The sequence below is a fragment of the Gossypium arboreum genome, chromosome 4 (genome assembly GCF_025698485.1).
Source record: "Gossypium arboreum isolate Shixiya-1 chromosome 4, ASM2569848v2, whole genome shotgun sequence".
In the NCBI taxonomy this organism is placed as follows: Eukaryota; Viridiplantae; Streptophyta; class Magnoliopsida; order Malvales; family Malvaceae; genus Gossypium; species Gossypium arboreum.
Window position 1 is genome coordinate 314,916 of NC_069073.1, and position 68,359 is coordinate 383,274.

General features: G+C 33.2%; 4 protein-coding genes and 1 pseudogene across 7 annotated transcripts in view; 3 read left to right on the plus strand and 2 right to left on the minus strand.

The window, feature by feature from the left end:
• The window catches only part of LOC108459224 (WAT1-related protein At1g43650-like), a 3,865-nt gene extending 1,796 nt beyond the window's left edge, over positions 1-2,069 (minus strand). Inside the window, exons 1-2 of the mRNA XM_017758574.2 lie at positions 1,613-2,069; positions 1,458-1,520 (exon numbers count right to left, since the gene is read on the minus strand). Coding sequence (XP_017614063.1) covers positions 1,458-1,520; positions 1,613-1,821 — 272 coding nt within the window. The 5' untranslated portion in view covers positions 1,822-2,069. The remainder of the gene's footprint in view (positions 1-1,457; positions 1,521-1,612) is intronic.
• An 18,380-nt stretch (positions 2,070-20,449) lies between these two features.
• LOC108460923 (L-type lectin-domain containing receptor kinase VIII.2-like) lies at positions 20,450-22,954 on the plus strand. Its single transcript, XM_017760627.2, has one exon. It carries the CDS (start codon positions 20,678-20,680, stop codon positions 22,742-22,744), a length of 2,067 nt encoding a protein of 688 aa, XP_017616116.1. The 5' UTR covers positions 20,450-20,677; the 3' UTR covers positions 22,745-22,954.
• A 7,788-nt stretch (positions 22,955-30,742) lies between these two features.
• Positions 30,743-33,405, plus strand: LOC108459653 (formin-like protein 4; annotated as a pseudogene).
• An 865-nt stretch (positions 33,406-34,270) lies between these two features.
• LOC108458032 (uncharacterized) lies at positions 34,271-40,501 on the plus strand. Of its 4 annotated transcripts, none has more exons than XM_017757268.2 (8): positions 34,271-34,894; positions 34,977-35,169; positions 35,312-35,421; positions 35,660-35,738; positions 35,846-35,913; positions 36,340-36,406; positions 38,300-38,386; positions 40,023-40,501. In XM_017757268.2, exons 1-8 carry the CDS (start codon positions 34,652-34,654, stop codon positions 40,031-40,033), a joined length of 858 nt encoding a protein of 285 aa, XP_017612757.1. In that variant the 5' UTR covers positions 34,271-34,651; the 3' UTR covers positions 40,034-40,501. The 4 variants fall into 4 exon arrangements, with proteins under 4 accessions (XP_017612757.1, XP_017612758.1, XP_017612755.1 ...); XM_017757269.2 differs by having other exon boundaries at positions 40,118-40,501; XM_017757266.2 differs by lacking the exon at positions 40,023-40,501 and adding an exon at positions 38,511-38,785.
• Positions 40,502-49,129: 8,628 nt separating this feature from the next.
• Positions 49,130-50,827, minus strand: LOC108459226 (protein JINGUBANG). Its single transcript, XM_017758575.2, has one exon. The coding sequence runs from the start codon at positions 50,604-50,606 to the stop codon at positions 49,380-49,382; it is 1,227 nt and encodes a 408-aa protein (XP_017614064.2). The 5' UTR covers positions 50,607-50,827; the 3' UTR covers positions 49,130-49,379.
• Between the last annotated feature and the right edge of the window lie 17,532 nt (positions 50,828-68,359).

Genomic DNA, 68,359 nt, shown 5'->3' on the forward strand with positions numbered 1-68,359 from the left:
AAAACTCTTTTTTTTTTTCTTTTAATAATCTCTTTATACCTAAAATACATTTTAGTATATTTAAACCCACATATTTTTTTATTAACAATAATACTTATGTCAAACTAAGACTTAATCAACAACTAAAATAAAAACTTAAATCCATTATCTTAATAAAATTGTTCTTTTCATCGTATCTCGAAAATATATTGATCATATTGATTGATAAATTGCTAACTCGATTTATATTTTTAAAAATAACACTTTATTTTTTAACAAAATAAATTGATTTTTTCGAATATAGATATACAATTGATAAATTAACCAAGCTTAACTTAATTAAACATCAATTATTTAATAAATTTTGCTTGTATCACTATTTGGTTATTTCATTAGCTAATTTAGTTTTTAACAAAAACGACTAATTTTCTCATTGAACAAATGTAGAAGGACTGATTTGCTAGAGGAAACAAAATTCAATCTGACTCCTAGTACAAGACTTCCATGGTACTTTTATCATTAAACATTATTTGAAAGCTTTTCTTTTATTGTTATAACTAGTATGGTTCTTGGCTCAAGTTTCGTATTGGGTTTATTATCTGTTTATGTCAAATTATAGAGTAAAAAATTTTAATATTAAAATATGCTCTACATACCTATATACTTTGAATATTTAGAATTTAGTCCCTCTACTTTATTTTTCAGGAATATAATCTTATACTTTTCGAATTTGGTCCATTTACTTCTATTACTTGATAGTCATATAACAATAAAAAAAAAAGTTGAAAACATTGATTAAAATTTTCCTCTAAAAACACTCGTTCGAAATCGTCATGATAAAACAATTCTTTTTTGCTGTTGAAATAGTTTTCTTGTGAAAAATTGATGCCATCATTTTAATTGAAATAGCTAACAATATTAACCATTTAGACTAATTAATGTCACTATACAAGTAGAAGGATCAAATCATGTCGAAAATTAAAGTATATAAATTAAATGTCAATTTTCAACATAGCCTAGAGGCTAAAATTGAAATTTGACCATTGTTTTATAATGTCAAAGAAAAAAACGACCCAACCCTATAGAAATGCAAAGCCACGTGTTAATCTTTTAAGACTTGTGGGATATTTAAATTATATACAACCACGTAATATTTTAATCAAAAAATTAACATTATTAACTATTTAGACTAATTAATAATATTATAAAAATATAAGATGAAATTATGTTATAAATTAAATCTCAAATTTAAACGCTAAATATTTTTTGTAAAAGATGAAAAAAAATGATTGATTGCCATGTGTCAGTATAAGAAACTATGGTGTATGGCAGGGTGAGGCTTCTGATGATAAAATGATAAATCATTAATCAGCTAAACGTGCAAAACAATAAAGGTAAAAAAAAGTTAGTAGTTTCCACGCAATGCTTAGATCCAAACCAGACCCAAACTCCCAAACCGGGAAACTCAAGCGACTTACCCTGTTAAGGCATTGATGAATAGCCACAACCAAGTCGACCACCCCATCTTCTTTGAATTTTCTCTGCACAATTCGCCACACACACATCTCAATATTTTGAACAACTTATCACTCTTACTATCAAATTGTATTATATATGAAAAGAAGGACAAAACCTTTCGAGGAAGAAAGCTAAAGGAGCAACACAAAGAGCAGCAACCAAATGCCGGTAAGCCATGAGTGCGAATATAAAAGATCCTTGACTCAGTGCGACTTTGGAAAGCAATTGCTGACCGGTTGCAAACACCTGCACCGCCAACATGGCGGCTAACATCTGTGACTGTGACCACCCCGACCATTTCTTCATTCTTCCCATTACCGCCATCGTAAAGCTTTTTCCTTTTTCACAATCGATTGAAGCTGTAAAGGAAATGGCTAAAATTAATTGAAAAGAGGAAGGCCCGAAACGGCTGTCACCAACTTGTTTTTGTTTGAATTTTGTAATTTTTTTTTCTTGCTGATTCCCGATAAGAACAAAAGAGCTGAAAAAAGCGGTTGAAGAGAAGACAAATGAATATGCAAGGGATATTGAAAATCCAAAGAGCTAGTTTCTTACAGTTACAGATGACATGCCATATATATTATATATAATCTGAGTCAGTCATTGGCGTATTCATGAATAGACTTTTGTTTCACCAATGCATTTTACGTGGACTTTTCCAATATAACATAACCGAAAGTATTTGGTCATGTTGATACAGTAAGGGAAGAGGTAAGCAGAAAGTAAGGAGGAAGAAAGGAGTATGTGATGGAGTTAAAAAGTTAGATTCATCTAAAAAGGTTAAGAGTCGGAAATGAGGATAAGTTGATTGTTGAAAGAGTGATTGCTCGGAGTATATTTAGAGATTAAAAGTTTAATCCTTTTTTGGGAAGGTATTTATAGGAGAGATCATCTTATATTGTAGTGTGACATAGCAGGTCATTAGAACAAACGTAATGACATAGTGTATACGTAGGGTGCAGATGTAGTGATCTCAGATAATACGAGGTTGTTGTTATTCAGTAGTGGGGTTCACTTGTTATTAGAGATGTGGTCACACTTAAATAAAAGTTTACACCTAAAAAGCGACTGCTTGATGAGGTAGTTTGTTGAGCGAGTGGACAAGTTCACCTTCAAAAAGGAGCGAGTGGTCTGAGTTCTTAGCTGAAAACATGAGGAAGGTTAGATAAAAAGAGTGAGGTATATATCTGGTCTGAGAAAATCACTGAATAAAAGGAATTCAATAACGGGTGTTTGATAAAATATCTCATCGTGCTTCCATGTATTTAAATCTCGGAGCGATATAAATCATGTGAACTCCACACCTAAATATGAGTGTTGGCTAAGCAAAATTTTTAGGGTTTTGAACTCAGATGCTTGGATCCTATACATAAAATGGTATGAGGAATATCCTTTTATAGAGAAGCCTTCTTAGGACTTATTATCTTTTTTTGGGTACAACAAGGTTTAGGTACGAGGAATGTTAAATCTGAATAATAGAGAAATGATGAGTCCTTGGAGCTTAAAGCTTGGCTAGAAATTAATGACGGATGGCAGTGCATGTGTTTTAATCTGATTTTAATTTTTTAAAACTTGTTTAAAGCAGTTTTGGATAGTTATAATCAAATACAAACAAATATTCATATCCGCATGAAACGCAAACATTGTAGAGCGAATTAATTAATTAATTATTGTTGAGCAGGGATAAGTCAGAAAATTATTTTAGGTCTCAAATTAAATTATAATTTTATGATAATAAAATATAATTTTATTATTTTAATAATATATATTTTATAATTTTTTTATCATTTTTAGGTTGTGAAGTGTAATTTTACTTTTGTTAATTTAGCTTAAATGAAAATTTTTCATTTTAGAGGGGTCGGGAACTTGCCAATCCCCCTAACTACGCCTCTATATATATATTTTAAAATTAAGGTTTTTTTATTACAAAATTTAAATAAAAGTTTAACTTCGATTAAGATATCCTAACAAGTCACTTTTGAGGTACCAATAATAATGTCACATGATATTTCTTTAGATTTCATGAATGATATAATACATCAAGAAAAATCAAACTAACACTTCTTACTATTTTTAACTCTAAAAAATATATTTTTACAAAATTTTAAATTCTTAAATTTTAAACCCTAAAATCCTAGAACTTTTATACCCTAAATCTTGATCTAACTCTTTCTCTAAAATAGTAAATCTTAAAGTTTTAAATTCTAAACTATAGTTGAACAAAAAGACATAAACCTAGTGTTACTATTATTATTTTTTAATTTTATTTAATTAATCAATGTTACTTAGGGTTAACATATTATTAAAGAGAATTGATCTAATGTTAAAACATATATAATAGTAATATGAAATTCTTTTAAAAAATATGATATTGATGTAGCGGCATATCTTTTATTCTTTTTAAAAATAAAAGTGAATTATATTTTTAAAAGTAAGTTTTTGATACAAGATATAAAAAGGGAGGTAGATAAGAGGGAGCAAGAAGAAGACTAAGGCAATGCAATAGAGGTTGAGAGCCAAAATAAGGACAATGGGACAAGCTGATCATTAAGATGAGTGTTCATAATAACCTTAGGGTGTTAAAAGGTTTAATCCTTTGTTCATCGTTTCTCAGGGTATTTATAAAAGAGGTCTCCTTGTCCGCGTGTATGACGTGTCAGGATATACCTTTAGGTTCGTTGAATGCATTATAGATAATTATAGACGCGTATCATGAGACTTTATTAGTACGAGTTAGTTAAGTTTAAATAGACACCTAGTTGCCTTGGAAGTGTGGTCATATTAGAATAGTATTCACACTTAAATCTGGGTGGATGACTCCATTAAGCAAAAACGGATGGTCATACTTAGAGATATTGAGGTCGAGAGGCCTGTCAGGACATTATTTTAGAGGAAGTCAACGTGGTTCAATGACGCTTCTAGTGCTAACATGTGTCCACTTAGTGGAGGGATATAACAATAGCAACCCTAGTTGAGCGGAAGGTTATAAAGTGGCTTTCCACGAGACATATTCTGAAGTTTGCTCAAAGGTTTGTCTTGCCAGGAAAGGTGATTAAGATTTTTAAAACATCTGTTATAAATGCAACGATTTTTTAGGGAATAGTGGTCATGATGAGGAGTATATGACATTTTATAGCTAGCCAAATGCCATTGGTTATTTTCTTGAATCTTAAAACGGTGCATTTATGAAGAATTACTATAAATTGTTCTTTTATTTTGTTAGAGGCCATTTTGTCATTTCAAATTCTTGCTTAAGATTCTTGTTAAATTCTTTCTATTTCAAAATTTTCTTTTCTTTGTTGTTTTCACGATCTCAATTAGAAAATGGTCAAACTTGTGAGGAGATGAGGAAGAACTAATAGACCTTCGTCGCAAAGAGGAGGAGGTAGATCTTCTACCACCAAAAATAAGTCGATGGTGACAACTAATAGGCCGACTATAGTCAATCCTAGGAGACCTTCGACGATCGAGAACCAAAAGGGGCAAATCCCTGATCATTTGAGGGATTACGATAAGTTAGTGGGGATCAGTGAATGTAAGTGTACGTCAAAGGAGTAGGAACTGCAAAGGGTCCTAAGATGCAGGGGTCTCCTCACAAATAATCTTAAATACGAGTTTAGTGTTCCAATGAGGAAGCACAATTTGAGTTCCATGTTTGGGCCACGTTACGGTGGGGGAAGACCGAGATTTTACCTGTAGCTATATTTGATGGAGGAAGGGTTTCATTTGCCACCTCATAAATTTATTATGGACTTGTTGGATTCTTATTGTCTAGCACCCAAGCAGAGGGTAATTCTTGGTGGTTGATAATTGGGTTCATGATTAAATTTACAATTTAATTCATGTATTTTCAAATCCTTTCTAATTTAATTCAAAAATGATTTCCTCCCGACCAATACATATTGGAAGTCATCCCCATGCTAAAAATTGAATAATAATTCACATTTTCATTTTGTTTTAAGTTCTTTAATCCACTAACTTTACAAAAATTACTATTTTGTCTATTTCCCACATTTTCACATCACAATTTTCTAAATTGATTTTCATCTTCAATATTAATAATTGGTTCCTTATGAATCTAATTTATCTGACCCGTTTTCGAATTTCCTTTAAATTCACTAAACACAATTCTCAGAATAGTACCCGATGTATTAGCAAAAAATTCGTGACTTTACCCTTGTAATAATGATTGAATCCAAGCAATATCAGGCACGGTAGCATCGATTGCACTGTATTCTAGTTCAGTCGATGATCTTTCCAGTTACTACTGTTTTTTTGTTTCTTAGAGCATCGAGATAAATCAAGTAAGCTGTTAGAAGTTCTGTCATCTTGATTGCCCCCAAACTGAGTCAGAAAAAAGCCCTTAAAAAAGAAAGAAGCTGATATTCTTTCTTTTTATAAACAAACCACGAAACATTGTCCCTTTCAGAAGGCTGTCCATTCGTTTAAGAGCCTGTTAATGCATCGTGGTCTCTTACGCATAAACTGAGAGTTAAATACTGGACCATCATTCATTCGCAAGGAAACTGAAGAGAGCAGAGGAGTATTGGCTTCAGTAAAAGAATATCAGATATGTAGTTCTGCAGAGACAAGAAAAGGGCACATCTAAGGAGCCAAAGTCTTCAATAGAGAACTGCTTGTGAGGAGCCAAGCGTAGCAATTGACTCTTCTATCTCGGCTATAGTTTAGTGAAGCTTTGCATCTTAATTTAAAAGCTGCAATCAAGATGACTCTTGCCTCTCGGTGAAATGGTAAGTCTGCATGCCTTTCAAATGCTTAGCCTTCCGCTGTTCCTCCATGTACATATATACATGCAATATTTACCAATTCTCGGATTCAAATGAATAAAAATGCGTTTTGTATTAGTTGAACATGTGGCTTTCTATCTGCAAATCATTCAAGGCTGGTGGATCATGGATATGGCTGAAATAATGAATATGATAACATGCATTATACAATGACACTTTGTATCTCTGGTAAAATTGTGTGTCATTTTGTACTCTACTCACCGACCCTTCTCCAAGATTTGGTCCCATTTGCATTTAGTTTGTCTTATTGGCTCGGTGGTAGGCAGAAAAATAAATTGTTATGTTATGACTATTCAAGCACCGAACATGCGTTTCCCATTCTAATCTGCCATTTATGGATACGTACAATACTTTATAGCTAGTTTGTATTAGTGTAGGGAAAAATATTATTTATCAAGTGGAATAATAGTTTCATATAATTTTTTTTTCTGTGGGAACGAGTGAATTATATATATTAATTTTATAATATTTTATTTAAAATTATTAATAAATTTTCTCAAACAATAATGAATGAATTGAAAATATCATATAGTTACAAAATATTTCTAATAAAATTTAACTAATTTAAATTTATTTAATCTTAAAAATTTAGTATTAAATCATCATGATTTGAATATTTAAATAAAATAATATATCTGCTAAATTCCTTTTGATTATTTCTTCTTCTTCTTTTTTAATACACTTGGATTATAATGGCTTAGATTATTAATAATTATAATCTCTTTCCAATATTTAATCGAGAACTTAAAAATTCACAAAATAAATCTCTTTAAATTTCGAAGGTGTGTAGATTTAGGTGTGATCCACCATAGTGTTTATTAATAGATGAAAATACGTGAGAATTTAATATCCATTTGAAGTCTAAAAGCAATCAAAATAGAAGAGTCTCAACCCTATTAGTTATTCTATTTTTAAATCCCACATCAACATAGTTAACAAAATAATTAATTGGATCTAAATCTTTAAATAAAAAAAGTATAGAGATTAAATCCCTAAAAAAAATTTTAAAAGGTAAATTCATTAATTCATTCAATGAATGGAACCATACAATTAAAAAAAAAACACACTCGTCGTAGATGGTAAAGATAAACTCCATCAATACAATAAAGGTTTAAGCCTCAGCATCAATAGAACATTATGACACGTTGACAAATTGATTTTGTCACAACTCAAGCACGATATATTTGGAGTGATTGCAAGCACTTAATACGATACGAAAATCAGCACCGGATGGTCCAAATTGGCGAGCAAAAACTGAAAAAAGAATCGAGTATTTACCAAACTAGAGAGGATGACAACAAAATCATCCCTAAAATCACTTGTAAAACTAAGATTACATGCATAAGCAAGACTAAAAAATGTGCTACAAGAGTAGACAAAAACATCTAAAACTAAAGACTTATTGAACAATGGAAAGACAAACAAAAAAATATAAAACTTAAGACAACATGGATCCAAATCGACATGTGAAATCATTTATTATTTTAAAATACTCTCAAAATAGAAACAAATTAAGAAGTTGACAAAGAGTCACCTACTTTCCAAGAAAAACTACTGGTGGCTAGTGAAGTTTTAGCGAATGACTGCCACCATCATTTTGAAAGATTTCAAGAGAGCTTTGAATAAAATTGTACTTCTCTTATTAACTAAAGAATTGAACTTAAATAGAGAAAAAAAAGTCCTAATCCTAATTGGAAAAATAGTTCCCTTATTCTAATAAACTACTAAAACATAAAAAAAAAATAGTTCCCTTATTCTAGTAAACTACTAAAAGATAAAATAAAATATTTCTAGAATATGAATAAAACTTATCTATCCAAATAAGATTTATCTACCTAAATAAATTTAAAATATATACATATTTCAACACCCTCCCTCAAGTTGGTGCATATATATCAATCATGCCCAACTTGCTTACAAGAAAATCAAAGCTTGTCTTAGAGAGTCCTTTGGTGAGTATGTCAAAACTGTTGTTTTGAAGGAACAAACGGCATGCACACTTGGCCTTCTTCAATCTTTTCCTTGATAAAGTGTCTATCAATCTCAACATGTTTACTTCATCATGTTGGACTAGGTTGTGAGCAATGCTAATGGCGCTTTGCTATCACAAGACAACTTCATTGGTGAAGTTATTGGTTTCTCACTCTTCCATAATTCTTTTAACCACACCATTTCACAAATTCCTTGAGCCATTGATCTAAACTCACCTCTGACTACTTCTTGCTACAACAGTTTGTTTTTGCTTCACCGGTCATAAGGTTTCCCAAACAAATGTACAGTATCCGATGTAGATCTTCATGCATTATTGAGCACGCCTAATGCATCTCATATAAGCTTCAATTCCTCTTTGTTCGGATTTCTTGAAGAATAAGCCCTTTCCGATGAACTCTTCAAGTATCTTAGAATTCAAACACTACTTCTTCATGTTCCTTCATTGGGGAGTGCATAAATTGACTCACTAAGCTTACTGCAAAAGCTATGTCTGGCCTTGTATGTGATAAGTAAATTAACTTACCAACTAATCTTTGGTACTGCCCTTTATCAACTAATCGACCTTCTTTATTTTCAAATTTTACATTTGGATCAATTGGTGTGTCAGCTGGGCGGCAACCACTCATCCCAGCCTCTTTTAAAAGATCAATCACATGTTTTTTCTGAGAGACCACAAGACCCTTCTTTGATCGAGCAACTTCCATTCCAAGAAAGTATTTCAAAGGACCCAAGTCTTTGATCTCAAACTCCAATGCTAGATGCTCCTTGAGACGTCTTGTTTCATCTACATCATCTCCTGTAAGAATGATATCATCGACATAAACTATAATAACAGCTATTCTACCTTTTTGTGAATGTCGATAGAACATTGTATGATCAGCTTGCCCTTGTGAGTAACCTTGTTTTTTAACAACTTGAGTGAATCGTTCAAACCAAGCTCGAGGAGACTGCTTCAGACCGTATAAAAATTTCTTGAGTTTACATACTCGAGTTCCAAATTTTTCTTCAAAACCTGGAGGAGGATCCATGTAAACTTCTTCTTCAAGTTTTCCATTTAGAAAAGCATTCTTCACATCTAGCTGCTGTAAAGACCAATCAAGATTAACAACAATTGATAAAAGAACTCTGACGGAATTTAATTTGGCCACTAGAGCATATGTTTCAAGATAATCTATCCCGTATGTTTGAGTGTCCCCTTTTGCTACCAACCGGACTTTGTATCTATCTAAAGATCTATCTGGTTTGAATTTGGTTGTGAACACCCATTTACAGCCCACTATTTTTTTCCCTACAGGTAATTCCATTGTTTCCCATGTACTTGTTTTTTCAAGAGCACGCATCTCCTCTAAAATAGCCTCCTTCCACTCAGGAACCTGTAAAGCATCTTTCACATTTTTTGGTATTTGGACAGTATCGAGACACGAAACAAAGGTTGAGAATGTCAAAGATAAGGCTTTATAGGATACAAATTTAGACATGGGATATTTGACAATATTTCTAACACCTTTTCTTTTGGCAATTGGAATATCTAAATCAGAAAATCCATTGGCTGGATTATGAGCTTTACCTGGGCTTTTGACAGGATCTTGCGGGTTAGATTTTTGGTGATGAATCTGGTGGATTCCACTTTTTTGATTTCGATTTCTTCTTGAGTAAACAATTAACTCCTTTGTTTGTTCTTTATTTCCATGATCAGACTCTACACCTTCATCCTCCTTTTCATTAACATTAACATCATTAATTTTGTGTTAATTATAAATTCGCCTTCCCCATTATTAGAATCCCTATGTTATATATTCCTAGTCTCTTCTTAATCAATTATAGAATCTTCTTTAGTATAATTCCCTCCCTGAAGATTAGAATGAAAATAAGATTGTGTTTCAACAAATGTGACATCCATGGTAACTATAATCTTCCTATCAATTAGATCATAACATTTGTAACCCTTTTTATTAGAAACATAACCAACAAATACACATTTTTTTGCTCTAGGATCTAGTTTACCTTGGTTGTGAAGATGAACAAAAACACTACACCCAAAAACTCGGAGGGATAAATCTGTAATCAATTTAGAGTTAGGAAAGTTATATTTAAAGAGACTAAAAGGAGTTCTATAATTTAGAATTTTACTGGGCATTCTATTAATAAGATATGTAGTTGTTAACAAGGCTTCGCCCCAAAGATAACGTGGTACTTGACTAGTGAACATCAAGGCTCTAGTTACTTCCAAAAGGTGTCGGTTTTTTCTTTCTGTAATCCCATTTTGTTGTGGTGTATTTGTACAAGAACTTTGGTGGACTATTTTATATTTGGTTAAGAAAATACCTAATTGGTCGCTAAAAAATTCCCCACCATTGTCAGTTCGAAATACTTCTATTTTTACACCAAATTGTATTTTCACCATAGCATAAAAAGACTGAAACACATTTTTAACTTCGGACTTATCTTTTAATAAAAACACCCAACAAAGTTGAGCATTATCATCAATAAATGTGACAAACCAACGTTTTCCTGAAAAAGTCGAGACTCTTGAAGGTCTCCAAACATCACTATGAATTAACGAAAAAGGTTTGGAGACTTTATATTTTTGAGGTGGAAAGAATGACCGATGATGTTTAGCCAATTCACAAAATTCACAATGATATGAAGAAGGACTTTTATTTTTAAATAGATTAGGTAACAAATATCTTAAATAATAAAAATTAGGATGTCCAAGCCTATAATGCCAAATCATAACCTTATCAAAATCAGAAACAGAATTTAAACATAAAATAGTTGTTGGTTGACTTAGATGGTCGTCTTCAAGAAAGTAAATTCCACCAAATTCTTTAGCATTGCCAATCATCCTCCCCGAGACCATGTCCTGAAACTTACACATAGAGGAGTCAAATATAACATGACAATTTGAAGACTGGGATAATTTACTGACCGATATGAGATTACAAGCTAGATTTGGCACATGTAAAACATCATGTAAAACCAAGGAAGATGAAATTTTAACGATGCCTTTCCGGCTATTGCCGAGAAGGACCCATCTGCTACTTTGATCTTTTGTTTCTCGCAAGGTGTGTAAGTTGAAAAAGAAAATGACGCTAGTCATGTGATCACTAGCTCCGAATCAACAATCCATGTGTTTGTTTTACAAGGCTTGACTTTGAAAAATGAAAAATCAGACTGATTGGGCAAAAGAGGAAGAAGGATTATTGGATGAGTTAGGAATAGAAGAATTCATCCGAAATTGTGGTGATTGAAAAAACTTGTGTAGATGCTCTAATTGTTCCTTAGTGAATGGAGACCCTTCCAGAGAACTTTGGCCCTCATAATTTCCATTAGTTGTTTGGAAAGCTCTGCTATCCCCTGATTGTGAACCACGACCATTACCATTCTTTTTCCTTCCATTTGTCAGTTTTCCATGGAGCTTCCAACACGTTTCACGAGTGTGCCAATATTTTTTGTAGTGATCGCACCAAGGTTTTTTCTTTTTTTCACTATCATAATTATTTTTAATAGTTACAAGAGTAGAATTATCATCATTAGCTTCAAACCCTGGCTTTAACATTACTTTTCTCCTTGTCTCCTCTCTTCTAACCTCAGAAAAAATCTTACGAAGTTTTGGAAGCGGTTTTTTCCTTAGGATCCGAGGTCTTACTTCATCAAATTCTTTATTTAAACCGGCCAGAAACAAATAAGCTCTTTCATTCTCTTCTTTTTTCATAGCTTTTACACCATCTCCAGGACACTCCCATTCATCATTATAACACTGATCCAGTTCTTGCCAAAGAGACATCATCTCATTATACTAAAGAGTAACTTTTTTCCCTTGCCTAGCTTTCCACGCTTTTATTTTTAACTCAAAAATCGTGAAGCGTTTTCTAAATTTGAATAGGTGTCTTTCACAGCGTCCCAAACATCTTTAGCAGTTGGGAGAAAAAGAAAAGGTTTACCTATGGAAGCTTCCATGGAATTAATAAGCCACATAATTACCATAGAATTTTCGACCTCCACTTGCTCATCTTTGGATCACCCATTGTGGTTACTCAACTTCTCCATTTAAATGACCTAGCTTGCCGCGCCCATCAATTGCTAATTTTACTGATCGCGACCATTCCATATAATTCTTGCCATTCAACTTGTGAGATGTCGGTTGAAAAGAAAGGTGAGACGCCTCGTCCCTTGAGTCATTGTACTCTCGGTAGTTGTTTCAACTGTAGAACTTTCTTCCTCTGTTTGATTGTTGGATCTCTTATCTCCAAGTGAAGGTCGTTTTAACCATGATGTTATTAGAGATTTTAACCTAGCTCGATGCCATGAAAGATTTCAAGAGAGCTTTGAATAAAATTGTACTTCTCTTATTAACTAAAGAATTGAACTTAAATAGAGAAAAAAAGTCCTAATCCTAATTGGGAAAATAGTTCCTTATTCTAATAAACTACTAAAACATAAAAAGAAAATAGTTCCCTTATATTCTAGTAAACTACTAAAAGATAAAATAAAAATATTTCTAGAATATGAATAAAACTTATCTATCCAAATAAGATTTATCTACCTAAATAAATTTAAAATATATACATATTTCAACACATTTATCCATTACAACTTGTGAAGACAACAAAGATACTCACAAAATAGATCTGTAAACTGAAAAGAGAGAAGACATATGTAGTAATGAGAAGAAGAAAGAAAGAAAGGGTTGATGGGAGAGGAAAAAGGTAGGCGATAGCTAGCCTAAAGGCTGGCACCGCTATTGAACAAAACAAGAGATAAGAAACAAACGACTTAGAGAAAAAAAAAGGAAAAAAAATTAAATCCCTAAAATTAAAAGTATAAGACCAAATTCCCAATGTATGAAAAGTACAAGGATTAAGAGCATATTTTAACATTTTTAAATAATGTATGTATGAATATTTTTTATTGATATGGTAAAATTTTGATAATTTTTTCACCAAATGACTTAAGAAATATAAATAAAACTTATCTTATATGTTGTTATATCAAAGCTTGGACATCAAAGCTAACACATAAGTCATTCACTTTGTTATTTAAATTCTCTTTCTATATACCTTTATTTTAAATAATTTCATAATAATTATCAACATTTTCTTATATAGATTAATCACATAAGTATTATCATAATCAATTTAACAAGTTTTCACTTAGGTTTTATTAGGTAAAATAAAATTCTTGAAATACTTACAACCAAATGTTTGGAATGAAGAAAATGAGCATTAAGCCATTTTTTATTAATGCTTATGTTTTTTCTTGCATTAATATGCTTTCTTTCCTTAATTTCTTTGACTTATTCTTTATCGATGATAGCTTTCAAAGGCTGTGACAGAGAAGGACATTTTGGCTATTTATGTAAACTCATATGGAGAAAAGGTAAATTTTGACAAATCTTTACTTTGCTTTAGTCCAAACACTCGGTAGGAGCATAGGCTTGTTATCTCGGATGTCTATTTGGGATTGCCTTTTGTAATTGGGAAGAACAAGACTAATGCTTTTCAGAGTGTAGTTAACATGATGCATAAACAAATTCAAAGTTGATACAAAAGACAACTTTTTTTATTAGGGTAAAAAGACTTTCATAAAATCTATCTTAAGTCTTTACCGACATATACTATGAGTGTTTTTTTTCTACCATTGATAGAATTTTGAGTGATATGCATAGATTTCGATGGGCGGGGAGAAGCGAAGATCGCGGTTAGGCCATGATAGCTTAGGATATGTTGTGCAAGCCTAAAACTCTTGAATATTACCATATTTGGTAAACAAGTTTGGAGGTAGCTTATAATAGAGACTCTTTGTGCTTCCAAGTCATGAGTATGAAATATTTTCTTGAGGGTAATGTGATAAAGCTAAGACATGTGGACAAACTTTATTTTATCTAGTCTAATCTATTGGCTGTAGTTAGGCTTTTAGCTCAGAACTATTATTAGAAAATTGAGGACGATTCATCAGTTTGTGTATGGCATGATCGACAGGGAAATGTAGGCTTTAATGCTACAACTTTGGAGCTTAAATAGCTTGTTTTCATGAGACGCAAAGGTGTGCAAACTTACGACTGAGGGTAGGGGAGTTTGGAATTCGGAAACCTTGCACATGGCATTTAGTCCATAAGATATGGACTGTATTTTGACTATTTTTCTTTACTTGCGCAGGCCAGGTAACACTCTTTTGTGGGGTCACTCTTCTTATCTGAAGCTATACCACTAAGTCTGGATATTTGTGGCTCTTATTTAGATCTTTGAGCCCTAGACCATATGTTAAAATGATTAGTTAGTTAATTGGTTAGCATATAACTAATTAGTTGTTAGCTGATTAGAAGATTAGTTAATTATTTAGTAAAAGTACAGTTCATGATATGAATAAAAAGATATAACTTTTTCAGTATTTTAACATGGTATCAGATTGCCAGGTTATTTCCTTTCCTTCACTACTTTCTTTGGTTCTTTCTTTCTTCTGATCATTGGTTCTTTCTTTTAGTTTTGTGAGTTTTTTTTGGTTTTGGTTTTGCTTTTGTTTTCTCCTATGCAACATCATGAGTCCGAGCCCAATGCAGATTGATCCTTCTCATCCCTTGTATCTACATCCCTCAGATACTCCAGGGACTTTATTGGTTTCGCATCAACTCACTCGAGTTGAGAATTATAATATATGGAGTCGTTCACTGCGTATAGCTTTGCTTGCTAAGAACAAAGTTGATTTTATTGATGGTTCTTGTTTGTTTGAAGATACTATCGAAGTTTTACAGCCCCAATGGGAACGTTGTAATGCGTTGGTGCTATCTTAGATCTTGAATTCTGTCAACCAGGAGCTTTCTGCTGGGATAGTTTTTGCGTCCAGTGCAGCTCTTGTGTGGTCTGACTTGAAGGAACGTTTTGATAAGGTGGATGGATCTTGAATTTATTTCTTGCATCGGGAGATTGTTACGCAAGTTTAAGGTACGTCATCTATATTAGTTTATCACACCAGACTTCGATTGTTGTGGGACGAATATGATGTTATTACTCTTCTTGCTTCTTGCCCCTATGACTCTATGAAAGTGCATGTTGAAAATTTAAAGCAACAGCGATTATTCCAATTTCTTATGGGTTTAAATGAGTCTTATTCAATGGTTCGTAGCCAAATTTTACTTATGAAACCTTTGCCATCAGTGAGCCAAGCATATTCCCTGCTTATTCAAGAGGAAGGGCAACGTCATAATGCTGAAAAAGTCTCGTTGGTTTCTGAATCCACTAAATTATATTCTGGTGCATCTAATCAATCCGTGCACTCTAAAAATCAGTTTTCTGGGACTTGTGATTATTACCATATCAAGGGTCATAAAAAAGAAACCTGTTATAAGTTGATTGGTTATCCTACGAATTTTAAGTTTACAAAGAAGAAGAGAAATTTTGCCAATAGTGCAATTATCACAGAGACAGGTTCGAATTCTGCTTCTACTGGTAATGAGAATTTGAGCTCGGCTCAGGTACCTGTGTTTACACCTGAGTAGTATCAACAGATTCTGGAGCTGTTAGGAAAAGGATCTGGGGTATAAGCATCCGCTCATATGGCAGGTATTAGTTTTAGTCCCTTATCACAAGATTGGATTCTTGACACATGAGCTACCAATCACATGACATTTGATCTTGAGTGCTTGAGTTCACCTGCTGCATGTGATTTTCTATCTTTTGTTCAATTGCCAAATGGTAAAACAACTAAAATTGCTCATATTGGCACTTATTCACTAACTCCCTTGATTACCCTATCCAAAGTTTTACACGTACCAGATTTTCACTTTAATCTCTTGTCTGTTTCTCAACTGACCAAAGAATTAAACTGTTGTGTTCTTTTTTATCCATATTTTTGTCTTCTACAGGACCTTTGCAGTGGCAAGATGATGGGGATTGGTAGAGTCCAAGGAAGTCTGTACACATTTCATTCACCAACTTTCTCATCACTACACAACCAGTCCATTCAATCCTTGATTGTCAATTCTAATTTCAATTCTTGTTTGTCATCTAGTTCTTTACCACATATCTCTGATTCTGGTGTTCTATGACATGCTCGACTTGGCCATTCTTCCTTAAGTACTATGAATAAAATGTCTCAGTTTGATTTTATTCTCATTAATTGTGATCATGTTAAGCATTGTGGTGTATGTTCTCTTGCAAAGCAATCTCGTTTACCTTTTCCTATTAGCCACACACGGGAACAACAACATTTTTCTCTTATACACATTGATTTATGGGGTGCATATCATGTATCAACTCAAGTGGGCATCGATATTTTCTCACAATAGTAGATGATTTCACTAGGATGACATGGGTATATCTTCTTCTTATAAAGAGTGATGCCATAGTTATTTTACAACAGTTTGTTGCCTATGTTCAAAAGCATTATTCTATTTCCATTAAAACCATTAAGAGTGACAATGGTTCCGAATTTTTCAATCATGCCGGACACGAATTTTTTTCTTCAAAGGGAATTATCCACCAAAGTTCTTGTGTGCATACTCCACAACAAAATGGGGTAGCCGAACAAAAACACAAACATCTTCTCAATGTTGCCCGTGCTCTAAAATTTCAGTCCCATGTACCCATTAAGTTTTGGGGTGAATGTGTCTTAACAACATGTTACTTGGTTAACTTGTTGCCTACCCCCGTTTCAGATTGGAAGTCTCCTTTTGAAATGCTTCATAAGCAGGTTCCTAATTTGTCTCATCTTCGTGTTTTCGACTGTCTTTGCTTTGCAACAGTGCTTAACAATAATGATAAATTTACATCCAAAACTATTCCATCAGTTTTCATGGGGTATTCGTTTGTCCAAAAGGGTTATTTGCTTTTTAATATTCATTCCAAGACTTTCTTTGTTAACCGTGATGTTATATTTCATGAAACGTTATTTCTTTTTCAGACACCTGCTAAAAGTTCTCCCTTATTTCCTGTTTCTTCACCCTCGCTTGAGCTTGATTATGATTTTCTTCATCTTCCTCTCATTCCTGTGCATGAAGCCCTTCAGGAACCTTTTACACCACAGAGTGTTCCTGTTTTCACGATAGTGGTCCATCTTCCGGATTCTTGGTCGAGTCACCCATTGGTCGATTGCCTATTAAGGCCACCCATCGCTTCTAGTCCCCCATATTTGCGTTGGTCCTCGAGAGTTTCTAAACTTCTTTCTTGGCTATCAGACTTTGTTTGTTCTACCAATCCCTCTTCATCTACTACTTTGTTTACAGGTACATATCCTATCTCTCATTCTATTTCCTATGCTCATTTACCTTCTCATTCTCGTATGTTTGCCCTCTCTTTGTCCTCTATTGTTAAACCCAAAACTTATTAGATGGCAATTAGTGACATGAGATGGATTGAAGCCATGCAGCAGGAAATCCAAGCTCTTGAAGCAAATGGCACGTGGGAGGTGGTTGATTTGCCCCCTGGAAAAAAAACCAATTGGCTGCAAGTGGGTGTATAAGGTGAAGTATGATTCCGATGGCTCGGTTGAAAGGTTTAAGGCCCGCTTGGTTGCTGAGGGTTATAATCAGCGTGAAGGGGTTGATTTTCATGACACTTTTTCTCCTCTGGCAAAGCAGGTTACTGTGCGTATTGTTATTTCCTTGGCCGCCATATTTAACTGGCCATTGTTTCAGATGGATGTCTTCAATGCTTTTCTTCAAGGTGATTTGCATGAAGAGGTGTATATGTCTATGCCAGAAGGTTTTCGCAGCCCGGAGGAGTCTAAGTCTCGGGTTTGTAGGCTGCTTAAATCACTATATGGTTTAAAGCAAGCTTCTCAACAGTGAAACTTAAAGCTGACTGAAGCATTGGTTGATAATGGATATATTCAGAGTCTACACGATTATTCGTTGTTTACTAAAGTCAAGGGTGATAAAATAGTATTGTTGCTTATATATGTTAATGATCTTCTAATTACTGGGAATGATGGAGGAATGATGGCAGAACTCAAGGGCATTTTACACCTCAACTTCAAGATGAAGGACCTTGGACATCTTAAGTATTTTCTTGGCATTGAAGTGGTTCGTTCCAAGGAAGGCATTGTGTTACATCAAAGGAAATATGCACTCGAGTTGATTGCGGATTCAGGTCTAGGGGGAGCACGTTGTGCTTCAACACCACTTGAGCAGAATGTAAAGTACACTACAGCAGACTATGATAAATAGGTTCATGGGAATACACCAGACGGGATGTTAGAAGATGTTACGGTTTATCAGAGGTTGATAGGCAGATTGCTTTACTTGACTAATACGCGTCCGGACATTACTTTTGCAGTTCAACATCTAAGTCAATTCATGCAAGCTCCTAAAAAGGTTCATTATGAGGTAGTCTTACGGATTGTTAGGTATGTTCGACAGCATCCAAGATAAGGAATTCTCTTGTCAGCTAGTTCAAAGCCAGTGTTAAATGCATACTGTGACTCAGACTGGGCAAGTTGTCTCATGACACGTAGATCGGTTACTGGATATTGCATCAAGTTAGGTGATTCTCTGATTTGCTAGAAATCGAAGAAACAGAACACAATGTCACGTTCTTCAGCAGAAGCCGAGTATAGATGCATGGCTTCCACTCTTGCTGAACTGGTATGGCTTAAAGGGTTACTTGAAGAGCTGGGGATCAAACATGAGATTCCTGCAGCGTTGTTTTGTGACAGTCAGGCGGCGTTACAAATTGCCGTTAACCCAGTGTTTCATGAAAGAACGAAACACATTGAGATCAATAGTCACTTTGTGCGTGAAAAGATACAAAAAAGTGTTGTGCAAACGTTTCATGTTTCAACCAAAGATCAACAAGCAGACATTTTGACCAAGGGTTTAGGTCTGGCTCAACATGATCATCTTGTCAGCAAGTTGGGAATGAAAGATGTATATCATTCTCCAACTTGAGGGGGAGTGTTAAAAGGATTAGTTAGTTAGTTGGTTAGTATATAACTAATTAGTTGTTAACTGATTAGAAGATTAGTTAATTATTTAGTATAAGTACAGTTCATGATATGAATAAAAAGATATAACTTTTCTAGTATTTTAACACAATATCGATTTTTTTGCATCATATTTGGAAGCTCGAGACTCTATCGAAAATTAAACTTTTAGCATGACGCCTTGGCCATGATTTGCTTCCTTCAGTAGCACGGATTGCCTTTACACCTATGTCTACGGAGTTTAGGTGCAGGAGATGTGGAGGCCCATTGGAGACTGCTATTAATGCCATCGTGACTACTAGGTATCTCTTGACACCCTTATTTTAGAAAATATTAATGATTCTTTGTTGTTTGTCGTTGTCGTTAGTTTCATTGATTGGCTTGAGTTTGCTTGACAAGGAAGATTTTACGAGTCTATTAGTTCTAGTGTGGATTTGTGGAGTGTGCAGAATAATGAGGTCATAAAGGGGTAAAGGTTCTCTCAACACATTGTTATTGACTATGTACGTGTCCATAACTTTCTTCATCGCCCTATATTGTCGAGTGCACAGCGGATTGTTCAATGAAGCTTGGGGCAATTATTTGAGTCCGGAAGATCTTATGCGACGGGCTTTGCACAACCATTGCTAAACGCATATAATCCCACTTGGGCGGATGCCCATACCATCTTATTTGGTCTCTACTTTACTCATACTTGTGAATTCCACAATGTAATTTTAGAGAGTGATTCATATATACTTGTTTCTAAACTTAACTCTACTAATTTGGATTTGACATTATTGAGCCATGAAGCCCATTCTTTTATTTATTTTTTTTGATTTTATTTCTTTCCAATATGTGGGCAATCATGTGGCATATAGACTAAGTCGACTAGGCTTAGCTAGGTTTGATGAACTTTCCTTTGATTTGGACCGTCCGTCCAAGGTTCATGAGATTGTTATTCACGATATATAATTATTAAGATTGTTTTGGTGAGGATTCTAGATAAGTGTTATTAGAATTTGGTAAATCAGCAGTCAACTTGTGGTCTCTAACAAAAATAGAGCAATAATAGAGTAGGGGGACCAAGGAAGATGACACAAAAACCTGTAATCACTGCATCATTAGGCCCACCATGAAATAATGCAAATATAAAACTGGCGAGTCCCGTATGTATGTGGCCCTTATCGGATTTGTGGATTGGAAATTTGGCAGGACAACATAATCCTTATTTACGGTATTTGTAATTATCTTAAACTACGTATTTGGGTTTGAGTGTGTTTTGTCATGTTTTGTAATGAAATGCTTGACTGTTACGAGGGGAGATTGTATAGCCACATCCGTATAAGTTTTAACTATGTCTTTGCTTGGAGCATATCTTTTAGTCCCCCACCCAAACCAAACCAAACCAAAAACAAAACATAACTCTCTGGTTTGGGATTTCGCCATAGCAGAAACTTATCTTCATCGAATTACTAGAGAAAATGGCCAAAAGAGATTGTCGTTCATCTGGGTTCGCTGCTGGGTTTTCTCGGCACTATTTTGTTTGGTGGTCATCGTTAGTTTATCTTCTAGCTTTGATACAGTTCTTGGTTCTCGTGAATTCATCAGCTGCAACAAGTGGACCGGTGATAAACGTGACCAAGCATATCTCCTTCACACATTTCAGCCTTGATGATCCTAGAGTTCTATCAGATGTGAAGCTTCTTGGGAGTGCCAAGTTTTCAATGGAAAAAAGTGTTATCCAAATTCCAGATGAATCTGAGGCTTTTGATCTGAGACATCAAGCAGGGAGAGCCATTTACTCCTCTCCGGTCCGGCTGCTTGATCCATACACCCACACCCCGGCATCTTTTCAAACCACCTTTTCTTTTCAATTCAGCAATTCTTCTAACGTCGATGGGGATGGGCCTAGTCATGGTGGCAGCGGTCTCACATTTATCATAGTCCCGGATGAGTTCACCGTGGGAAGACCTGGACCATGGTTAGGTATGCTCAACGATGCTTGCCAGGAAGATTACAAAGCCGTAGGTGTTGAATTCGATACGCGTCAGAATCCGGAATTTGGAGATCCGAATGACAATCATGTTGGCATTAATCTTGCTAGCATTGTTTCCACCAAGGCTATTGATGCTTCACATTTTGGGGTGTTCCTTAATGATGGTTCAGTTCACCGAGCTTGGATTACATATGATGGTCCTCGTAGATGGATGGACATCTACCTCGGATCAGATGGCCACCCTTCAAAACCTGTCTTCTCTGGTTCTCTGGATCTCTCTCCTCATCTAAATGAGTACATGTTCATTGGATTCTCAGCATCTACAGGCAATAAGACGCAAATTCATAACGTACTCTCCTGGAACTTCAGCGCAACGAGCCAAGCTTTTCTTCGTTTCCCTTCGGAGGAAACCTGTGAGAGCAAAATCACCCTCCGTAAATCTGAGGCGGCTCAAAGTCAAACTACCCAAAAGAGATCTAATAAAGAACCGTCCAGCAGTTTTTTTATTTTCATTGGCGTGGCTGTACTAGCTTTGGCTACCATGATCGGTTTCATTTTCTGTAGTCGCAGGGGAAGAAATGACAATTCAAAACTTACAGCGATTCCGGAGAAAACGCAACGACCCAGGCCTCCAAACAAGCCCCGCCGCTTCACGTTAACTGAGATCTCATCAGCAACTCGGGCTTTTAGCGAGACAGAAATGCTAGGTAGCGATGCCAGAGGTGTTTATTACAGAGGGAAGCTTTCCAATGGCTGTCAAGTGGCTATCAAAAGACTGTCTGCTGAGTTTCTTAACTCACAGCAAGGCTTGGATAGACGACGGCTTCTCAAAGAAATCGGTGCCATGAGCCGAGTTCGTCACCCGAATTTGGTTCCCATAAGGGGGTGGTGTAATGATAACCGCGAAATGATGATTGTGTACGACTTTTACGCCAACGGAAGCCTCGACAAATGGCTGTTTGGGGCAGGGGTTCTTCCCTGGACACGACGTTTCAAAGTCATCAACGACGTTGCAGAAGCACTGAGCTTCCTTCATTCTAAGCAGCTCGCCCACAAGAACATGAAAACAAGCAGCGTTTTTCTTGATGTAAGCTTCCGGGCAGTTTTAGGTGATTTCGGGATGGTGCTTTCAGCAACGGATTCTAGAAGGTTTGAGTCGGCAATTAGCCAGACAGCTGATGTTTTCGAATTTGGAATCTTTGTGTTGGAAGTGGTTTCAGGACGGGGTAGGTTAGATCCTGAAGTTGAGCAAGAGGAAAGGGACTTGGTAGATTTTGCGTGGAGGATGCATGTGAAGGATGAGAAGGTGAAGGTGGTGGATGGGAGGATGGGGTCACTGGTTAACTTGGAGCAAGCCATTCGAGCTTTGGACATTGGGCTGCTTTGTACGTTAAATGAGTCTAAGGGTAGGCCTAAAATGGAAGAAGTGGTAGAGTTTCTCAGCATGGACAAACAAATTCCTGAGCTGCCTGCTTGTAGACCCGTCTCATTGTTCCCTTACAACAGTGCCACAGGTCTTTGCACTGGTTATTCTTGCGGCCCATTCAAGTGAATCCAGCTGTTTGCCTACTGTATAAAGTTTCAAGATCGGTTTAGTATATGTACAAAAATGTCGGTCAGTCAAGCTGTTGTATTTTCAGAGCCTTTCCAAACATTGCTTAATTTGCTGCCTTCATTGGGCAGTAAAGCCCATCTTGTGAAAAATAGTGGACAAAATGTCCCAACTAATGCAATCATATGCTTTGCACTTATCAATTTTTAATGCTCCTAGTATACATTTTTCTTTGTTTTTCTTTCGAATTGTACGGATGATTTCGCCCCTAAACAGCTATCCTTTAAGTTTTTCTCTAGTAACATTGTACGAATAACCTTCTAGTTGCAGTGGAACTCCAAAGACGCTCGATAGTTGTGAACACAGATTGCCCAATGTGTGAGAGTGAACAAGAAACACTATCATTTATTTCTAACATGTCCTTTCGCGAGAGTGGTGTGATTTGGATGTCCACTAGGTTTTCGCATACGTAGACTCCCATGTCTAGAGGAATGGCTCAGTTCCACACAATGGAAGTGTGAGCAAAGTCAATTTATATATACTACTCATGCGGTCGTCCTTTGGGCTATCTCGAAACCTAGGAACGCCCGTGTATTTCAAAAAAAGCTGTACACCCCCATTCAATGTATCTTTCAGGTTACTTCACTGGTTTCTGATTTTTCCAAAGCATTCCGATTCCAACCTGCTGCAATCGATACAACTCTGAGGCTGGAGCAGGTTGTAGTAACATACTTGGACATGTTGCTCGTGCACAAATATGCATATTCAACTTTGGGTTTGCCTCCAACAGAGGTACAGGACTCTATGGAGCTGCAGCCAGTCTTAGGATATAAAAGGAAATCATATTATCATCTGGCGAACATTAGATGGACAATCCAAGCTACATTCTAGACTTTTCTTTCTTCGATCGATCCTGCTTCGAATGAAGAATCTCCATATCCAATACGGGATCTGCGGGGACCTATCACGAAAATGGATCAACAAAACCGATTGGAAGCTTCAAACTATCCAATGTGGTATCATGCAGCTCTTGAAGGACATCCAGGTTGCAGGCACACGTTCATCCGACAGTTAGCAATGACAACAGAACCAGATGGCAAGGGATGCGACACACCCCCCAAAAAAATAATAAAAAACTACATCAAAAGTTAATTGCTTTCATTACTTAGCCTCAATGCAGCTATCGAATCTAAAATCATACATGAGAAGTTACAATCTTACCTTCTTAATCGCTTCCAAACTCTTAAATCCAAAAATATATATTTTTAAGTGTGCTCGAAATTTACGTCCTCTTAACCACTATAATAATAATAGTGACAATTGAGTTAAGGTTCAACATGTCAGATATTCTAGATATATTAGAGATGGCGAACTACATCAACTATCATTAATTTTGATTAAAATTACATTTCAGTCATCTAAATTTTTAAAGTTTCATAATAGTCACTAATATATATTATCAGGTTGTTATATTTTGGTCACTCGTTTATCAACTTCATTACACTTAACGAAATGATGATATATAAGTTAGCTCAATAGGTTAATAAATAATTCAACCGTTGAACTATAGTTAAAATATCATTTTGGTACATTTAGAATTTTTGTTAACAATAATTCATAAAAAATAAAATGAAAATGTAAAAGTCCAAAAATCCTTAAATTCTAAATTTATTTTCTACAATTATACAAAAATATTTTTAAATTTATAAATATATTAATTTTAAAAATCATAAAATTTAAAAACAATGTATTGACGGTGTTACACTATACGAAAGAGCCCACACTTTTTCTCAACACAAATAGTTTATTCTCTTTAGACGATCTTAATTTTATATAAGGTATCAAAGTGAGATTTTATAGAGGACAACACAATTGTTGTCGTCCATTTGTCTAGTAGATCTATCATAGCTTTGGAGGTTAAAGTACGATATTCCCAAAATTTCTTTAAGTTATCTGAACGTTTTCTAAATATATCAAATCAATAATGAATTTAGACAATGGACATCTAAATTCTTCTAAATTTGGATATTAATTTTCATTCTTCTAAATAAAAAGCAAATTTTATATCATTTTTAAAATTTTTAAAATATAAAATTACTAAAATTGCATGTCTAGAATAAACTTAAACAAATAGACATACAAATTCATCTAAATTAGAACATCTTTTTGTCTAGAATGAACTCGTTGTTGATCCTCTTTAGAGGGTCCTGATTTCATTTAAGATGACAAGATGAGATCTTGTCCAGAACAACACATTTGTTGTCATTCATTTATCTATTATCTAATGATAAATCTATCATATTTTGGAGGATAAAGCACAAATTCTAAAATATTTCTAAAATTATTCAGAAGTTTTTAGAATATTTGATTTTTATATTAGTATTTTAAAATTAAAAAAATAAAATTATTAAAATTGCACATCTAGAATGATTTTAGACTAACGGGCATTCAAATTCATCTGAATTTGAACATTTATTTATTAAGGTTCATCATGCATATGAAATAAAAAAATTTAATGTTATTATTTTTATTTTTTTAAAAATAAAGTTACTAAAAATTCATGTCAACTCATACAAACAAATATCCAATTCATTTAAACTCGGACATCTATTTGTCAAGATTTATTATGTGCGTGAAAAAAATTATATTTTTATATTACTATTATTTTTATAATTACAAAAATGCACTTCTAGAATTAATTTAAATAAATGGACATTTAAATTCATTTGAATTTAGACATTCATTTGCTCATATTTATTACACTCATTAAATAAGAAATCAAGTTTTGATATTATTATTATTATTTTGAAATTAAAAATTATATTAAATATTTTTTTGAAGACACATGGTGCTATTTTATTGGATGTTAGTAAAAGAGTTAATGACATCATGTAACCAAAACGCACCAACTAATTAATGGTTCCAAATTTTGTTACTAATTTTATTTAAAAAAAATTTAAATACCAACTTAGTATAAATTACCAAGTTTGAAGGTTAAAATATGATAGCCTTCATTACTTGCATTGTTTGCATTTTTCCTAGTTTTTAGCAATATTTTATGATTTTCTAGTTATTTAAAATTTAATATGTGTTGTATGGTTTTTTCATAAGTTAATTTGAGCTTAGGATGCAGGATTGAATACAATTGGGGATGAAAATAGGAGTTAATCACAAAAGGAAGAAAGATACTTGAGGTAAACTGTAATACCTGTTGTCTGTCTCCATAATCGATATGGATGAAGAATGTTACCGGAATGTACGCAAAACAAAAACCTTTAAACTACTAAAAAAAAACTCTTTAAATCGTATTAAAGTCAAATACATGGCCCTGTAAAACTTGTATAAATTAGTTCAACATTTAGAAAATGTTTGAGGGGTTAGAAAAATAAATTGATGTTTTAAAAGTTAGAAATAGCCATTTTCAGAATTCCAATAAAAAATATTATAAAATTTAATTTATCACTATGCGAGTTTTAAAAATAATTTCAACTCATTTAGAAATTGATTGACAGCTTTTGGGATAAAGTAATGGTCTTAGTGGGCTCAAAATGCCCAAAATAGTATAATGGCCCATTTTTGCTTCTAAGTATTAGTACATCATGGATGATGTACTGGAACATTGTGCCATGTATCGGTACATCATTAATGTTGTATCAAAATATACACTTGATATTGTAGCTTTTTAGATATTGACTTGTAATGTTTCAATACTTTTAGTATATGTACCGAAACTTTGACCATTAGAGTTAAAAATCAGTCAAAAGTTATTTAAAATCATGTCCAAACACTTTCACATCTAAACTCATTTAAGCTCAAAGTATGAATCATGAGCACATTTATATTAAATATATAAGGGAGAAAGCTCAAATAAAAATACTAAAAGGACTCAAAATACAAATGAAAGTTATAAATACAAACTTCATCCTAAGTATTTATGTACACGCCAAGATGTTTATACCAACCACAACAAAAATAAACATAAAAAAAAATTAGTAAAACTGGTAAAATTTTACTAGCATAATAGTAGGATAAAAGTATTGAAAATAACATTAGAATAAAAATCTCAAAAAAAAACCATAATCTTGATGTATAATTGTTATTTTCATCCTCAAAGTTTTAAGCATTTTTTTTTTCAATTTTACATTTAGAATTTTAGTAGCATATTGCTTCAAATGCAATAGTCATGAAAGATGCATAAACAATGTTAGGATGACTCCTAGAAGATAGAGACATAGATGTGATTGACTAGGCTGACAGTATATTGGACATGACCCAAGTAGAATAGATTCTGAATTTGTTTATGGATTTATTCACTTATGACGTTCATAGTGTGACATACCTTAATCCTGAGTGGATGATGGACTATGTATGTGTGACTCGTATACTATGATGGAAATGAAAGTATGAGTTCAAATAGATAAGGAACAGAAAGCTGGTGTACTGGGTATACGACTTCTATAGTATGTAAAATCATTCAAAATAGTGGAATTCATAGCCCAAGAAATAGGTAAATGATGTCCTTTCATTGGTATTACACGATAGATGAAAAGTAAATGTAGCCAAGGGTCATTTATCTTTGTGATAAATGACTTAATTACTAGTTGATAATAATTGACTTTTTATGAAGGAAAATGTAATGGTTATCATGAGATAAAATAAGATCATATTGGAAAACGAATTTATCCCAAAGAGATTAAGGATGACCTGTAAGGGTAACACATTTATGACAAGGTCATTGGACGAGCACTGATCGAGTAGCTTTCGTAATGATATGTAATTACGAAAAGCTCAATCATGATACTGAAATGGAATGACTTTGTGATTAAATTAGTTTATGATTAGTAGGTAAAAAGTTAGAACTTAATTATAAACCATTTGAGCCCTAATCACATATGTCAAATCGGTCCCTCTGTTAGCTTGTTGAAATCAGAAATGAATTACATTTAGAATCAAATGAATAGAACTGAATAGAAATGATAAAGTTAGAAAAATGGATTACATTTGAAAATGAATGTGGTTTCTTACTAAGTATGGAAATGACCTGAGAATTAATTTAAGTTTTTCAATTATTATTTAAGTAAATAATTGAGGTTCAAAATTGAATTAAATTAATTTGTCATTGTGAATTTATTGAATATAGAAATTAAATATATTTTCTCATAGATTTTTTATGGTAAAATCGTTATGACTTTAACGAATTAGAATTAAGTTGAGAATGTTATTTAATTGGATATTAATTTATTTATTTAAATTAATTTAGTAATATTTTTGAAAATAGAAAAGCATGCATCACGTTGGATTAAATTATAAAGTGTTGGGTTAAAATTTCAGGAAGAACGTATAATTAGACTCAATATAAGAGAGACCCTAAACTTCTCATAATATGTATAAGAGGCGGCTAACCCTAGTTAATTTCTCTCCTAATTTAACTAGGGATTGGTTTTTTTATTAAATAAATATTATTTGTATTCTACTAATGCAATAGCAAAATAACTAAAAATACGACAAATGCTAGTGCACTTATCAATTAATAATATATCTATGGTGAGCAAAGATATCGTTCCGATGAGGATCAAACGTACTAGTAATTATCGCCTTTCTATGATTTAACCGATAAATTTGGGTAATTGATTAAAAACTAAAATTAACTAAATTAATTAGCTAAAGAACACAACAAATAACGAATTAGGAAAACAAACGATTAACAACCAAGAAGCAAAACAATACCTAAGAAAGATTCCACTTAGATTTCATTTTTCATTATCAAACTGAATTAAACAATTTCTTCATTTAGTATCTTGATCCGTAGAAATCCCTAAATTATGCTAATATCCCTTTCGAGAGTAAGAGTAGTTGACTCTAGGTTAATTAATTGAAATCTCTTTCTAATTAAAACCCCTATTATCGTATTAACTCGATCTATGGATCCCCTTATTAGATTTAACTCTAATCTGGTATATTTAGGTCATCCTATTTCTAGGATTGCATACAATTCCACTCAATTATACTAGATCTACTTTTAAACAGAGCCTTTTCCTTTTCTGATTTAAGCACATCAAACATGGATTAATAGTCTGGAAATATTAAAGCAATAATTAAGCACATATAATTGAGAATAAGATTCAACTATTTATTGCATAAAATAGAAATCAAAAGACAAAATTCATCATAAGGTTCATCTCCCCTAGACATTTAGAAAATTAGTTCATAATCGTAAATAAAAACATCTCAAAGACAATATAACCATAAGAAATAAAGAAACTCATAGCAAACTTCAAAGAAATCCAAAGGAAATCTTCAATCTTGATGAAATTTGTTTTAGGTTCAGTTTCAATGGTATTTTTCAATTTTTTTTCTTGAGCATTCTATGATGCATTACTCATCTCTTCTTATTTTTGTCATATATAGGTCTTAAAATGCTTGAAGAACCTAAAAAATGCATTTTCCCGCATATTTAGGGCGTGATTTGTGAAATCGACACAGTCTTGCACATGGCCATGTGGCAGCCCATGTGGCTCACACAACCATGTGTCCAGTCTGTGTGAAATGACCAGGCCGTGTGACTCTTGAAACTTGCTCCGATTTTCTAATTTTCTCTCGTTTTTCACTCTTTTTGCTTCCCAAATGCTCTTTTAAGTATAGAAACATGAATTTAAAGGATTAGGAGTATAAAATTCACCATTTTATATTGAATAATCATCCAAAAATACATTAAGAACATGATTAAAACATGTTATCTTTACCACTTATCATTTGCTAATTCAATTAGGGTTCTTCCATCTCTCCTTATAAATAGATGACACTAGTAAGACTAATAAGAAAAGTAAAACACAACTTTGAGATATTGTTATTCTGCCACAAAAAAACTGTGAATTTATTTTTTAAGTATAAATTCTATTTTCTAATAATAACAATTCTACTAGTTTTTATAAGAGTGAGAGATTTACTTTCCTACTAAAATTAAAAAAATTAATTTTGATTTATAATTGTTCGAGCCCATACTCAAAGCAATTTGTGGTATGATAATAGTGGAGAAGATCGTTCAGTTGAAAGTATAGAATGTCAAGAATCTATATCGCACAAAACACGTGTATTTTTTTTAAAGAGCTTAATGCTATAAATATTTGATTTTTAATTTTTATTTTTTCACTGTAAAAAAAATCGTTTTTGAGCCGAATTTTTCACAACACATTCCACCATCACCACCATTCCTCATCATACTCTTCATATCATTACCATCTTTCCTCCACTATCAAAATCTCATAACAACCACCATAAACACCATTTTTCCTGTTCAACAACCATACCCAAAGCCTCTCCAGCCCAAATCCCTATTACTCAGTTAAGATAAAAAAGCATGAAAAAAAAAGAGAATAGAATAAGCCAGAAAAGAGAAGAAAGATGAGGAAAAATCAAAGGAGAAAAATTATAAAAAGTAAAGGGAACATTAAAAGGAGACTCATCTAATAGAATTGGAGCCTCCAATGGTTTTCTTCCAAATCCAGATGGTGGGTTCAATACCAAGACTAAGAAGGACAATATACTTTGGAACTGTGGCAATCGAACGGTAGGAGAAGGAGATCGAAAAATATTACCTCCTAATTTCAAGGTGAGATTAGAAGAGTTTATGGCCTATTCACACAAAACTAACATGAGATTTAAGATAAGAAGTGAGGAGAGTTTTGGAGTGCCTAGTTGCCGGAGCAGACAACGACGGCAGCAAGTTGGAAAGGACATTTTTGTTTGAGAAGAAGAAAAACCTTTCTATTTATTAAGAAATTTTTTTGGAGAGGTGAAATTTCCATGTAATAAAATCTAATATTATGTGAAAATTTTATAAATTATTTTTTAATTATAAAAAATGCCAGCTTGGAATAAATGGTAAAGAGTGATCAAAATAAAAACAAAGGGTAATAGGCATGCTTAAAATGAGAAAAAAAATTTGGTGTACAAATGAAAACTTATAAAAGTTGGGGAAGCATTTTTGTAGTTTACCCATACTTTAAAGGAGCAAACTGCAATTTTGAAAAGAGGGGGGAGGGGGATCGTAAGCATTTAGAAGGAAGAGACAGTGGAGAGTAAAAATAAATCGTCAAGCAAGCAACTACCTTCATTTAAATTGTAAGCAAAAGAATACCAGTTAGCAGGACTGGAATTACTCAAATCACATTGCCAGAAAAGAAAAGTTCACTTTTTTACTACTACTTTAGCAGCTCTATCTATAGTTTTCCCTCGAGATATCATGGTTCAGGCATGGCCATGTACTCTATTCTTCTTCTTGTTTTCCTCCTCTTATGCTATTGCTTTCTCTAAACCTTCACCTTCACCTTCTCCCATGGAAATGCCGCAGGCTCTATTATCATCAGCATCTTCAAAAGCGAAAGTTGTGAAGGCCATTGTTGCAACTGCTGCAACTACTCTAGTTATTGCTTTCATTGTATTCTTCTTCTTCTTCATTTTCAGAAGGATTAGAAGGGGGCGATGGTGGCCGAGGGGTAAGTATGAATCAAGCTTTCGTCGAGAAGCTGTGGTGATTCCGGATGAGTTCAAGAAGTATGGTGGAAAAGCGAAAGGATTGGCGGTTGAAGAAAACGGTAGAGATGTTCTTTGTATGACAAAACTTGATAATCGACGACAAAAGAATGAATTCCCAAAGGTCATGTTTAATCCTAGCTATGCCTACGAAGAAGACGAAGATGAAAAAACGATGGATACTACAGTTGAAAGATCAAAAGACTCAGAATCTAGAGAGGATTTTGAGTTCTTCGATGAGCCATCCTCTGTGATTCTGCCTCCGGTTTCAACACCACCACCATCAGAACTCTCGCCTGCAATGGTTTCAATGAAGCAGACAACTCCAAATCCTCCCCCTCCATCGATAACACCACCTTCACCGCCAGCAGCAGACCTTTCTGCTCCATTACTAAAACCCCCAGCAGCACCAAGAGGCACGGCGAACAGGAATAGGCCAAGCACATCGCCGGAGAGGTGGAGAGGGGCTGGCTTTGGCCAGTTGAAGCAGAGGCCTCTGCACTGGGATAAGGTTATAGCTGATTCTGACCATTCCATGGTTTGGAATCAGATCAAAGATGGATCTCTAAGGTGACTAACTATATAGTCTTAAAACATATGCATGCTTATTCATTCATTGTTTTCTTACTGACTGTCATTCTATGTTCAGATCTGATGATGAGATAATAGGAACTTTGTTCGGATACACTACTGCCAACTACAAATCACCAGACAGTAATAACATATCGTCTACTCCAGGTAGTTCTGGCAACACCCCAGAAGCTCAGGTTTTCATTCTTGCGCCCCGGAAGTCGCAAAACAGTGCAATAGTGTTGAAATCTCTTGGGATATCTCGTACGGAAATTATTGGTGCCCTCCGTGAAGGTCAGGGACTGAGTGCTGAGACCCTGGAGAAACTAACCAAGATTGCTCCAACCCGAGAAGAAGAAGCTAAAATCCTCCATTTCAATGGCAACCCTATGGGACTTCCAGATGCTGAATCATTCCTTTATCATGTCCTGAAAGCTGTTCCTTCAACGTTTATACGTATCAACGTGATGCTTTTCAGATCAAATTATGAATTGGAATTTCTGAAACTCAAGGAATCCCTACAAACACTTGAGTTGGCCTGCAAGGAGCTAAGAAACAGAGGACTATTCTTAAATCTCCTGGAGGCTATCTTGAAAGCCGGTAACAAGATGAATGCAGGAACAGCAAGAGGAAATGCACTGGGTTTCAACCTTAGCGCCCTTCAAAAACTCTGTGAAGTCAAAAGCACCAATGGAAAGACAACGCTTCTACACTTTGTTGTCGAACAAATTGCTCGGTCCGAGGGTAGGCGACGTGGGACCAACAGGATTTTCTGCACTAATGGTGAAGTGAATTCTGATAAGCTGATGCCAGAAGAGGAAGACCGAGAATATTTGATGCTAGGTTTACCAGCACTAGCAGCCTTAGGGTCCGAATTTTCCAATGTAAAGACAGCAACTACCATAGAATACGAGAGTTTCATCAATCTGTGCTCCAACCTGACAAGCCGTGTTGCAGAAAGCAAGCAACTTCTAGCATTCTGTGGTAACAGTGAAGAGACTGATTTTGTAATGGAAATGAAAGGGTTCTTAGAGAAATGTGAGGATGAGCTGAAGGTAGTCCAAGAGGAACAAGTAAGGGTCATGGAACTCGTGAAGAAGACAACAGAATATTACCAAGCGGGATCTTCCAAAGTGAGAGGAGCGAATCCGCTTCAACTCTTTGTTATTGTTAAAGATTTTCTCGAGATGGTTGATCGAGTACGTGCAGACATTACAAGAAAATGCGGCATACAAATGGGATACACAGTCCAGGATCATTGCCATCACTAACACCCCCTAGGAGGAACCCCCTTGATAAATTTTCGTTCACAATTCATATCATCGAAGATGTCTACAACAACCTTCTAGTGAATCTGATGATTATTTCTACAAAGAGTTTGCTTCAGCTCTCTGAATTTGATTAATGAAAAGGAAGTGAAATTAGAAGTCAAAGTCTGGAAATAGGCTTTCATTGTGAGGTAATCTTTGCAAGTTTTTCAACTTGTACAATCTGCCCTTCATTTCATTAGGCTGAATTAGGTGAAGACAAATAAAAAGTTCAATTGGAGGTTCAGTGAACTTATTTTCAAATCCAGTTCATATATTCCAAATGCATCCGTTTACATTAAGCTATGACTTGTTAGTAAAGATGAGGTAACATACAGCACCAACCACGGGCAAAAGCACAATAAGATTGAATTGTGACTACAACCTGAGGTTCCATTTCTCAAGGTACAAAACCATGAGATATACTTCACCTTCCAAACAGTGAATTCTCAAGGTACAAATGCAATCTTTGCAACTACACAGTGAATTATCACTGAGCCAATACCTTCAACCACTCAACCACATTATTTACTTCAACACCTTTTAAAGAAATTGAACTACATTGACGATTTAAATCAATGAATGAATGCAGGCATCAATTTTGCATCAATTTTATTAAGACACCCATTATAATGTCTCGACAAGCAGCTGGGGTTATTTATTGGTGGTTGAATATAGTTTTTTTTTTCAATCAATTGCTTTAATTCAATGCCAGAAACTATTTTAATGCCTTGTCAAAATCTACACGTCTTTTTTATTTATTTCCCCCTAATGGTTGTCTAGATTGCTGGTAAGAACAGCGCAAGCAATCAAGTTCGGATCTATGTCTCCTGCTTCTTGTTTCAGGGCTAATTTGGGCTCATGCCACTGCGACATCCTCGTAGTACTAGTAACCAAGAACTGTTCTACGCCATACTACTAAACTAATTGTTGAGTTGTTAACCAAGCTGTTGATGTAATGAGTAGGGCAAAGGAGGGAAGAGATGAAATTAGGTGAATGATGAAAGGTTCACAAAAGTTAGCGCTTAGAGTCTAATGGTGAAGTGAGAGTTCCCTTCTCCTAGTGAGGGGGAGCCATATATATATATACTCCCAAATAAATGTTTTCTTCATGGTGTTTAAGAGATAAGATATAAGATCTTTTTGACGTATTTGAGAAAAAAAAGTTTATATACCCATTTGAGAAAAAAACTATTATTTAAATATTAATTTGTGGACTAAACTTTTTTTAAATAGATTTAATAGTTTGATTATTATATTAATTAAAAGAAGTATCAGCTTAAAAAAATAATTTAATTACTATAAGTAAAAAAATAAGAAAAAAGAGTAATATCTGAGTTAAGCCAAAAAAAAAAAAATTGTCCAGAAAAATTATCAATTTATTAAAAATTCCAGTCATTTCCAGGTATGATAAATTCTTGCTCAGTGCTTACAAAACCAAAGGCGAGTCCTAGATAGAATGTAGACTGTTCTGAAGGGGACGAGCGAGCGCTAAAAGATGTTTTACCGTTGCAAAATCCTCAACGTTAACTTCCCATCATCTATTTCTGTGGGAACTTTTGTCAAACACCTTCCATTTTCCAAACCTAAAACCTCATTTCCTCCTCAAAGACTCAACTTTAAATCTCTAACCACCACCACTACCTGCGTAACACGCAGCTCTTCCTATTTTGAAACCTTAAACTCCCGCCAAAAGGACCAGATTCATCTCTACGTAGACGCTTTACTTCAATGGAACCAGGTAATAGTATGAAAAAACTGTCAAAACTTTGAAATTTTTGTGTTGCTTTTTCCTTTGATGGGTGTTTGTTATTTCTTTGCAGAAGATGAATCTCACCGCTGTCAATGAAGTTAATGAAGTAATGGAAAGGCACATTGAAGATTCCCTAGCAATTATCCCTCCTATACAAAACTCTTATATCTCAAGCTGTAACAATTCATTTGACAACCTTAGGATTGTTGATGTTGGAAGTGGTGCGGGGCTTCCTGGCTTGGTTTTAGCTGTTGCTTGTCCAGGTTGACTTCTTAATTCACTTTACATGTTCACTTATTTGCGTTATAATTTATTTATAGTCTTTGAATTCGTTTCTAATATTTAGTAAATTTGCATGTTGATTCCATTTTTTTTTGTATATAAATATTACGCTAAAATATGTAGGTTGGGAAGTAACGTTGGTTGAATCTATGAACAAGCGATGCCTTTTCTTGGAACATGCAGTGAGTCTTATCGGTTTGTCCAATGTTCAGGTTGTGAGAGAAAGAGCAGAGGTATTGTTTCAGTACTCCTTCTATGGGTTCAGTAATTATTTGAGATTGAAGATCATTGTAAAAGGGCTTGAATTTGAGTGCATTGCTCAGCTTTATGCATTTGCGGCACTAAGCATGGGTAATATGCATGCCGTAATTGTTTCAGCGCATTGCTCAACACTCCTTATATGGATTTTGTAATTATTTGAGTGCACTAAGCATGGCTAATATGCATAGTTCAACCATTGTTATAGGACAGAAATTGGGGCAGGATTCCAACTTTAGGGAGAGATTTGATGTTGCAGTGGCCAGGGCAGTTGCAGAGATGAAAGTTTTGGGTGATTTCCATATGCTAACTTCTTATATTGAAATTATTTTTGTTTATCCTAGACTGCAAGCTCTAGTACTGTTTATACGGGTTCTTTTGGCTTCTTTTGTTTTTCAGCTGAATACTGCCTTCCTCTTGTTCGTGTTGGTGGCTTGTTTGTAGCTGCAAAAGGTCATAATCCTCAAGTATGTATTTAGATTTCACCTTGGAAATGACTTAGACGATGGAGTAATTGTTCTTAGCATTAAACCATTACTTTAGATAATATTTTGGTTGTTAGGATAAGAAATAGGTACGCATTGCTTTTATAGAAATCCCAAACCATTTTCATCCATTTTCTGATTTGACCCAAATTTTAAAGTTCTAACATTTCATTATGAGCTGTTTTTAGGCACCAGTTTATCTTTTAACTTATATACTTAGCCCATGTTGGCTTTGTGATTCTTTCTCTAAAACCTTGTACATGATCATTTCTCCAGTCAACTAGAAGTAAAATTTTGTGAAGGAAATTCATTTTGAATGAACCTGTCGTTGTCTTGTATATTGAAATTTCTCTTAATTATATGTCTCTGATTATTAATTTGTCTTTTGTATTTTCTGAAATGTAACAGGACGAAGTTAAAAGTGCAGAAAGAGCAACCAAATTGATGGGTGCTTCAGTATTGCAACTGTGCTCAGGTATCTTTTATCATATAGCATACCCCAAAATAATATGTCACGTTTCAGTTTTAGCTTTGTCAGTGGTATACTATGTTATTTCAGCTTGTGAGCGTGTAGGATATGATATGTGTCCCCCACAGAGAATTAATGTTTTCAAGTTTTTTCATATACTTGGATGATCGTACTTGTAAACTGCCATATCCAAATATGTATTGAACACGGGTTCTTTAAGGAAAATGAAGAGTTTGAGTAACAGGTGGCATGTTATGCATAATAGATAAAAGTAAGCAGGTTGTTGTTTGTCTTATAACTATTGCATCATTGCCTTGCATGGTTCCATTGAGCTCCATTGGTTTCACCAGTAAGTAAAGTAAGTTAAATACTTCTGGGTTCATTACTCTTTTCCAATTTAAAATACATGCACATCATGCACTTTTACTAGATTAGTGCTCGACAAAGTCATTCATTGTGTTCTGATCAAGATCTTTATCTCTGATGGATAAAATAGAGTGATGGGCCCTGCTATTGTTATTCAAATAAAAAGTAATAAACCCCATTTCTTTCTGTTGTCTACTTTTCCTTATATAAAATATGGTGAAACCTTGCCAAGACTGAAGAAAATGATTCTGTTTTCGGTGGTAATCGGATGTGAACATGTGTGGTTAACTTCATACTTCAATGAAGTTTATTCATTTTTAGGAGATGTAAAATTTTGGGCATTTGTATCGAAAGATTTTGAAGGAGTAAGCAGAGGGGATCCGAGGGACCTATGAGGAGATTATTTGTGTTAAGGAAAATGAAGAGTCCGAGTAACATAGGTAGCATGTAGTGCATATTTGATGAAAATAAGCAGCTCAATTGCCTGTAACTATGGCATTATTGCTTTGCATAGTCCATTGAGCCTCATTGTTTTCATCAGTAAGCAAAGTAAGTTAATACTTCTGGTTTCATTACTCTCTTTCAATGCAAAATCCATGTACATTTTGCGCTTTTACTAGATCTATTGCAGGACCCAAGTCATTCCTTACGTTCAGGTCAAGATCTTTATCTCTGATTGATAAATAGAGTAATGGGCCTTGCTATTGTGATTCAAATAAAAAAGTAATAAAAGCCATTTCTTTTTGTTGTTTACTTTTCCTTTTGTAAAATATGGAGAAACCTTGGTGAGATTTTGAAGAAAATGATACTATTGTGGGTGATCATCTAATGTGAACGTAGGTGGCTAACTTCATATTTCTATGAAGTTAATTCAATTTTAGGAGATGCAAAATTTTAGGCAACCGTATCAAAGGGTTCCGGAGGAGTAAGCAGATTGGATCTGAGGGACCTGTGAGGATGGTTTTTTATGTTAAAACGAATATGATACAGATTACTGTGCTGGAAGAGTGAAGGGATTTGGGCTTTGTAAGGACTGTCTGGTGAGATCAAATTGTACATATGCATAGGCAGACTTACACGCATGTCTGCACATGCACATGCCTCGTGAATGTAATAGCAAGCACCAAATGGTCAGCTAAATTTCCAATTGAATTTTACAGATTGGCCTTGGAAACAAAGATCAGGCTTTTCCATTGTTCTAGAAAGTTAAGTATAAAAGCTATTCTTATAAAGAAAGGGTATAAAGGTTTGGTCATTGTTTGCAAAATTTGGATTTCCCCATGACAGAAATGTTATCTTTGTAATTCCTATTCCTTTTTCCTGGTTCCCAAAATGACATTTCTCATTTTGGATGTCCTTTTAATAAGATCTTTCATTTTTGTTTAGATAATAAGATCTATTTAACTTTATAATAATTTTCTCTTTCCATTCATTTAATTATTTAGTTCAACTTTCAAAACAAACCTTGCATTTATAGCATGCCTTTATGAACTGATATTAACCTTTTTATGTTTCTTGGCCAATTTCATGTAGTGGAATCACACAGCCCACATGGACAGAGAACTGCTATCATTTGCTTAAAAAATCGACCCACACCAAGAAAATATCCACGTGATCCAGGTACACCAACAAAAGAACCACTCTAATAATTAGGGTGTCAGTTCTGCTGTCTTCTTTAGTTTGTTAAGCTTCCTGCACCTTCAAATGTATATGACTTCTTTTCTTAAATTATTCTTTCTTTTAGTGACCAACTTGGTTATGGCTTCACAATAGGCTTAAGACTTTATCCTCTGCTGTCTGGAGGGACTAATGACTTGTGTAGTTTTTCTCTCAATATATTTAGCTTTCGTGTCAGTGTCGTGTTTCGTATTGCTTTTGTAGTTGTTCTTTCTATGTTATGTTTGTGTCGTGCGATCGTATTGTATCAAACATTACCAAGTATAGCATCTAATAGCTGCATAGGCAGTGTCTGTGTATGTTTATGATACAGAATTGTCTGTGTATGTTTATGATACAGAATTGGCCCTAAGTTGTTGATTATTGGTTAATTAATCATGTCAATATGAAGTTGATTTGGCAAAGTAAATCTTGATGGCTTGTTGCTATGCACAAGCTAATAATGTTTATCATCTTCATCCATCTAATGTATGTAAAAAGGATCAGTTTCCCGTTAAGCACTTGATATGGCTCATAGATATCATCCGATCATGAAACAAATTCTTAAAAGTATTGTTTATGTTGAATTTGGTGATGAATATTTGTAGATTTCTATTTGTATTTTCAATTTATATATATATGATGAATACGTAAGTCATTAATAAAATGAATAGTTTGGATAACATAGACTATAATAGTGGAATATAATACAAATATTTTTATTGAAGGAAGCATTAGACAAATAGTATACCTATTTTACCTGTATAGATGATCCAAAGTTGCTTTTATAGTAATATATTTATATATAATAAAGAGGGTGGGTTTTGAAAACAACAATTGGTGGGAAGAAATTAGGTTAGATGATGGAGAGATGAGATTAGTGACATTTACCTAATTTCTCAGCCACTTGTATAGTAGGGTTTTTGAACATAAGACATGGTGAGAATATTCAATCATCCTCAAAACATACTTTTATTGTATCCAAATAACCTTTGATTTGTACATGGTGTAAATAGATTTATCTATCTATGCAAAAGTTGGTTGTATATTTTAATTTATTTCTTTTTAATATTTTATTAATAATATGATTAAGAAATTAAAGCATAATAATTTATAAGTTAGGGTTTAGTAATTTTTAAACTTTGACATAATATTTATTATGAATTTTTAAATTAATTAATAACTTAACAATATTTCAAAAAAAAAAAGAAGATATCAGTATAATTGATTGTTTTATTTAGAAAGAATTTTACAAATCAGTAAAGAAGGATTTGATTGATATGAAAAATGTTTTATTTTTATATTTGATTGAAAATAATTTGTTGATTATTTTTTAAACGAAAGAGATAAATTGTAATAAAACTAAAATGATTTGATTAAAGTAAGCCTTAAAATGAATGACTTAATTATTAAATAAACCAAATTGCAACTGAGAGTGATTATAAAGTATGTTTATATATAAGGTATGATTATTTAATTTAATATATCTTAATTATAAAAATTGATCTTAATTCATTTTTCATTAACAAGAGTAACTAGATAATATTCCATGAGACTTACTAAGCTTTATACTTAACGAGCTATTGTTTCTTGTGCATAGGTTTATTTTGATCTTGAAGCCTAGCTCACCACGAGGATCACCAACTCGCACCATTGCGAGATTATGATAGTAATAGATTTTTTGTATTTGTGTAGGTGACTCCTAGTGGCATGTACTAGCCATGCAAAGGAGTTCGCGATCAAGGCACACTTTGATGATCTATCTTGTTTATTGGGGGTCATTTAGCCTGACAGGACTGTCTCGTTACTTGGAAGAGACTCAAGACCCATCTGTTTGGATCCTAGTTAAAATGTAAACACTCTAGTAACTTGTATTTTTATCAGGATAATTATTGTAAATCCTAAAGGATAAAAATGTATAAAGTTTAAATCCTTTGGGACTCCCTGTAGATAGACACTAATGTCAACCATTGATGTAACTCAATTTGTACAGTTGGATATGTTGGATTTGGTTCCTTGATTGTAGTATATTCGTTTGTAAACTTGTAACTTTTTTTAATTGATTGGTTTATAAAACAATTCATGGATTATATTAATATACTTTGTATAATTGTCCTCATGTGATTTTTGCATGCAAATCAAAATAGAAGTAAATATTAGCTCACTGATTGTCTAATGTTTAAACTAATACTAAGCGGTATTACGTGGTCAAATCGTAATACGAAAAAAATAGCTTATATTAGTAGACGGACCTAAACATGCCCTTAGTTTAGTAAAAAATTAACAAATCGATTGAAAGACTAATATGTTATCTATCAATTCCAATTGGGGAGATGTCTTGTCTTAAGCATCGGAATGAATGACTTCCAGAAGATAGAGACATAAATATGACTAACTAGACTGACAATACATTGGACTGGACCTAAGAACAATAGATCCTAAATCTGTTTATGGATTTATTCACTTGTGACATTCATAGTGTGACATACCTAAATCCTGAGTGGATGATGGACTATGTATGTGTGTGACAAATATACATTGATGTAAGTAAAAGCCTGTGTTCAAATAGATAAGGAATCAAAAGTTGGTGCGTTGGGTATACAACTTCTGCAGTATGTAACGTCATTCATAACAGTGGAATTCGTAGCCCGATATATGGGTAAATGATATTCTCTTATTGGCATTACATGATTGATGAAAAGTAAATGTGACCATAGATCGTTCGTCTTTAAGATGAATGACTTGATTACTATTTGATAATAATTGGCTTTTCATGAAGGAAGATGTAATGGTTATCATGAGAAAAAATAGGATTATATTGGGAGAATAAATTTATCCCAAAGAGATTAAGGATATCCTATAAGGGTAACACACTTATGACAAGGTCATTAGACGAGCACTGATTGAGTTGCTTTCGTAATGGTATGTGTTGGAATACTATAGCGTAATGACTTCGTGACTAAACGAGTTTATAATTAATAGGCGAAAAGTTGGAATTTAATTATAAATCATTTGAGCTCTAATCGCATATGCCTAAACAGTCCCTTCACTAGCTCGTTGAAACCATAAAACATGTTGAATCAAATGAACAAAAATAGATAAAAATGGTGAAAATGGAAAAATGAAAAATATTTGGAAATGCATGTGATTTAATGGAGAAATGAGAAATATTTGAAAATGAATGTGATTTTCTCGGTTTTCGAATTAAATGAAGTTAAAAAATGAGAACAAATCATTTGGTCATAGTAGACCCATTGAATGTAGAAATATTAAATATTTTTTCTTATAGATTCTTTTACGAAAAAGTCGCCATGATTTTAACGAAATTAGCATTGGGTTGAGAAAAATATTTAATTGAGAAATTAATTTGATATGTTTATTCTGGGAAATAGAAAAAATTATTGGGTTGGATCGAATTATAAAGTATTGGGTTAAAAGTCCAAGAATTACTTATAATTGGACTCAATACGGGAGAGGCTCAAAAGCCTTTCATATTTAAGAAAGGGATGACAAATCCTAGTATAATTAATTAGGGTTCCTACCCCCTATACTTCTAGCTTGACTAAGAATTCATTTTTATATTTGAAATAGACTTTTACAATTCAACAAAGGTTTTACCTCATTGCTTTATAAATAGATAGCACCGGTAGGGCTAGATATACAACTCTAAGATATTGTTACTCTGCCCGAAAAATAGTGAGAGTTCATTCTCTAAGTACTAAATCTATTTTCTGGAATACCAATTTTGTCGGACAACTTCTTGTAGGTAAAGGGGTGTTGGATGCGACACTAAGCCATAAGATTGATGTCCCCAAACTAGAAAAGTTTAAGGGGGTAGGACAACTTGTGGGAAATGAAGCAATTCTTTCATGTCGTAGGCATCAAAGACGATGATGCTAGGGTAAATAATGCTTCTATGTATTTTACTAATGTTGCTCTTTTATGGTGGCATTATAGGTACACAAATGAAAAAAGAGATGAGACTGGAATTGGGACTTGGGAGGAGTTTCAGAAAGAGTTCAAGGAGTAGTTTTACAAGGAGGCTCAGGCTAAGTTGCGTCATTTCTCACAACAAGGCACAATTAGGGAGTATGTGTAACACCCCTAACCCGTATCCGCTGCCGTAATGTGGTTTTGAGCATTACTACCATTTACGATCACAAAAAAAATTTAAATACTTACCGATTCAATGCATCATATAAATAAATATATTACCATTCAATCAACAGTTTGCAGTTGTATAAGCATCAAACAACAACATTGTTAGTATACTTGCACATATCTCATATAAATTCAACATCGATATACCTATTTTCTCGACATATCGCACTTGAGTTTAATAATAGTCTCAATTACATAATTTCCTTGTATCAACATATCAAAGATAATCATATATGTACATGTCATGAAACATATCATGCTCTTACCGTTTCTTCATAAGCATATATCATTCATTTCATTATATCAATATTTCATGCTCCATCATTTCCATATATTTTATGTATATTTATTCGGTAATAGTTTATATCAAACTTAACATAAATTATATTTCATGTACTTATACTTATTTCGTTTATCTATCTTCATAATTATTTCATATAACCATTCGTCATCGATACATATTACCGAATATCAATTGTTCAACAGATGCTAGGCGTCTCCCATCCACGGTCTTATTTATCTTTGACATGATGCCATAGTGTCTTTCAACTATGGTCTTACTCATTTTCTGTCATGTTGCCATGGTATCTTTCAACCACGGTCTTGTTCATTTCATATCACGTTGCCATGGTATCTTTCAACCATGGTCTTACACATTTCATATCAGGTTGCCATGGTATCTTTCAACCATGGTCTTACACATTTCATATCAGGTTGCCATGGTATCTTTCAACCATGGTCTTGTTCATTTTATATCAGGGAGCACACTCCCGCGAACCTCATCCTTGCAGCGGGATTACCAGTCTAGGCTAAATCCCCTGCAATATAAACTCATAGAGTATTGTCGGGATTACCGGTCAAAGCTAAATCCCTGATCGACAATTACTCTAATGAGCTTGGATCCGAATTACATCCGAGCTAAATTCAGACCCTAATTCGGATTACCCGTCCGGCTAAATCTATTTTACACATATTCTTCGGAGGGCTATATCGAATAGGATCACCCGTCCTGCTAGATCCTTTTACCGTCAATTCCTTTTCGAGATCCATCGAATTTTCCTTTCATTCAAACGGATTTCTTCCCATTTTATCAAATATATCAATGTTTCATAAATTTCCATATAATGAACATTCAAATCATATTCAGATCAAAAACATGCATTTCAAGCATTTAAGAATATAATTCAAGTTACACGAACTTACCTCATTGATTGCTCGTGTTTATTATTTCATTATTCTGATATATTTTCTTTTCCATGATCAAGTCTCGTATTTGTATCGTCCGGATCTTTATAAATAAATTTGATCATCATTTTCATTCATTTCATATTCTAATACATTTAATTAATGCTCTAGGCAAAATTACCGTTTTGCCCCTAAACTTTTAATTAATGACGATTTCATCCTTAGGGACGGAAAGTAAAATTCTTGCAATTTAATCCTTATTTCCAACTATTATTCTCATATATATTGATAACAGTCCATGAATTCTATAAAATATCAAAATTTTCCATAATTTCAACACTTTTCAATTTAATCCTAAAACATGTTTTCCCGATCTTGAACTAAATTGATAATTTCGTTAAATTTTGTAATTTAAATAATAAAATAATCTATTTCATGCAATTTAGTCATTTCGACATTTTACAAAATTGCCCATAAAATTTTACTTTTATTCAATTTAGTCCCCGAGCCTAAAACATGCAAATTAGCCATGCTAGATGAATATTCATACATATTTTCCTCCTCCTCCTCTCCATTCCACATCCTTAATTTATATAACATACAACAAGTAACATTATCAATAATTTCACTATTTACTTATATGTACATTCAAAACTGTCCATTTGCGTCATAGTCACTAAATTATTTATATATTAAGCTAAAGAACTCGAAATTAAGATCCGTTAATTTTTCCTGAAACTAGACTCACATTTATTCTTATCATAAAATTTTCAGAATTTTTGGTTTATCCAATTAGTACAGTTTATTCATTAAAGTTACCCCTGTTCTGCTGTCTGACAATTCTGACCCTTCTTCACTAAAAATTAGTTATCTCCTTTTACAGAATTCAAATGATGTTCTAGTTTGTTTCTAATAAAACTAGACTCATTCAGGATTCTATAAATATAAATTTAAGCCTCTAATTATTTTTCTTAATTTTTTTATTATTTTTGAAAGTCTGGAGAGGGGAACCTGAATTCATTCTGACCTTGTCTCACAAAATTCATTATATATCAAAATTTACAAATTCATTGCTTACACTGTTTCTTCTATGAGAAACTAGACTCATTAATATTTAATTCCATATTTTTTTCATCTTCTAATTCAATTTATAAAATTTATGGTGATTTTTCAAAGTTAGACTACTGCTGCTGTCCATAACTGTTTTAGTGCAAGATATTAATTACCATGTTATAACACCCTTATTTTCTTTTTCTACACCATTTCTCATCACTTTCTCTTATTTTCTCTTCACTAACATATCAAGAACATAGGACCTTATGTAATAAAACTCTACTATAACGTTATTTCCATGATTTATCAACAATAACAAACTTAAAACATATTGAAATCTTGATGTACTTACCTTATTCTCTTGATACCAATCTTTAACTTGATTTTCTCTCCTCCAGCTTCTATTTCTTGAATCCAACTTGATATTCTAACTCCCCATGTTCTCCTTAACATTTTCTCTCTTGGTAGCTATGGAAATTCATTTGATTTTTGGGTGAAAATGGTGAATTTTGGTAAAGGACCAAATTGTAAAGAAAGTAAAACTTTCTTTCTTCCTCTCTTTCTCTCACGTTAGTTTGCATGGAAAGGAAAGATGATGAAAATTCTTCATCTTTCTTTCCTTATATACTAAATAAATAATAATAAAATAATATTAAATATCTCATAAAATATTAATAAAATAATATTTATCTAATTAATTAATTTAAAATATCATTAACATAATCATTACATTCTAGAATTCTCTCTCTTACTAATTGACCATTTTGCCCTTCATGATCTTTTAGAATTCCATCCTTGAGTCATCATTTAATTTGGTAAAATTGCAATTTAGTCCCTCATAGTTCTTCACTTATTCAATTTGGTCCTAATTCATCCATTTTCCTTAGTTTCTAGATCATTCTACCCTTAAAATATTTACACTATTGGTCCTTCAACTTTTCATATTTACACTTTAACCCTTTAAGTCTTGAGTATTTACTCTTAGCAACAAAACTTTTCTAACTTTTACAATTTAGTCCTTTCCTAATCAAGATATCATAATTTACTTCCCAATGTTGCCATAACTCAAAACTTCCCTTTTTATCACTTTATTTCCTTATTTTATTATATCAAGGATAATATATTACTGTAAAGATTTTCAGGGTATTACAGTATGTGAAGGAGTTCACTAAATTAATGTTCTAAATCATTGATCTGAGTGAGAAAGGGACAATCTTCTTTTTCATGGATGGGTTGAAGCTATTGGTTAAGCAGGAATTGGAATGTTGTCGGGTCAAGTAACTTACCAAAGCCATGATTATCACTTCTTAAGCTAGGTGCTAAAAAGTCAGAAAAATCTGAGTCTTCCAAGCCCAAACTCAAACTAAAAGGAAATGGTGGGGGAGACAAAGACAAACCGACAAAGAATAATAATGGTAAGACCCAAACTATTCAAAAAGCTAAGCTCGACAAGCCGTGGGAGAAGAAGAAGGGCTAGTGAAATTCTTCTTTTGTGAATTTTAGCATATGGTTAGGGACTGTCCAAAACGATCCGTGTTTTCTTCCATCAAAGAGGATGATGAGCCAGATAAAACACCGATGAAGATTAGTTTGATTTTGAGTGGTGTCGAAGCCAAGAATAGTCATTAAGCAAATTTAATTATCTTGTTCAACAAAACTATGTTGACTAATTAATTTAATAATTTTTACTTCGAATTTTAATTATTTAATTACAATAAATTAAATAATAATTCGAAGAAATTAATTTAATCTCTAAGTCATCTCTTGCTTATTGCTAGAAAACACATTTATTATGGATAGTGATAAATGCGGTCTATTTCTCTAATTTGTTATTTTCTTATTTTTATCCCATTGTTTCAAATGCAAACCATCAAGGTTGTACAGAGTTAGCAAATGGATTAATTGGACATTTATAATTATGACTCAAATAATTTGGATAAAGTTCTAACTTTTGATCTATTAATTACAACGTTGTTTAGCCATGGAGTCATTCCACTAAAGTACCATGACTTAGCTTTCCCCATTATATGCTACAAAAGCTACTTATCAAGCCCTCGTCCAATGATATTGTCATATGTGTATTACCCTCATAGGATATTCTTAATTCTTCATGTTAAATCTATTCACCTAATATGATCCTATGTTATCTCATGATAATCATTACATCATTTATGAAAAAGTCAATCACTAACATGTAGTAATTAAATCATTCATCTCGAACAATTGACATGTAGCCTTGTTCCTTTTCCATCTATCATTTAATCCAATGAAAGAATGTCATTACCCTTTTATCAAACTATGAATTTCACTATTTTAATTGCAGCTATGTCATGCAGAAGTCGTATATCCAATATACTAGCTTTCAACTTTATTATCAATTGAAATCAAGTTTTCAATATACCAAAGTATACGAGTCACACACATATAGTCTGCCACTTACTCACGATGAGGTGAGTCATACTATGAACGTTACAAATGAATAAATTGATAAAAATTTCTAAGATTTATTCTACTTGGGTCTTACCCAATATATTGTTAGTCAAGACAATCACACATCTGTCTCTATCTTTTGGAAGTCATCTGCTCCAACACCTAAGACAAGGTATCTCTCATTCGAACTTGATAATGTCATAATAGTCCTTGAATTGAGTCTCTCAATTTCAATTCATTAGACTATGAACCATTTAGAATACGTACGAATATAAATTGTCTTCTCGCATTATAATCCAATCACGTAATGCAACTTTATATTAGTTAAACATTAAATAATTTATGAAACAAAATTTGCTTGCTCAATTTTCTTTGTGTGCAAAAATCGTTGAGGAGAAATAAAAACGATACCAATGTGAATGATGGAATGTTATTAAACCAATATGTTCGAAAAATTACAAGTACATTACGATGAGAAACTACACTAAGGACACTAGAGCCCAACATCTCCATGGTGATAGTTATAATAGTCAACATATGTTAAACATTAAATAATCTATGAAACAATATTTGCTTGCTCAATTTGCTTTGTGTGCAGAAATCGTTGAGGAGAAATAAAAACGATACCAATGTGAATGATGGAATGTTATTAAACCAATATGTTCGAAAAATTACAAGTACATTACGATGAAAAACTACACTAAGGACACTAGAGCCAACATCTCCATGGTGATAGTTATAATAGTCGACATCGTGACATCCAAGGCCCAATGTGACAATGTTGGCTTCAAATTTTGGCTACATGGCTGCTCCCTTACTATAATGTCTCAATGTTGAGACCGGTCATTTCAATGTTGCATTCAAAGTTTTAGCTCCATTCTTACCAAAAGCCAACCATGTCTCAACATTGTGAGGACAACGTCTCGATATAGCCACTAGCATGCTCCATCAAATTTTCTTTGTTCCACCAAAGCCAATCCAAGATTTCCCTACATCCAAAACACTCCCATATAACATAGTATCAAATGCTATAAATCTAAGTCAAATAGCTATTTCAACTATATTTCATCCTAAACACAAAAACACAAAAATAGCTTATAACTAAGGTGAAAAGGGTTCAAAATTTGTAACAATTAAGTACTTATCATATATGGGCAACACCTTGCCAACTTTGACTCTCACCAACACATGCATGGTAAATATGTGGAATGTCTCCAACCTACCTCACCAAACACAAGTGTTGAGCCTCTTCATCGCATGAAGAACATGCGGAACTTCATCAAGTCCACTCAGTCTAATCGTAGCTAGATTGCCAAATCCTTCAATCCCATCACCGCCTAGTTAGGAAGACTGTCATGTCCCCTAAAGGGTTGACCTCGACGAAACCAACATGAAACGTGTTTAGGCCTAAGTGCAAGGACAGCAATCAACCTCCGCTATAGGTATCCTTGGCCTCAAGGACAATTCTTCTTCTTCAAGCTCCTCTCCTTATGCTATTACTTTCACCTCACTCTCAAGCAACCATCAATGCATCACCACCGTGAACTGCTACCTCCCTCATTCTTCCTCATTTCACCCTCAACACTTCCAATATATTTGATTTGAATATTATTACTAATTACTTACAATAATTATTGCAAGAAATTTGTTCGGGGTGAGAAAATGAGGAAACAACTTGGATGCAACAGGCAGCTTCTTGACAACTAAACCGAAGAACAGTAGATTTTGTTTCGTTGTACCTTTTGGTTGTTTTGCCCTTTGTATATGAAATCAATGGTTGCGGGTAATTTTTTTGTTAGGAAGTATAAAATTCCCACGTTTTTTTTTCTTCTTTCTTCAGTATTAAAGAGGTGGCAGGGGATAGTGAAAGGGACTACGTATGTCAAGATTCAAATCTTATTACTGATACTATCTCTTAAGACGTTATATGAACCAATGAATTGGATTCAATGCTACGGCATGCAGCTTCAGCTTTTAATACCTCGTCTCATAGGTTGAAATCTCTTCACTGATCTTTAGCTCACTAATGGAATTCTACTGCAAGACTAGCCATAGAACTAAATTGCAAACACTAAGCTTGCTGGTACAAGAAAAAAGGCCAGGAGAAGAACATTATAACAAAGAAAAATCAAGATTCAAGATCTCCGCAGGGAAGGGGAACAACAATCTGCCACACCTTGATGTCACAGTCCAGGCTCCCGCTATAAATAACATAGGATGTATCGCAACGGCTGGAACGATCAACCGCTCCAGCTAAGCACTTAACGGGGCCTTTATGCCCTTCCAAGACTGCCAAACACGAGTAATTTCGGTCCACCCCTCTCCTCCAGATTCTGATTGTTTTATCTGCTGAACCACTGAAAACTAAGTCCGACACTACAGCCAAACACAATATAGACTTTGTATGCCCCCTAAGGGCACCAGCCACTGCCATGCCATCGCCACCATCGTCCTTCTCCCAGACAACTATGGACCTGTCACTGGCACCGGAGTACAAAGTAGACCCATCAAGACTTATAGCTAAAGCATTGATCCCCGAATTATGCTTTTCTAGTGTAGCAACAAGAGAATGGTTCTTGTCTCCTGGGATTTTCCTCCACACCTTGATTTTCTTGTCAGTTGATCCTGTGTAGACATCACCGTCATCGGATAATGCCACTGCGTTTATTGCATCGTCATGAGCATTTGTTACTGATTCCAAGCATTTGAAATCACCGGTTCGCCAGATTTTGAGTGTCCTGTCCCAGGAAACAGAATAAAGCAGGGTCTCATCTCTGGATAAAGCCAGTGCAGATACTGTATCTACATGATGGACCCAGGTGCATGTCTTGTGTCTTCGGATTTGAACATGATTCTTGGGCTGGAGAAGCTTTGAGGCGCGGTCACTTAATGTCGGCAACGTTGCCAGCCGAGTGTAGTTTTGGTTATCAGGGCCATCATTATTGATTTTCCACACCCGTATCTTGTGATCTTGGTGAGCACTGAAGAGTTTATCAGCTAATACTACCAAGGACTTCACAGCACCCTTTCCCACAACCACTATGTTATTGGTTAAATTTTCAAATTCAAAATCAGAGTTGAGATCGTTGCACTTCCATAATCGGATTTCCTTATCAGAAGAGCCTGTGTAAAGGAACTTTCCGTCGAAGGCGAGAGAGGAGACGTAGGAGGTGTGGCCTTTTAGAGTGGTGAGGCAGTGGTGTTGGATGTTGGAAAGATAGTAGTGTTGCAGGTGAAATTGGGAAGTGATGGAAGGAAGTGATGGGAGGCTTGGCTGAGATTCATAACTTGAACAACAAAATTGATGGTCTGACATATTTCTTATAAAAGATGTACAGAAAAGAAGAAAAAGCATATGGTGGAAGAAACTGAAGTAACTAATATATATATATATATATATATGGAAGGGAAATTTTTATAGTATTCGCTATTCAGAAAGTTCTGTTGGGTAGAACAAGCTGAAATTTGAACCTTTGATAACCAAGTTATCGAAACATTTATGAGGCAAGCAAGTTGTACCCACCACTATTGCTATGACGGATGCTTTCTGTTTTAGTGTAGAGATGAATCATCAAAAGCCGATTTCTTACACGTTAATCTGCAGTCATCAATACTGAAGTTTAGTTTAAGGTCTTAATCACTTGCATACACTGATACTGCAGATTAAATGTCTGCTAAATATACTGTCTGGTTGGTAGTACTATTGTTTTACTAGATATGAAATAATCATGTGATAAAAACTTATCAAAGTAAACAACAAATAGTTGAGTACAATAGTAAGATACATTGCACTCTTAAAGAGAAAACTTAAGTTTAAATTTTAGAAATGATATTGTTAGAAAAAATAATTACAAATTTCGAACATGAACTATTAAAATAAACACAAACAACTCTAAAAAAAAGAAATTATTAAATTCTTGTTTGTTTAATGGATAAGGTATAGATAGAATAGTTTGAGGTAGGAAGTGATATAGGTAGGTAGGTAAAAATGTTTGTTTCATCATCCTATTGACCTCATGGTTTTTTTGGCACTTAGTCTAGAAAAAAGCAATAATAAAATAATAAAAATCATGAACCATATTTTCTAGGTTGTTCCTGCTAATGGACGACAATTGATTGTTGGTTCGTTTTGAGTCTGTCTTGCACTATCACTTTCGACTCATGATCTTTCTATCATTTTCTTGCTTGAGATTAGATACTAAGTTTAGCTTAAAACAGCCTTTGTTTATTGGATTTTGTTAATTAGCTTTTCTAACCCAACGACTTTTTCATTGGGTGTTCGCCTCCATAACAATAACTAAATACCGAATCAAAAATGATTTATTATATTCTAAAATTATTAAAATAAAATTTATTCTTAAAAATAAATTTTATTACTTTCTAAAAAATAATAATATATGAAATTTTTGTATAATGATTTATATTAATAACTCTATCGTGTCATATATTTATAATAAGAAATAGGAGAATTTTGATTGTATAACACAAATAATATTTATTTAATTAAAAATAGTCTCGAGTCTAACGAAAGAGATAAGCGCACATGAGATTACTAGGGTTGCCGCCCCTTATATTCATGAGAGCTAGTATTAAGCTTCTTATGTATTAAGTCCAATTATATGTGTGTTCTGAACTTTTGACCTAACACTTCATAATTTAATCCAACTCAATTTTTTTATTTCCAAAATAAATATTATTTATTTTAAAAATTAATTTCTCACAACGTTACCATAAAAATGTATGAGAAAATATATTTAATTTCCATATTCAATGGATTTATAATGACTAATTAATTTAATTCCATTTTCGAACATCAATTAGTTAATTATAATTAATTAAATAATAATTCAAAATGTTAAATTCTTTCTCAAACTATTTCTACACTTAATGAGAAAACACATTCATTTGTGAATGCAAATCATTTCTCTAACTTCATCATTTACATTATTTTTTGTTCATTTGGTTCTATGTGCAATTCATTTATGGTTTCAGTAAGCTAGTTGATTTGTCACATTTCGTTGTGGCAAATTAAGGTCTTTTTAACAACAAGAAATTTAAATTTTTTTTATTTAGCTTATAAACTTAGTATTTTTACCTTTGAATTCAATAAAATGAGTTTTTTAGTGTGTTTTATTACCTACTAGGCCAATTTGAGTCTAAGGAGGAAACTAACATGTTGATTAAGTGTGCAGGATAACATTTTAGTCCTATGAGTCAGTGGATTGTCCGGATGTCACAACCTTCAGAAAGGATGTCGCAACACCCAACTTCAAACCTAAATGAGGAATATTCAACCTTTAATGTCACGAAAACAAACTTCAAACCTAGAAGGGGAGCATTCAACCTTTGATGTCGCGACATCCAACTTCAAACCAAGATGAGGCATATTCAATTCTCAATGTCATGACAATGGCTATAGGATGTCACGACACCGGTCTAACCAGGCCTATTTATCAACTAAGGGTTTCATCCGCACAACCATAGTTAATATGTTTAACAGTTTGTAATTGACGCAATTTGGTCATTTAACAACAACATTATAAATATTAACTCTTAGAACCTGTTAAGGAAACTTTTTTGATGATTACAATTTTCTTTCTTCTTAGAATTAAAGTCTTTAATTTAGTTTTTTTGTTCAAACTCTTTGTGATTTCAATTAAAGTTTAGTTCAGTTTTCTTTCAGCAATTTATTTTGTCATTTATGTTTCTGCTTCAACCGAATCCAATTCAACATCCATTCAAGGGTTCATGGATAAAGCTTCAACAATTATTTGCAGATTTAGATTTCTCTTCTCCTTTCTCTTGTTTTTACATTTACTTTGAATGTGTAAAATTCAATTAGGGAAAATTGCATCTAGTATGGCCATGAACTAAGAACCCTAAGGAGATTGACGAGCGGAAGTGGGAGTGGTTGAGTAAGGGTTTAGGGTTTACCACAAATTAGTTGGAATAGGTTAAGTCAAATTAAACCCTAGGATTGGCGACCCTAGGAAGTAACTTAGGTAGATGAGGCCAAAAGGATAGTCTACTTAGCACCAACTTAATCTATCCTTATTTAAGCTATCAGGACGAAAGATAAGTAGGCTAAATTGATCAATTAATTTAGTTATAAGACGAAAGGTATTAACTAGGTTCATTATTAGCTAATTTGTCAAAAACTTGAATTCGAAGTTAATCATAAACACGGATGCAAGTTAATATTCTATTTACTTAATTTGATTGAAATTTGGTTATTTTAGTTAATGATTATTTTTCTGTTGTTTTATAAATCATCTTTTTATTGTTTCTTTGTCGTAATATAATTAGTACGTAACCAGTATTTAGACATAGTATTTGTTGATTTGCAATTTAGTTTAGATAAGCCTCAATTAGGTACGATCTTCGGAATACTCCCTAGTGTTTCGTTGTAACACTTTACTATATTACAATTCGACCTATATACTTGTAGATACCACACATAATCAAATATATTTAATTGTAAATTTACAAGACCTGACACATGCACGTCGGGGCGTATTCAAGTTATTGGCACCATTTCTGAAGAGGTTTCAATATTAAATTAATTTTTTTGCATAGTAATAGGATAAGTAGGAAAACCAAAAGTTATAGGTACGACATTCTATTCCTTTTTATTTATTTATTTTCTAATATTGCTACTACATACTAATTGACTAAAGTTGTAACACCCCTAACCCGTATCCATCACAAAAAGAAAGTTACAGAGCATTACTAGACTTATCTCTTAAAAATCATACATTTCTCATATCCAAACAAAAGCCATTCAAATTCAATCTTATAGTCCCTAATAAGAGCCCTCGAGGCTCAAAACAGGCATTAGAAGTGGTTCGAGATTAAACCGAGAACTCAAAGAAATTTTGGGAAAAACATTGAAAATTTTCAAAGTGCCGGGGACACATGCCCCTCACAGGCCAAGAGACACGCCTGTGTCACAGGCCGTGTGGACATTCGAAATAGGATCATATGGCCATGTCCCAGCCCGTGTCCGACCCCGTGTAACTCACTGACTCGAGTCACATAGCCGACCACACGTCCGTGTGACTAGCCCATGTACCATTCGAAATGGCCTCACACACCAGTGTACCAGTTCGTGTGCTAGGCCGTGTGAAAACTAGAGAGTATACTGACTTGTGCCACACAGCCAAGCCATACACTCGTGTGCTAGGCCGTGTGAAGCTACTGACTTGGTTCTAAATAAGTATCAGGGGACACACGACTGTATCACCTAGTCGTGTGTCACACACGGTTGAGACACACGCCCGTGTCTCTACCCGTGTGGACAAAAATAGGCTATGTTCCAAGCTACATTTCTCACCCAAATTTGCATCAGCATAAACACATCAAATAACATATGTCCATATCATCAATAAGCATTCAAACTAACCAAAATTAAAGTTTGAAACATGCAACATCATTACCAACAACCAACAATACTTATAAACATCACAAATGGCCATTCAAAATCATACCAATATCACTTCCAAAAGTTAACTAAATGGTCAAATGCATAAATACACTTTTGTGCCTAACACACATTCAATATGCCATTTCTCAATCTCAACCACATGATGCTTAAAATTTTCAAATCACAACCAAGGCATTTCCATGGCAATCCAAATACATACAAAATGAGAATAACCACATATATACATACATATACCAACATATGCCAAAGCAAGCCATAAAGCATATAGGCTTCCATTAGCCAAATGACCTATACATGCCATATAACCAAAATACATTAAGTTCAAAAGTACCAAAACAACTGTTGGATAGTGTGATGAGGTCCCCGACAACTTCCAATCCGAGCAAGCTTCAAAATCACTACAAAACACGAAAAAGTAAACAGAGTAAGCTATTAAGCTTAGTAAGCTCGTATGACTAATAAATACAACTTACCATTTGATCACAAATTAAGTAATTAAACATAGTATAATGCAACTCAATTTAATCACAAGCCTAACACATATCCATCCATATAGTTAAATATGAAATTAAAAAATTTCATAGATTTAATGCTTAGATGTTTTACATACATACCTGCACTAATACGTATCAACCTCCTACTCTTTCATATCATCAATATACCCGTTGAACCATTTGGAATAATATTGGATACTCGAGAATCTCGCACACTAAGTGCCAATACATGGTCGAAATCGTCTCAATCTCATATCTCATATAAATGCTCACTCTCGAGCTATCACTGGGTTTGCTCACACAAGCTGACTATCAAGACGTAGCTACACAGTGCTACTCACACAAGCTAATGAGTAACCGCAACACATGCTGAAAAACTCAGCCACCGGTTGAATGTACGGACCAGCACCCAAAACACGGTAACCCCTAATGACATGTCATTTCTATCCTATCTATTCTTAAGGTTCAACCGGGATTTCATACGCCACCAAATCTTCGTCGAATATTTCTATGAATTCGTATTCATCAATAATACAATAATAAAGCACTTAAAACACAATTACTTTAATGCTTATTAACATACGAACTTACCTCAAACTAATACAGAGAAAATCGAGCAATCAATCTACTACTTTATTTTTCCCTCGATCTAATTCCGAACATTGCTTTCTTGACCTATATAATCAAATTTAACTTATTTAAATATCATTATATTTAATTTAACCCAAAATTCATATTATGGAAAATTATTATTTTGCCCCTAAATATTTAACTTCTTTACAATTTAATCCCTAGGCTCGTAAAATGAAATTTATTCAATTTTATCCCTACCCAAGCCTAGCCGAATATTAAATATACCTTATCATTAAACTTCAAAACACATACATATTCATCAATGGTAAAACCCTAGACTTTTAACAATTTTGCAAATTAGTCCCTAGGCTAGCTAGATTAAGCTACGACGACTCTAAAAATATAGAAATCACTAAAAACCGAGCAAGAATACACTTACATGCATAAATGGAGTATGGCCAAACCTTGAAAGGTCTTTAATGGCTTCCCTAGGTTCTAATTTTGGTTCATGAAGAAGAAAGAAAAATGATATCTTTCTTTTACCTTAATTGAATTTATGTTATTTTATTCATTTACCAAATTAACCTTATTCATTAACTTACAATTCTAATTACCATTTAAGGCCACTCACATTCCAATTTCATATCAATTTGACACCTTTTACTTATAGAACACAATTTTTTACACTTTATGCAATTTAGTTCTTTTTATCAAATTAAGCATAAAAACGATAAAATTTCTTAACGAAATTTTTATACAACAATACTAACATACTGTAGACATCAAAATAATAATAAAATAATTATCTTGACTTCGGGTTTATGGTCCCAAAACCACTGTTCTGATTTCACTAAAAACGGGTTGTTACAAAAGTTTTACTTGAATGCAGTATGACAACACTCTCTAGGTAGACGCCTTTCGACATGATCTGGCTCAAACCTAACATTGTGATACTTGTCATTAGCAACCCCTAGTTTGATATTGACCCGGCTCTACTAACATGGTTCTCAATGAACCTTCAATTTGATAGCAGTGAAATATTTGATCCAATGACATTTTTTAGACGATTCGAACATCTATGCAACACAGTTTCATATGTTGAGATTTCAAATGAAGTGAACAAACTATTTCTAATCCCCTTTGCACTCAAAGGTAAAGCCAAGGCCTAGTTAAAAGCTATACTGCCAAAGACTGTTACATCTTGAGAAGAATTTGTACAACTGTTCTTGCGCAGAACCATATCGGTGACCGCAATCTCCATACCTACAATGAACTATTTGATTTTAAGCAAGATCCAACAAAAAATTTGGGTCAAGCATGGGATAGATTTAAAACAATTCTTCGGATAGTACTTGGGGGGAGATATTGATATGGCAATACAATTTCAACACGTTTATAGAGATCTAGACCACTATAGTAAAGAGTAACTTGACGTTATGGTCGTTCTCCTTGAAAAAATAAGCAGGAATGATCGTATTTGGGAGAGAACCAGAAAATCAAAATCAACAACTGAAATGGTGGTAATCAAGGAAGAAAACCAAATAGAGTTATGACATCAAATTATATTCCTTCAACTTGTGCATATCCTAGATCCACCAATCATTCCTTGTTGCGAGCTATGACACCATTCTCATTTGTCTTATTCTTTAAAGTTCATTCCATACCAATGACACTACAACCTATGGGCCTTGGTACCAATTGCCAACTTTATGCATCATGCAGTAATTAATAGGTGAAGAGATACAACATTATTTATAAAACACATAGTATTTATAAAGTTTTGCATTTATAATTTGGATTTATATAGATAATTAGGATTTAATATTAAATTTATCTCTTAAATTGAAATAATAATATTGTTTTTACAATTGTAATCATAAGAAATTTTAAATCCAAAATTTATTTATTAAATTAGATATATATTAATTTTCAGATAATATAATAATATGAAATTCTTAAAATTTTAAAATTACTCTTAAATTGAAAAATGGTATGTAAATTAATTTTTAATTAATCTAATAAGTTAAATAAACTGTAACACTCCTTAGCTAGTCTAACGACATATATGTGATGTCATATTAACAAAATATTTGCTTTAATAATAAATTTCCTTTTGTCAAAAGCAACAAATAAATTTTGACAATTTAAATTAAACACATCTTAAAATCTATATAAAGATAAAATTAGCCTTTAACGTTTGCATCTTTTGTCAATTTAAACCTTATTCTTTTTTTATCTAAATTTGACTCTTAAAATTTTAAAAGAGTCAAATTTGATCATTAACCTTTCAAAAATAGTCAAGTTCTTTTTTTAAATGAAATATTAATTAAAATGTTAAAATTTTAAACATGGCACCTATATCTTAATTCATGTGTACTTAATGCTAATTTTTAAATTTTTAAAAACTTTTTAATAATTTTTGTAAATTTTATTATTTAATGTTTCAATAATTTTAAATTATTTGACGTAACATATAAAAAAAAGTGACATGTAAACATGAAGTAGACATGGTCTTCCATGCGAGTTACTACGCTAACATCATTAAATAATTAATATTTTAGTAGCATATCAATTTAAAAAGTAATTTGACACTTTTTGAAAGGTTAATGGCCAAATTTAGCTCAAAAAAGAATAATAGTCAAAATTAACAAAAATATAAATGTTAAGGACTAAATTTATCATTATGCCTTTTAAAATCATATGACATCATTTTTTGGGTGCTAGGACAAAGCAAAAACATAAAATGACCTTTTTGGTTGCTCAAACGGCCTAAAAATACAAACTTTTTAAGTTGTCTCGAGACAATGCTTGCCTGTCTCGATACATCGGGTCTGTGTCTAAAAAAATGGTCTTTATCATTTTAGAAATTTGGTTACTTTTATAATGTGACACTCCACACTTGGCTTGGTCGTTGAGTCCAAATGTGAAGCACCACATTCGTTGCTAGAGCAACTCAAACTATCTTGTGCATAATGAACACCAATCATTAATCAAATCAAGACAATACATTCACAATGTTTAAAATCAATTTAGAAACATTTTAAGACAAGTTCTAAACGTTCAAGGGTGATTGGGACCAGTTTGGGTCTTTGGGGGTCAAAACAAAGTAGGGACCTTGTTCTGCCACATTTGTATTAATAGAATTCCGTAATTCTACTGGTAGAAGCCCCTACTACTATTCATTTTTGGCTGCCGACTTACTTGTACTAATACATCTGATCACTTGTACCGATAGAAATTTGTCAGGACCCAAAAATGATCCCAAAACACACCTAGTTTGATCTAAAACAACACCGAATCATTTCTAAACACTATGGGACACTAAAAACAAGTTTTAAACACTATCTAAACATAGTTTAACACATTCAACAACATGCTTACAATCATAATCTTAACATTTCCTATTTCAACCATCAATTTTACTTACTTGGCATGCAAGTAACACATCAAACATGGCATCATCATTGCATTATAATCAAGCATACTATTATATTCATATAATTACTCATTTGCATTACTTCATACTTATATAATCAGACCCAAATTACATATTCCTAGCATTCACAAAACCAAAACATATAAGAGTAATTCCAAAGTCTAACTTGACATTAGGGACATGCCAACCTTAAATAAACATATTAAAAATTTTTGCAAACTTTGCTAAGCCGAGACTCTCGAGTCCTCGAGACCTAATCAACACATACACATGAAAATAAACAAAATCGTACGCTGAGAAAATAAACTCAGTAGTGTTATCATGAATTGAATTTAAAGCATATGAACATAGAACACTAGATCATAACAATAGTATCAAAGTTTAATTCTCGAATTAATTCTACTTGATATATTATAATTCCTAATTCAAATATTAATGTACCAACGTGCCTTCCGACATTGCGTCTCGAATTCATATTTCAATTAATTTGATATGTTTCATGATGTTATTCTTATTTAACATCCATTCTTTTATGATATCAATTACTCTCCAAGTCATCTAGCTTAATTAGCATCATAGTAGTTCTTATCATAACTTTACATCATTTATTTAACCATTATAGTAACCATTTCAATTCTAACATAGCATACAACATAGTTACTTACCTTGTTTACTTATCACACCTTGAATTGTCATTAGCTTTCATACTACTATAAGATCACCAAAAAACATACGAGACATATCATACTTTCACTTATGATAACTTTGAGTCAATAACTAAACAAAAAGCTAAGCATAGGATAAGAACATATTAATTTAGCACAAACTAAATTGGGGTTACTTAACTACAGCTTTCGTCTTCCCTTTAACCCTCAACGTCTCAGCATCGTCTTTAGCCATGTATGATAAGATCAATTACGAATATAGTGTTAATTTCACACAAAATCCATGGAAACATATCAATTATTCATGAAATACAATTTATTCATTTTAGTCCCTCAAAGCCCCAATATTCGAAAACTTTGTATCTTTTGATTTTCCTGATCAAATCTAAATTCGACTTTGAATTCATCCACTAAGGACCTCGTACTTTCAATCTATAGCATAATTTTTTAAATATCATTTTATACGATTTGGTCATTAATATCATAATTTTAACTATAGGTCTAAACTCAATTTTTACCTTAGTCCAACACTTTCCACTAGCTTCAAATATGGTCCAAACATATACTAATCATATCCTTCAATTTCATCAAATCTCAACAATGACAACATGAAATAAATTTAGCAACTAGGAAATCTATCACATAGGCATGACATGCTAAGCTTGGATAGTTAAGAATTCATAAAAATCAAATGAAAAGAACATGTTTACCTTAGCTAATTTGGACGGCAAGGAAAAAGAAAACAAAATAATTTTTCTTTCTTTTCTCAAGCAATGGACCACATGAATTGACAAAGAAGATGATGTTTTCTTCTTTTTCACTTTTCACTTTATATTTAACTTTAATTAGTGAAATTAATTAACCTTAATCATGATTAATATAAATGTCATAATTCTAATATTAACCAATTCAGTGGGATTGGATGGATGAGATCAATCCAGCCCACTAACTATGAACTAATGGGGGTGAAATAGTTATTTGGTCCTTGATTGAATTGTTATATAGTTTATCTTGCATTTTCTAAATTAAAATTTAATAGAAATTATGCTTTTGCAATTTAGTCCCTATACTATAATTAACGACTTTCTTGATTTAATTACTCGACCATTCAGTAATATATTTTCATACTAAATACGTAAATTATCTATTCAAAAATTTACTAACTCTGTTTATGGTATTCAACTTCGAAATTGTATTTTTCAAAACTGGCTAAAATTGTGCCATTACAATTAAATGTCTTAACATCCATTGAAGTTAAAATTAAGCTATTGGCTTGTATTGTCTTAAGTCACGATATTCTCTTTGTATGTGTCACGACTATCATGTGGATTCTTTAGTCCTTAGAATTAGCCAAAGGTTAAGGCTACAACATCCTTTTACTCGTGTCATGACTTCAATGATGGTTCTACTTACCTTACTTTAATTAGAGTCTTTCATTTAGAAAACGAACACTAAATATAGAATTTAAAACTAGATAATGAAAATGCTTAAAATACATAAAAACAACATGAATGCAAGCTAATTAAGGTTTTAGAAGCACAATTTGCCCATTGTTTGTTTTCTCTTCTGAGTTGCATGTCATTTACGGTAAATTGTTGAGAGGTAAAATGAATGATATGTTGAATGTCTTCAAATCTACCAAATAAAAAAAAATGCAATGCTAAAATGTGAAAATACTAAAACACTAAGAAATTCTCATAAAAACAAGCTAAATGTAAGATGTGAAATGGGCACAATAGCATATAAACTATCCACTTATCATTACACCAGTTAATATGATTTTTCATAACTTGGGGGAAATTTATTCCATTCCTTAATATGATAAGTTTTTTTAAGGAAAGAAATCATTCATTAAGGTAAAATTAAATGTAAAACAGATAAAGCAAGAAGGGTAAACATATCACTAAATCCGAGCCAATAGGCTCACCTCATGCACCCAGTCCTATCGTCTGATATCCCTTCATGCCTTATCATGCAAAACATTGTGTGAACTATCTGAAAGTGATGAGAAAGAAAACACATCCCACTCCATGTGGTTTGCATGTAACAAAGTTACTCGAGCTAATGAATAAGCAGCCTTGTTGGCAGATTGACAAGTCCAACAAAAGGACAAGCTGTGAAATTGCATCTTCAATAACAAACAATCATAGATCACTATTCCTAGCTTAAAATCATCATTTGATCCGCACAAAAGTATGTTAGCTACCATCAAACAATCCAACTCTAAACTAATATTATCAAGTTGTAGCAATTTTAACTAAGAGAGTACCTTGCAAATCATAAAAGCTTCCACTAGTGTTACAGGACTAGAACTTTAGTCTTGCAATCCATGCGACCTTAAGCGATTTCTTTGTTCAAATATATCTAAGTCAACCTAGCTTTCAAAAAGTAAGAATTCACAATAGAAATTTTCTAAAACACTGAAAATAAAGTAAAAGCAACTCAAAGACAAAGAAGCAACGAAAGAACAGAAAAGCCAAAGGAAAGCAATAGCACGCCAAGTGTTTGAATGAATACTCTTTGAATGTGATATAATAAGATGAATGCAAATAAGGAGGAAGCTCTCTATTTATACTTAAGCTCTCCCAGATCCAACGGTACAGTTTACTTTACATCGACGGTCAAAATTAAAGTCAATCTACAATTGAGATACTTAAAGAATTTACACAATTCTCTAAGATAACAAAATCAAATCTTTTAAGATTACACATATTATAATATAAGTTTTCATAATTGTAGCGACGTAAAAATTTTGGTTTCGGGTCGCTAATTGTGGCGATTAAAAACTTGGAATTTGAAATTTGATTTTAAATTAAACCGGGAGTCGCCACCGATCTTTTTACTAGGTGTGATCGGACACCTATTAAATTTTTTTTAAAAAAAACGAGAAAAAGGCCGAGTTAAGGTCTACGTTAAAAAGCCAGAGAAAAATTAGGGTTCGGGAGTCGGTTACGCGCAAGGAAGGTATTAGCACCCTCGCGACGCCCAAAAATTGGTATCTCATAAACACGTGTTGTCTTGATGTTCAAAAATATGAGTTCAAAGTAATATTCAATTGTGATCCGATTCAAAACACGAAAACTTTCAATTTTTGATTTCCCTTTTTTTGAGAAGGGTATACCGATTAAAACACGAACCGACAAATTCCACTCAACATAGCAATGGAACCGTCGACTTGGTATTAAACCGATATGTTGCCTTTGATTATCGAAATTAATTTAGAAACAAAAACGTGATTTTTTAAAACGTGTAAGACAAAACGAATACAGAAATAAATAGACAAATGAAAGGACTAGGTATACATATTTAAGCAAATGACAAACATAACAAAAATATTAAAACAATAACCGTGCATGCAAGATTAAATATGACAATAATATCGAAAACGAAAAAAACATTGAATATACATATGTAAAAGTGACATTACGAATATATACATAAAAATAGGGATGAAAAGATTTACATAATAATATTAATATGTGTACATGATATATATATACATATAATAAAGTACATGTATTGATAATATATATGATAAGAATAAAATAAATGTAATAATATACATATAAAAATATAGAATCTAGTTAAGACTATGGAAAATATATAAAACGACGTATGATTTAAAAAGATAACATTGAAAATATGTATATACACAATGTAGAATCGAATATATATATATATATATATATACATGTAATACATATTAAAAGAATACATATAATATACACGTGCTTCAAAATAATGTTAAAAGAGTAACTATTAATTTTATTGCATGAAATATACATATACATTAGAAATGATAACGACATAGAATGAACTTACTAGTACATTACATGGATATGTTAAATACGTGGGTATAAATAAATGGGACATTAGAAATACTCAATATGTATGGTGTTCAAAATATATACATAATGTGAAGTTAAAAAAATAATGTGCGTAAAGTAGTTAAAAATATATATACATATTTATATGATAATATGTGAAATGTAATATAGCTTGAAAAATATATATGACGTATAAAAATACAATAAAAATATACACATTGGAAATATATATATATATACATAATATAACACTCAAATATTTATATGATACATACATGTTAAAAGATAATAAAAAAACTATTTACAATGCTTCCCCAAATATATACAGTATATATTTAAATGCACATGGTTATATTGAGAACACGTGTTCTTTAATATTATGTGAAATAATGTATAGAATACAATATTAAAATATTTACATAATACACATATTAAAAATAACTAATAATAATATTCCATAAATATATATAGAACACATACGCATATCTGTACATAATACAATATACACCATTACATATATTAAATATAGTAAATATAATAAGAATATAAAGATTATAATTAATAATAATAATTAACTGAAAATAAGAAACAAATAATTTGAAAATAAAACCGTAATCTAGCAAAAAAGACTAAATCGAGCTCAAAACAGAATTTTAGGGCGAAATTCAAAATAAAATAAGCCACGAGACCGAATTGCAACGCGCATGAAACATGGGGGGACTGAAACAACAATATATCCGCTCTATCAAAACGCGTAGCATTAATAGGATTAGATCACAAATCGGTTTAAATTTTAGGGCCGATTTGTAAATAAATATAAACCTGATTCAAACAACAAAAAATGCGGAAGGACCGATTGCACAAATATCCCATTGAGTTAAAAACACGCGGATCCTGAGGCGGGTTCGGGTCGAATCGGGTCGGGCCAAATAAAACGGCGTCGTTTTGTTCATTAAAACCGGGGGTCCAAAACGGTGCGTTTTGACCCCCTATAAAAGTCAAAAAATTTTAAAAAAATCATTTGAGTTAGGGGAGAAAGAAAAAAAAAGGAGAGAAAAGGGAGAGAAGGGAGAGGGGAGCCCGGAGCGATTTCCGGCCAGGGGGGAGGGCTCCGATCCGGTCGTCGAACGTCATGGCATGTTATTGGCCACCGCCATGATGGGCGGAAAGGTAAATTTTTTTTGTGTTATTTATTTATTTATTTATATTTTATGTTATTAATATATATATATGCACTAACAGAAGATAAACAATGATGGAAAGAAGAAAAAAAAAATTTGAAAATCACCTTAAGGTTGAATCTGATTCTTAGCGTTTTCTTTAGATTCGGAGTTTAAACTTTGTTCTTGGGTTCACTGTTCTGCTTGCATCTAGGAAGCTAATATATGTATATTGATTGAAAATCTCTCTCTGTTACAAGGTTTTGTTTTGGCTTTTATAGCCTGTTTACATGCCCTTTTTTATTATTTTTTGCCATTCTTGCCTCTGCTTTGTTTGTCTGCTATTTCTTGCAAGGCATGGCCGATGCTGGCGGTGGGTGTGTCAGACGGCATGGGGCGTGGTGGCCAAGGTTGGGCGTGCTGGTGGGGTTCGGCGCTGGTCAGACGCAAGTGGGGGCCCGAAAATGGGGTTAGGGTTTTGGTTGTAAATGGGCCAGTGGGTTAGTGGGTTTAGTTAGGTTTAATGGGTTTTGGGTTTAGTGGGTTTTGGTTAGTTGGAGTTATTGGGTTAGTGGGTTTTGGGTCTAGTTGTTGGGCTTCGGGTTTTGATGGGTTTAGGGATTGGGTTTAATGGGCTTAAGTGGGTCTGATATTGTTGTTTGGGTTAGCTAAGTCTAATTGTAATATATTTGGGCCTGAGTCTTATAAACGGCCCAAAATTGGCCTATAACAATAATTACCATTGAAACCCTAGTTTTCCTTAACTGTTTCACTAGGACACCAGGACTTGTAGTTGAGCTTCCCCACATGTTTCACAAATCGGGTCAATTTAAACGAGTCAAATGATCATCATTTATTCAATTAACCTTCTTAGGATGTTTTTTGTGCATTAATCATGGGTTTTTATTCGCATTCCGTGACACTATACAAGGGTTCAACAAGGCTTCTTCGAAAACGGAAAAGCATTTCACAACATGGCCATTACTATCTTGAATTACCGCTACAAAACCAGCAGCCCCATATTGTTCCAGACCTGCGGCATCGACATTATATTTGTAATAGCCCATAGGAGGGGCGACCACGCATCCATTCTGTCACCTGCAGCCCCTATTTCTGTTTGGGAACAGCCAGCAGCCCCCATTTTTGTTTGAGAACAGCTAGCAGCGGTCGACTGTGCAGCAGCAAACACACCCTTTGCTTGCTACTAATTCTGCGGAACACTTCAGCCCCTATTAGGTTTTTCCTTTCATTAAGGACGAGTGATATTTGATAAAGTAATACTTCAATTCTACTTATTCAATAATCTTTTACTACTGAACAGTGAACTATTTTAATATTGATGTTGTTACATTTATATTACTATTAATATACTAAATAAATTTTCCTCCATCTTATTACAGCAAAACAATGGATAAAATGCAATATATTGGAATCTTTTATTTCTTCATCAACTTGCATGCTAAATGACTCATCGTCCATTTTGGTAGCTTTATGAGCATTCTCATGCTTTATATGTTGGACTGTCATTGAGAGATCGATTATCATTATGACCAATTGATAATTATTAATTTGTTTTTTTTTTATGAATTATGAAATCCATTAATCCAAAAATAGTTAAACTGTTACAAAAGAACAAAAAATATTTTACAGTAATTGTATTTTTAAATTATACAATAAATTAACCAATGATACTTCAAGAAGTACAAAGTGAAACACAACCTCTTGTTCAGTTGTCTCTATATCTCATATATATATATATATATATATATATATATATATATATATATATATATGCATTCCAAGCAAGTTTAAATATAATAACAAGCAATAATTTTCCTTTAAGTTTTAATATTGCCTAAGCTAACTTTTGCCTCTAAATTCTCACAGCCTTATAAATGGAGCAAAGCTGCAAAAAATCAACTGCCACACTTTCCTTGAAAAACTGCACTCAAAACAAATGTGATCATGAATTTCTAAAACATCCATAAAAAAAAACTACAAGTATCACCAGAAATCCCCATTAATTTGTTTGCATCCAAGCATATATATATATATATATAAGTCGTATTTTTATGCTGATATACAATTAATTAATGTTACACGCTTTTCTTTGATACAAATATTATGTATATAAGATTTTACATGTCACATAAAAATTCTGTGAGGCATGCATATATATATATATAGATGAGCTTCCCATGAAAATGTTATTGTTCTTAAATGGAAAGTTTTTATTTAATCTATAAAATCTAATTTTCATATATAACATTTTTATTAAGCAAAATAACATAAATAATCTCAATGATCATTACTTTTTCTTCATTTCCTTGTTAGTGCTCTAAGATATGCCTAACAAACACCAAATTCTATCCATCAAAGCAATAAGGAAAAGAAGAGGGCAAAAGCTAAAAAGGAGAAGAAATGGTGTATTGGAATATAATATCAAGGGTTCCTTTCTAGTACAGCATAATAAAAGTTTGAAAGCAATAGAATATATATATCCGACTCACTTCTCACTCATAACATATTCCAAAGTAAACATTAATAATTTTGATCGTCTCTTTTTGTTAATGTAGTTGAGGGTTTTACTAGGAGGAGTTGTAAATTTTATGAATAGTATTAATTTTGTTAGTATTGTTGTTCATGTAAGAGAATGTGAGTTTGAGTGTGCTGATGTGTGTATATTTTATTTTAAAATATTAATTTTTATAATGTTTTTATTGTTCGAAAAATCTATTTTGTTAATAGTTTTTATTTATTATTTTTTTATTAGAAAAGAGTGGGTTTCTACATTCAATCTCTCCTTCCATATTGAAAGCCCATCGCATCCTACCGAAGCCAATGTTTTAATCTGTCAAGTGGGACAACAAAATAACAAGTATCTAACTCATTGGATGCACAAGACTTGGCTAGCTAATCTGCTATGGAATTCGCCTCTCTCAAAACATGCGACACTTGCACTTCCACAAAGCTCCCAAATGTGTCGCACCACTGAAGCTGAGCAAGAAACAGCATCCTTACTATTAGTCACTCTCCACCTCCACTTCGTAAACCCTTTGCGCCATGCAAGTTACAAGCCAGTGAAAACTGCCCAAAGCTCTAACTTAAGGATGCCTCCCATACTTGATAAGAATAATAGGGGTGCAACAGATAATATCGAGATTCAAGTTGTTTGAGGTTAGGAAAAACCGAATCAAAGCAGGTTGAACACTAATTGACAAGAAAGTAACCTTGAACACAACAAGAAGCCAAGTGAGAAAGGGTATTTCGATAGCAAGCAAAACTAAAAAAAATTCAAGAACAATAAATAAATATTTAAGAGATTTGAAGTGAGAAATAATCGGATCTTGAATAAAAGACAAGTTATTGAATAATAAAATAATCAAACATCATACCTAGAGTTAAACTTTCTATTTAACTAAGAAATAAGAAACTTTTAAACAATTAAAAATACTGAAAATATTGGACTCATATATCATCAAAATTAAGCTTTAAATAAGACCCAACCA

Bases quoted from the DNA above. Each gene is read 5' to 3' on its own strand.
- LOC108459226 (XM_017758575.2), bottom strand. From the start codon at position 50,606: ATGCTTTTTCTTCTTTTCTGTACATCTTTTATAAGAAATATGTCAGAC.
- LOC108458032 (XM_017757266.2), top strand. From the start codon at position 34,652: ATGTTTTACCGTTGCAAAATCCTCAACGTTAACTTCCCATCATCTATT. The intron at 35,739-35,845 runs GTGATTTCCATA...TTTGTTTTTCAG, and splicing joins TGCAGAGATGAAAGTTTTGG to CTGAATACTGCCTTCCTCTT. The intron at 36,407-38,299 runs GTATCTTTTATC...AATTTCATGTAG, and splicing joins AGTATTGCAACTGTGCTCAG to TGGAATCACACAGCCCACAT.
- LOC108460923 (XM_017760627.2), top strand. From the start codon at position 20,678: ATGGCCAAAAGAGATTGTCGTTCATCTGGGTTCGCTGCTGGGTTTTCT.